The 67,814-nt window shown below is 52.4% G+C and overlaps 1 protein-coding gene across 2 annotated transcripts; it reads right to left on the reverse strand.

Moving 5' to 3' along the window:
- Positions 1-50,220: 50,220 nt before the first annotated feature.
- LOC137314022 (NACHT, LRR and PYD domains-containing protein 3-like) lies at positions 50,221-57,572 on the reverse strand. Of its 2 annotated transcripts, XM_067979713.1 has the most exons (6): positions 56,167-57,572; positions 54,529-54,615; positions 54,193-54,363; positions 53,866-54,036; positions 53,274-53,441; positions 50,221-53,101 (listed from the first exon to the last, which is right to left on the reverse strand). In XM_067979713.1, exons 1-6 carry the CDS (start codon positions 57,570-57,572, stop codon positions 53,014-53,016), a joined length of 2,091 nt encoding a protein of 696 aa, XP_067835814.1. In that variant the 3' UTR covers positions 50,221-53,013. The 2 variants fall into 2 exon arrangements, with proteins under 2 accessions (XP_067835814.1, XP_067835816.1); XM_067979715.1 differs by lacking the exon at positions 54,529-54,615.
- Positions 57,573-67,814: the final 10,242 nt, after the last annotated feature.

Raw genomic sequence — 67,814 nt, forward strand, 5'->3', positions numbered from 1 at the left:
ATGTATTGGGCTAAGAGTTGGTATCAGACCATCAGGAGATGATAACAGTTTCTTGTTGTGGAACTAACCTGTCCTGGAATATGTTTTCATCAATGTGTTTTCAGTGATTGATAATGAGACAGCTCACGGTCTCAGTGTTACAAGGAGGCAGCGGAATGTCCTCCCTCCCCAATAACATGCTTCAGTTTAACTGAGATTTCAATGTATTTATTGGTGATCACTGTTATGAAATATTATTTCATCATGTGTGTATCTGACGCCGCTTCAGATGTCTGGTTACTGAACTGAGTTTGCTGCTGACTCTTTCAAATCTCCTTCTCTGCTTCACTGTGGATGAATTCACTGACTGTCACTGGACTTCACTGTAAAATGAAATGTTTTAATGTTTTGTGGTCTCAATTTGCACTGTCCCTGTTGGAATCAGCAGCCCTTCTATTTACCTGTAGTTTATAAGTATGATGTTGGCGTTTTGTAAATTGAACAGTCCCGCCATCTATCCCAATACCCTACAATTACTGGAGAAGGAATCTCAATTATTGTGAGATCTGCCTGGGAGAGGGATTCGATTCTGTTTATTCCATGATTTGTAGATTAAGTGAACAGTGTAGGTGAACAGGTGGAGGATTGGGTGATCTGTAGAAATATTAAACTATTGCACAGAGGCTTCAATATTTTACAAACTGACACTGAGAATAGAATCGGTGGAACACGGGGCTGGTGAACAGAATGCAGGCACAGGATGATAGGATTTAATCGGATATGAAAATGGACTTGAGAAAGAGAGTAGAGTGAATGATAGAGAGGGCGACTGAGAGGGAAAGCGAGAGGCTGTGGTGTGAATAATTCATCAGAATGAACTGCTGAAACTTCCAGTACAATTAAACATAGAAAATGTGATTTGAAGGTGTTATTATGGTGTGGTCAGATTGGGTGAGTTTTTATTGTGGGACTCGCTCCTCATGTTTATATCCCTGTCAGGTCCTCAGTCTGTTTTTGTGAATGTTCCTTGTTTTCCAACTTAACACTAAACATAATTAAAATTTACTTCAAGAATAGAATCAGAAATTTCTTGATTGTAATCAATTATTCGGAAACTGTTTTTTTCAAGCTCGGATCAGTTCAATAACAACGTGATTAATTTTATTAATACTTTTCATTTTAAGTTTCATTGAATTTGCAAATTAAATTTATTAAACACATTTTGTACCAAACACAGGTTCCCTGACACCAATAACTACAGAAATGAACTGTTAAATGTAATAGTTGGATTGTGTACAGTCTCTCCCTGTGAATCCCAGCCTCTGCTCACACTACAATGAATCCTCTGTCTCGTCGGTTCCTTCAGTTTGTCCGTTCTCCCAAACCATCTACTCCTGACTCCTCTCCAGCTCCGACACGTTCATGTACAGTACTCTTTTCCTTGACTCCCTCCCAATCTGACTCACTATCGGCTCTCTTAACCCAGAGCAACACACGAGCTGCACCTCCCCGTCTCCTCACCTTCCTGACCCTTCCCTCTCTTTCCCATCCGTCTGGAGCCCAAACCCGGCTTTAATCCGCTGGATTCCCGGTGTGTAAAACCCCTTCTCCTTTCCCCGCCGGCACTGAGCTCTCACTCAGCCCTTCCAGTGGATCCAGTGTTCACTTTATTCACTTTCTGTATCCATCTCCCAATTAATTATTGATCATTGTGTTTAAAAACATCTCTCTGCCCGAAAGCGCTGCCCAGGTCAATCAATCACTTTCCACCCTTCGATGCAGCAACAAAGTTGGAAATTTCACCCCAGATCCTCTCAATCTGCTGCTTTGGCTCCAGGTCTGATCAGTAATTTCTCTGATTCATTTTCTCTCTCTTACAGTTAACTTGGTGGCGATTGTGATCCTGTCCCGAGGAAAGTGCGGTCTCTCCAAATGTATCAGTGTCTACCTGGTGGGAATGGCAGTGGCCGATCTCATGGTCATTATCACTGATCCGATATTGAGGGCGATTAATCTGATGTATTTCCCATGGTCATTCCTGAGCATTACTCCCGTGTGTAGTTTTATTAGATTCTTGGGTGGTGCAGTCACTGTGGTTTCTGTCTGGTTCACAGTCGCTTTCACCTTTGATCGATTTGTGGCCATTTGTTGTGAGAAGCTGAAAACTAAATATTGCACCGAGAGAACGGCGGCTGTGGTTCTGGGAACAGTGAGTGTGCTGGGCTGTTTGGTGAGTGTCCCCGTGTACTTTGCATTTGAACCTGACTATATATTTGATAATGTTCCCTGGGGTTGTATGGGTAAACTGAGCTTCCGTACTTCCCCCGCATGGGCCGCATTTGACATGTTTTACCTCATTTTAACCCCTTTTGTCCCATTCTGTCTGATTTTGCTGCTCAATGTTCTGACTGTCAGGCGTATTTTAGTGTCCAGTCGAGTCCGCAGGGGACTCCGGGGCCGCAGCAATGGAGAGAATCAGAGTGATCCAGAGATGGAGAACCGAAAAAAATCCATCATTTTACTCTTCAGTATAACGGGCAGTTTTATACTGTTGTGGATGACATATGTTGTATTTAACATTTATATGCGAATTGCAGACATTCGGTCTTTTTACTCCTACTCTGACCCTCGTTATATCACACAACACACAGCAGGAATGCTGCAGCTTCTCAGTTCCTGCACAAACACGTGTATTTATGTCCTGACCCAGACTAAATTCAGAGAGGAGCTGAAGAACGCGGTGAAATACCCACTCAATCTAATTGTTAAATTAGTGAAATCATAGAAAGAGCTGAAGGGTTTCAAGCACTAGAACTAAATCCCATTTCATACTCCATCCCTACACTTCCCGGGGGATGGAAAGTACATTTTATATTAGCAGCACAGAGCCCTGAAATGATCTGAAATATGGTTCTGATGTTATATGTTATTGAAACTCTGACCTATTAAGGCAGGATTTACTCTGCAGACGACACGTGCATTTTACTCGAAATAGCGGCACTAAAGAGCCGAGCTGGACTTCAACTAAATGCTCATCCAGCAAAATGTGCAAAGCTGGGATTCAAAGTAGCTGCTTTGGGCCAGATCAGAATGGGTGCACTCCAAATAAATGGCGAGGGAGAGAGAGAGAGAGAGAGCGAGGTGGAGAGGGGGAGAAGGAGCGAGAGAGAGAAAGTCAGAGAGTTGGAGAAAGACTGAGACAGGCAGATATACACAGAGGGAGTGAGAGAGGGGAGAGTGACTGACATGGAGACAGAGAGGAACATAAAGCGATAAAGAGTGAGAGAGAGCGAGATAGTGATATAAAGAGCTAGGGAGAGATAGAAAGTGAGAGCAAGAAAGAGAGAGAGAGAGGCAGAGAGCGACACAGGGAGAGCGTGAGAGAGATCAGAGAGAAAGACAGGGAGATAGTGGGACAGAGAGAGTAAGAAATACAGAAAGACAGGGAGAGAGACAGAGAAAGACAGAAGGAGAGAGAGATGGAGAGAGGAGTGGACAGAGACAGAGAACACAAGGCAAAATAAATATAATGATTAAATGGCGCAGAAAATTAAAACAGGTTCACATAAAGGGGAGAGGGTCTGTGACAAAGAGAGGGAGATGGAACCAAAGAGGGGTAGAGACAGAGGTACACAGAGCTGGAGATAAATAAAGTGAGTTTGTTAGACTGGAGAGAAAAAATAAAGAGAGAAAGAAAGAGTGAAAGAAAGCATATATATATATATATATATATATATAATAAGAGAGAGCAAGCAGACATGGATGGAACGAGAGAGAGAGACTGACAAAGAATTGCAAAGTGGTGGAAGTAGAAGTGGAAATAACAAGATAGAAAAACACACAGAAAATAAATAGAGACAAACGACATAAACAGAGAACAGACACAATGAAGTACGGACAAAAATAACTATGTAATCAGCCTGGAGTGTGTGAGAGTGCTGACCAGCAGAAGAGCCGCAGATGAAGCAGGTCAGACAGTTCATGTTTGTTCTGGGCCAACACTCTTGTGGATTTAATTTTGACATTTCTAAAGGTGATGCCTTGAGCTGCACAATAAATTCACTCAGCCTTGTGTACCTGACCCTGACCATTACTTACTGCAGGAGTTTCCCAGCTGCTCTGTGTAGTAAAAATTCATCTGATAATCGAAAGCCTGAGACTAAATCAGCTTCAGCATATCTGAAGGAAAAGGACGCTTAAAAGGTGGAAGGACTGTTAGAAGGATTATTAATGACACATTGTAAAATATCACACAGCAGAGGATAGATCACCATAGCAACAAGAACGATTCCAGGAGGGCTAGAGGTCGTTTGAAATCCTGCCGACTTAACTTGGTGACGTTGTGGACACTGAGAGAAAACAAGTGAAGTTTCAATCAATCTTGGGTTGTATTTGTCGGAACCTGTTGTTGAGAAGCCACCGTCCCAGAGGTGTGATTCTCTGTAAAAACGGTCTTAAAAACCTGGGCAGAAGTTGAGTGGAGAGAGACACAGATCCACCATAACTGCTCCAACATCACCTTTAGCTTCCTGTCAGCAACACCTCACCTGGAATCTTCCTGACTGCTCGCTATCTCCCAGCTTGATGCCTCGATGCAGGTTTACAGATTGCCTGTGAAGCAGATGACCTGTCCACCAGAGAAAGTCACACTACACTACAACGGTATCCATCAAAATACCTGGAATCTTCTCGGCAAGTCTAAAACTTTCGTTATGGGCTTTGTCTATGAGAATGTGTTGTTTAATTTTTGCGAAAGCAATTCTAAATCGGGCATAAACCCAAGATGATGTTTAAATTCTAATGTCATTTTTTTCTATTGAATTAATAATAAATGATTGTTTTCTTTATAAAGCCATGGTTTGTGCCTGAAGTTTGTTTAGGATAAAGAGCCCATTAGTTAAATGTAAAACTAAACCGTGTGGAGATAAAAAGTTATTGCTCCAAATTAAAGTGTAAAATCACTTTCCACCTTTTTGCTCCTCCATCTGTACCATGTGTAACTTTCCCAGTGAGCTGCTGGATTCTGTAATAAATAATATGTATTTTTACCCCTTCTGCAGTGTTAATAAACTGGACAGGGTCCCACAGCTCTCTCCTGTTCTGTTACTGTTAAAATACTGTTATTGTTTCAGATTAAAGAAAAATATGAATAATGGAGAAATGAATTAAATCCCAGATCAGAACTACATTCAGATTGAGTCCAATTTTACTCTGATTTATTGAATAGAAGCTAGAATTACATTCTCTACAAAAAATGGTTGATTGGACCTTTCCTCCGAATGTCTGGTCTCTCCTTTTCTGTCACCATTCAGTCCAAATAACCAAATGTTAATCCATTTTTTTGGCAGAAGTTCACATTTTGATGTTTAATTCCCTCACTGCACCGCTGTCTTTATGTTAAACACCACCTAGTGTTAGTCTCACTCAGTTTGTATTTTTAACTATAGTGCAACAGTGATTTTACAGGACCAGCAAATGAACCCTCTCTGTGTCTCTCATCACAACAAGCTTCACCTTGCCCCTCAGGAAGATGGCCGCCTTTCGGGTGCTATTTTGTTTCAGGTTCATGGCGTTGAAGTTGTTATTCATCGATTCACATTTTGATAGCAGGCACGGTGCAAGAGGAGTCCATTCAGCCCACCCTGCCTGTGCCAGCTCCTTGAAAGCGCGATTCAATCATTCCCATTTCCTGCTCTGCTTTTCCCCCACAGCCCTCATGGATGCTTGTAATAGTAGTTTTGATAATACACACACACACATATATATATATATATACATATGGATACAATTTGCTGTTGTAGGGGGTGGACATATGAGGAGAGGTTGAGTAGATTGGGACTCTACTCATTGGAGTTCAGAAGAATGAGAGGCAATCTTATTGAAACATATAAGATTGTGAAGGGGCTTGATCGGGCGGATGTGGTAAGGATGTTCCCAAGGATGGGTGAAACTAGAACTAGGGGGCATAATCTTAGAATAAGGGGCTGCTCTTTCAAAACTGAAATAAGGAGACACTTCTTCACTCAGAGGGTGGTAGGTCTGTGGAATTTGCTGCCCCAGGAAGCTGTGGAAGCTACATCATTAAATACATTTAAAACAGAAATAGACAGTTTTCTAGAAGTGAAGGGAATTAGAGGTTACGGGGAGCGGGCAGGAAATTGGACATGAATTTGAGGTTAGGATCAGATCAGCCATGATCTTATTGAATGGTGGAGCAGGCTCGAGAGGCCGATTGGCCTACTCCTGCTCCTATTTCTTATGTTCTTATATATATATGTATATATAAGTTGTTGTTGTCGATAAAGATTGTTTCTCAATCTTCTACTCTTTCGATTCTTCTCGTTTATAAATTGGGCTTTGTTTCTGTGTAAATGAATGTTGCTGAGAGATTGTCCCTGTAACTGAGTGAGGGATCTTGCTGTATATTATGTTTTTTAAAATTTGCTTTGGCTCTTTTATATGTCATGAATTTATTTGAAATCTTTGGCTAATTGGAAAAAGCCACAAACTGTAAGCTGAACACAAACTACTGGGCTTTCGTCCACTGCTAATTAAAACAAGAGAAAAGAGCAAAGGGAAAGTTCGTTCACCTTTGCAAACTGCAACATAAAGGGTGAAGTAGAAAAAAATGCCCGGGCTTTTTGTTGCCTGCTCCAGGAACAGAAGAGAAAATGAGCACAGGGGCAATTTGGACCCTGCAGCGAACACTAACCAGGACAGGCAGACAGACCAACACCTTTAAGGGGAGCGGTGATGGGGGATGGGGTGGGTGAGGGAGTGATTGGCAAAGCAGGAGAGAAAACCCTGCAAACTTGTATTAGAGAGAGAGAAAAGCAATATGTGCTCTTCAGTCTGCCTGAGTGTCTTTCTGTCTCTCTCTGTCCCAACTTTTCTCCCTCTTCTTCAGATTCTCTGCTTTGTAACTGGGGAGTGTGTTTGTCAGTGGTGTTTGCTGAGAGATTGCCTGCCTGTGTAATGGAATGAGTGAATGACTGAGTGTGAATGTGTGTGTGTGAGTGAGTGTGAGGGAGCTCTGGGCTCTTGCTGTGCCTTTTTAATCGTTTGCTTTGTTTTTAATCAATTGTTTTCAATCAATTAAAGGATTTTTTAGTGGAATTGCTGTAACATGAAGTTGTGGAAAGAGAATTTTTGGGAGGAGGAGGATTCCTTGGACAAGAAGTTTTCTCTCCACAGGGGACTGACCGAGGCCTTCACCACAGGCTGCACCCAATGGGGCTCACGTGAGTTGTGTCTGGGTCACTGTGGGATCACTGGGAGCACTGTGGGATCACTGGGAGCACTGTGGGTTCACAGGTTGCTATGGGATCAGTGGGATACTGCAGGTTCACTGGGACATTGTGGGATCAGTGGGCCACTGTGGGATCAGTGGGACATTGTGGGATCAGTGGGACATTGTGGGATCAGTGGGACATTGTGGGATCAGTGGGACACTGTGGGATCAGTGGGCCACTGTGGGATCAGTGGGACATTGTGGGATCAGTGGGACATTGTGGGATCAGTGGGACATTGTGGGATCAGTGGGACATTGTGGGATCAGTGGGCCACTGTGGGATCAGTGGGACATTGTGGGATCAGTGGGACATTGTGGGATCAGTGGGACATTGTGGGATCAGTGGGACATTGTGGGATCATTGGCTTCCTGTGGCATCACTGGGAAACTGGCGGCCATATTGTTTAAGATGGCCGCCTTACTGGCCGCCATTTTGTTTCAGCTTCATGGGGTTACAGGAGAAACTACTTTACCCATTCTATGTAATACAGAAATGTTATATATATATATACATATATATATATATAAATACACACACGTTATTTTATACACGCAAGTTGTTGTATATAAAGACAGTCTCTCAAACTTTTACACAAATGCAGTAAACTGGGATACTGGGACCTCTGGGTGCACTGTGGAATCACTGACTGCAATGTGGGATCACTGGGATCAATTAGGGAGCATTGTGGTATTATCACTGGGTGTGCAGCTGGGTCACCGGGTCACTCTGTGATCACTGAGGGATCACTGGGTGCATTGTGGATCACTGGGACACTGTGGATCAATGGGACACTATCACTGGGTGCACTGTGGATCACTGGGACACTGTGGATCAATGGGACACTATCACTGGGTGCACTGTGGATCACTGGGACACTGGATCAATGGGACACTATCACTGGGTGCACTGTGGATCACTGGGACACTATCACTGGGTGCACTGTGGATCACTGGGACACTGTGGATCAATGGGACACTATCACTGGGTGCACTGTGGATCACTGGGACACTGTGGATCAATGGGACACTATCACTGGGTGCACTGTGGATCACTGGGACACTGTGGATCAATGGGACACTATCACTGGGTGCATTGTGGATCACTGGGACACTGTGGATCAATGGGACACTATCACTGGGTGCACTGTGGATCACTGGGACACTGTGGATCAATGGGACACTATCACTGGGTGCACTGTGGATCACTGGGACACTGTGGATCAATGGGACACTATCACTGGGTGCACTGTGGATCACTGGGACACTGTGGATCAATGGGACACTATCACTGGGTGCACTGTGGATCACTGGGACACTGTGGATCAATGGGACACTATCACTGGGTGCATTGTGGATCACTGGGACACTGTGGATCAATGGGACACTATCACTGGGTGCACTGTGGATCACTGGGACACTGTGGATCAATGGGACACTATCACTGGGTGCACTGTGGATCACTGGGACACTGTGGATCAATGGGACACTATCACTGGGTGCATTGTGGAATCACTGAGTCACTGTGGGGACTCCATGGGATACTTATTTACCCAGTTGGGCCGAATGGCCCCTGTTTCTCTGCTGTACATTCTGTGTAATTCTATGTAGTATACAAATATATATAATGTTGTTGTTGTTGGAGTAAAATTGGGAACCCCGGAGAGACTTCTTCACCCAGATGGGCCGAATGGCCTGTTTCTGTGCCGTGCTGTATTCCATGTAAAATATATATAAAGATATGTACGGGGTTAAATTCGATAACCCCGAATCCGGGCGCAGGGGGCGATTAACCCCCGAGTGATTAACCTGAACCCGGTCGTTGAGATGCAGACAGTCCGTGAGATTGGTGCTGCCTGGTGATTTACCTGATTCCTGCGAGCAGTCAGGCCTGGCTGCGCTGTTGAGCGGCTTCTCACCAGCAAGGGGGGCAATATTGCGTGAGTGATTAGCACCTCTTAAAGGCAAACTGCACCTCTTAAAGGAAGGCTGCACCTCTTAAAGGCAGGCTGCACCTTACAAAGTCAAACATTTGATTGAGATACAAACCTCCGGGGTCATTTCTTCTCGTACAGTTTTGATTGGCAGCTTCTTTTGAATTAAACAGACCATTGCTGAAAGTGACTGGCTCCCAGTCACTGTTTTGAAGCCATTTATCAGCCTGTCTTTTTCAAACTGGTGAGTCTGTTTGGAATCTCTGAGAATGTTAATCAAGTCGACAGTTTCCACAGTCTGTGAGAAAAAGACAACAAAGAACCAGGATGTTAAAAGGTTCGGTCACAGTTCCGTATAGTATTTGTGAATTATTTATTATTTTCTTTTCCAATAAGTATCTGGTTGAGCTTTACAGTAAAACTGTCGTCTTACTGCTGCTATTTGTTTCTCTCTTACTGTTTCATCAATTTGTTTGTCAGTTAAAGTCTAAAACAAGGTCCAGTGTAGTGTGAATCTGTCACCCTCTGAAGAGCAGGCACTATTAGGCACTGGATAGAACGAGTGGGCTGAGATAATCTGAAGGGGTTTCACTGTTCATTACCTGGAGCCCTTCAAATGTTACATTGATATCAGGACAAGCGGAAACACTGAGACATTGGGAGTGAAGCCTCACCTAACAGAGGAGCTGCTTTTTCAAGCTTAGAAATACAGCTGATTTTAAATAAGAAAAATTTGACTTCATTAAATTCGGCAAAAAGGCAACTATCTCTGAACTGTCACCAGTATATGAAAACCACCGACATTTTACTGATCGGGGAATAATGATCTTGTTCAAACTGTACAAAATAAAAATCAATGTAATCTTTTTAAAATATCGATCTGATTTAAAGCATTCTCCAAACAAACAAAATCACCAAGCATTCCCAGGACATTGAGAGATTATGTGAGTGGGTAAAACTGTGGCAAATTGAGTTCAATGTGGGGAAATGTGAGGTCATCCACTTCGGATCTAAGAAAGATAGATCAGAGAATTTTCTAAATGGTGAGGAGCTCGGAACAGTGGGGAGCAGAGAGATTTAGGGGTCCAAGTACAGAAATCATTAAAAGCTAGTGGACAGTTACAAAAATAATTAAAAAGGCTAATAGAATGTCGGTCTTTATTTCAAGAGGGCTGGAATATAAAGGGGTGGAAGTTATGTTCCAGCTGTACAGAGCTCTGGTTAGAGCCCATCTGGAGGACTGCATTCAGTTCTGGGCACTGACCCTCAGGAAGGATATATTGGCCTTGGAAGGGCTGCAGCTCAGATTCACCAGAATGATATCAGGGCTAAAAGGGTTAAATTATGAGGACAGGTTGCAAAGACTCGGCTTGTATTTCCCTGAATATAGAAGAATAAGGGGGTGATCTAATTGAGGTGATTCAGATGATTTAAAGGAGTTGAAAGGATGGATCGAGAGAAACTCCATGCTCTGGTGGGGAATCCCGAACAAGGCGGCATAACGTTAAAATTAGAGGTCGGCCGTTCAGGGTGATGTCTGGAAGCACTTCTTCACACAAAGGGGAGTGGGAATCTGGAACTCTCTCCCACAAAACTCTGTTGAGGCTGGGGGTCAATGCGAAATTTCAAAACGGTGATTATAGATTTTTGTTGGGCAAGGATATGAAGGATTAAGGAACCAAGGCGGATAGATGGAGTTAAGATACAGATCAGCCATGATCCAACTGAATAGCGGAACAGGCTCAAGGAGCTGAATTGTCAACTTCTGTTCCGATGTAACATGCTCGTGGGGCTGAATGTCCTCCACCTGTTGCTATGTAACAGTCTCGAGGGGCTGAATGTCCTCAGTTCCTGTATAACAGGCTCGAAGGGCTGAATGGCCTCCTCCTCTTCCGACTTAACAGGCTCGAAGGGCTGAATGTCTCTTCCTGTTCCGATGTAACAGACTTGAGGGGCTGATTGGCCTCCAGTTCCGGAGTAATGGGCTCGAGGGGCTTAATCGCCTCCTCCTGTTTCTGTATCACAGGCTCGAGGGGCTCAGTGGCCTCCTCCTGTTCCTGTATAACAGTCTCGAGGGGCTGAATGTCCTCAGTTCCTGTATAACAGGTTCGAGGGGCTGAATGGCCTCATCCTTGTCCAGTGTAATAGGCTCGAGGGGCTGAATGGCCTCATCCTTGTCCAGTGTAATAGGCTTGAGGGGCTGAATGGCCTCCTCCTGATACGACCCAACAGGCTTGTGGGGCTGATTATCCTCCTCTTCCTGTGTAACAGGCTTGAGGGGCTGCATGACCTCCAGTTCCTGCATAACAGGCTACAAGGGCTGAAAAGCCTCATTCCATTCCTATCGAACAGGCTTGAGGGGCTGATTGGCCTCCTGTTACTGTGTCACAGGCTCGAGAGTTTGAATGGCCTCCTCCTGTTACTGTGTAAGATGCTCGAAGGGAAAAATGGCCTCCTGCTGTCCCTGCGTGCACTGTAGATTTCCTGGGTTACAGTGCTGGTTGTTGTGGTGGTGGTCTAAATATAAATTCTGCAACTCTGGGACTACTCTGTTGTAACTGGTTGCACTCTGTGGTCGATGGGTGCAATCTACATTCACTGTCGGGTCTCTGTGGGTCACTGGGGAGGCTCTGCGCACTACTAGCTGTCATTTTATCCCAGATGGCCAAAATACTGGCTGCTATTTTTCCAAGGGTGGCTGCGGTACGTGCTGCCATGCAGACCTAGTTTATATATATATATATATGTGTGTATATATGATGCATATCTTATAACTACAAGTTGTTGTTGTTGTGGTCCTGGTCAATATATAAAGACTCCCATGCTGAGATCACTCTGGGGTGACTGGATGCAATCTGGGAACCCTGGGTGCACTCTGGGCTCACTCCGTGGGACGAGGTGCACTTTGGAATCACTGAGGGTTCACTGGGACATTCTGGGGTCACTTTCGTATCACTGTCGACACTGTGCGTGATAATTTCCGTCGTTTTGTCCAAGATGGTGGCAGTACTTGCAGCCATCGACAAGGCACAAGTCAGGAGTGTGATGGAATACTCTCCACTTGCCTGGATGAGTGCAGCTCCAACAACACTCAAGAAGCTCGACACCATCCAGGACAAAGCAGCCCGCTTGATTGGCACCCCATCCACCACCCTAAACATTCACTCCCTTCACCACCGGCGCACAGTGGCTGCAGTGTGCACCATCCACAGGATGCACTGCAGCAACTCGCCAAGGCTTCTTCGACAGCACCTCCCAAACCCGCGACCTCTACCACCTAGAAGGACAAGAGCAGCAGGCACATGGGAACAACACCACCTGCACGTTTCCCTCCAAGTCACACACCATCCTGACTTGGAAATATATCGCCGTTCCTTCATCGTCGCTGGGTCAAAATCCTGGAACTCCCTTCCTAACAGCACTGTGGGAGAACCTTCACCACACGGACTGCAGCGGTTCAAGAAGGCGGCTCACCACCACCTTCTCAATGGCAATTAGGGATGGGCAATAAATGCCGGCCTCGCCAGCGACGCCCACATCCCGTGAACGAATAAAAATAAAATTGTTGAACATGGCCGCAATACATCCCGCCATAATGTCCAAGATGACTGCCGCTGGACAAACCCGCGTTTTGATTAAGATGGCTGGCGTCCTTGCAGTGATGCGGGCCATGTATAAATACATGTATATATATATGTTATATATAAAAGTTGTTGTTGCAGTAGTAGTTGTTGTGGTGATTGTCTAAATATAAAGCCTGCGACTCTGGGATCCCTGAGTGCACTCTGGGGTCACTCTGCAGTGATTGGATGCACTTTGGGAACCATGGGCGCACTCTGGGATCACTCTGGGGTGACTGGTTAAATTCTGGCATCACTCTGAGGTGACTGGGTTCACTCTGGGATCCCGGGGTGCACTCTGGGATCAGTCTCGGGTGACTGGTTAAATTCTGGCATCACTCTGAGGTGACTGGGTTCACTCTGGGATCCCTGGGTGCACTCTGGGATCACTCTGGGCTGACTGGTTAAATTCTGGCATCACTCTGAGGTGACTGGGTTCACTCTGGGATCCCTGGGTGCACTCTGGGATCACTCTGGGGTGACTGGTTAAATTCTGGCATCACTCTGAGGTGACTGGGTTCACTCTGGGATCCCTGGGTGCACTCTGGGATCACTCTGGGGTGACTGGTTAAATTCTGGCATCACTCTGAGGTGACTGGGTTCACTCTGGGATCCCTGGGCACTCTGGGATCAGTCTGGGGTGACTGGTTAAATTCTGGCATCACTCTGAGGTGACTGGGTTCACTCTGGGATCCCTGGGTGCACTCTGGGATCACTCTGTGGGACAAGGTGCACTGTGGGTCACTGTGGGTGCACTCTGGGATCACTCTGTGGGACAAGGTGCACTGTGGGTCACTGTGGGTTCACTCTGGGATCACTCTGTGGGACTAGGTGCACTGTGGGTCACTGTGGGTTCACTCTGGGATCACTCTGTGGGACTAGGTGCACTGTGGGTCACTGTGGGTGCACTCTGGGATCACTCTGTGGGACTAGGTGAACTGTGGGTCACTGTGGGTGCACTCTGGGATCACTCTGTGGGACTAGGTGCACTGTGGGTCACTGTGGGTTCACTCTGGGATCACTCTGTGGCACTAGGTGCACTGTGGGTCACTGTGGGTGCACTCTGGGATCACTCTGTGGGACTAGGTGCACTGTGGGTCACTGTGGGTTAACTCTGGGATCACTCTGTGGGACTAGGTGCACTGTGGGTCACTGTGGGTTCACTCTGGGATCACTCTGTGGGACTAGGTGCACTGTGGGTCACTGTGGGTGCACTCTGGGATCACTCTGTGGGACTAGGTGCACTGTGGGTCACTGTGGGTGCACTCTGGGATCACTCTGTGGGACTAGGTGCACTGTGGGTCACTGTGGATTCACTCTGGGATCACTCTGTGGGACCAGGTGCACTGTGGGTCACTGTGGGTTCACTCTGGGATCACTCTGTGGGACTAGGTGCACTGTGGGTCACTGTGGATTCACTCTGGGATCACTCTGTGGGACTAGGTGCAATGTGGGTCACTGTGGATTCACTCTGGGATCACTCTGTGGGACTAGGTGCACTGTGGGTCACTGTGGATTCACTCTGGGATCACTCTGTGGGACTAGGTGCACTGTGGGTCACTGTGGGTTCACTCTGGGATCACTCTGTGATCAGTGTTGGATCACTGTCGACAATCTGCGGGGGAATTTCCTCTATTTAACCAAGATGGCAGCCACAGTTGTGGCGATTTTGAACAAGCTGGCTGCCGGACCTGTCGCGATTATTTCCAGACTGCTGCCATCCTGGCCGTGTAGAAATACACAAACACGTATTATATATTTTATAAATACAAGTTGATGTTGCAGTAGCAGCTGGTGTTCTGGTGGTGTAAATAGAAAACTGCAACTCTGCGATCCCTCGAGGGTGACTGGGTGCACTCTGGGATCCCTGGGTGCAGTCTGGGATCAGTCTGGGGTGACTGAGTGCACTGTAGGATCCCTGGGTGCAGTCTGGGATCAGTCTGGGGTGACTGCGTGCACTGTAGATTTCCTGGGTGCAGTCTGGGATCAGTCTGGGGTGAATGGCTGCATTGTAGTATCCGTGGGGGCAGTCTGGGATCAGTCTGGGGTGACTGCGTGCACTGCAGGATACCTGGGTGCAGTCTGGGATCTGCCTGGGGTTACTGCGTGCACTGTCGGAACCCTGTGTGCAGTCTGGGCTCAGTCTGGGGTGACTGCGTGAACTGTGGGAACCCTGTGTGCAGTCTGGGCTCAGTCTGGGGTGACTGGGTGCACTGTAGGAAGCCAATGTGCAGTCTGGGATCAGTCTGGGGTGATGCGTGCGCTGTGGGATCCCTGGGTGCAGTCTGGGATCAGTCTGGGGTGACTGCGTGCAATGTCGGCTTCCTGGGTGCAGTCAGGGATCAGTCAGTGATGACTGCGTGCACAGTAGGATCCCAGGGTGCAGTCAGGGATCAGTCTGGGGCGACTGTGTGCACTGTAGGATACATGGGTGCAGTCAGGGGTGACTGCGTGCACTGTAGGATCCCTGGGTGCAGTCTAGGATCAGTCTGGGTTGACTGCGTGCACTGCAGATTTCCTGCGTGCAGTCTGGGATCAGTCGGGGTGACTGGGTGCACTCTGGGATCCCTGGGTGCAGTCTAGGATCAGTCTGGGGTGACTGAGTTCAATGTAGGATCAGTGGGTGCAGTCTGGGATCAGTCTGGGGTGACTGCGTGCACTGTCGGCTCCCTGGGTGCAGTCTGGGACCAGACTGGGGTGACTGCATGCATTGTAGGATCCCTGGGTGCAGTCTGGGTTCTGTCTTTGGTGACTGCGTGCACTGTATGATCCCTGGGTGCAGTCTGAGATCAGTCTGGGGTGACTGCGTGCACTGTAGGATCCATGGGTTCAGTCTGGGATCAGTCTGGGGTGACTGCGTGCACTGTAGGATCCCTGGGTGCAGTCTGGGATCAGTCTGGGGTGACTGTGTGCACTGTAGGATTCCTGGGTGCAGTCTGGGATTAGTCTGGTATGACTGCGTGCACTGCAGGATTCCTGTGTGCAGTCTGGGGTGACTGCGTTCAATGTCGGATCACTGGGTGCAGTCTGGGATCAGTCTGGGGTGACTGGGTGCACTGCAGGATCCCTGGGTGCAGTCTGGGTTCAGTCTGGGGTGACTGGGTGCATTCTGGGATCCCTGGGTGCAGTCTGGGATCAGTCTGGGGTGACTGGGTGCACTGTAGGATCCCTGGGTGCAGTCTGGGATCAGTCTGGGGTGACTGCGTGCACTGTCGGATACCTGCGTGCAGTCTAGGATCAGTCTGGGGTGACTGTGTGCAATGCAGGATCGCTGGGTGCAGTCTGGGATCAGTCTGGGTTGACTCTGTGCACTCTGGGATCACTGGGTGCAGTCTGTGATCAGTCTGGGGTGACTGCGTGCACTGTATATTCCATGGGTGCAGTCTGGGATCAGTCTGGGGTGACTGTGTGCACTGTAGGATTCCTGGGTGCAGTCTGGGATCAGTCTGGTATGACTGCGTGCACTGCAGGATTCCTGTGTGCAGTCTGGGGTGACTGCGTTCAATGTCGGATCACTGGGTGCAGTCTGGGATCAGTCTGGGGTGACTGGGTGCACTGCAGGATCCCTGGGTGCAGTCTGGGTTCAGTCTGGGGTGACTGGGTGCATTCTGGGATCCCTGGGTGCAGTCTGGGATCAGTCTGGGGTGACTGGGTGCACTGTAGGATCCCTGGGTGCAGTCTGGGATCAGTCTGGGGTGACTGCGTGCACTGTCGGATACCTGCGTGCAGTCTAGCATCAGTCTGGGGTGACTGTGTGCAATGCAGGATCGCTGGGTGCAGTCTGGGATCAGTCTGGGTTGACTCTGTGCACTCTGGGATCACTGGGTGCAGTCTGGGATCAGTCTGGGGTGACTGCGTGCACTGTATATTCCATGGGTGCAGTCTGGGATCAGTCTGGGTGACTGTGTGCACTCTGGGAACCCTGGGTGCAGTCTGGGATCAGTCTGGAGTGACTGCGTGCACAGTAGGATCCCTGGATGCAGTCTGGGATCAGTCTGGGGTGACTGCCTGCACTGTAGTATTCATGGGTGCAGTATGGGATCAGTCTGGTGTTACTGAGTGCACTGTACGATCCCTGGGTGCAGTCTGGGATCAGTCTGGGTGTACTGCGTGCACTGCAGAATACCTGTGTGCAGTCTGGGATCAGTCTGGCGTGACTGGGTGCTCTCTGGGATCCCTGGGTGCAGTCTGGGATCAGTCTGGCTAGACTGCGTGCAATCTGGGATCCCTGGGTGCAGTCTGGAATCAGTCTTGGTTGACTGCGTGCACTGTAGGATCACTGGGTGCAGTCTGGGGTGACTGCGAGCACTGCAGGATCCCTGGGTGCAGTCTGGGATCAGTCTGGGGTGACTGCGTGCACTGTAGGATCACTGGGTGCAGTCTGGGATCACAATGTGGTGACGAGGTGCATTCTGGAATACCTGGGTGCAGTCTGGGATCAGTCTGGGATGACTGCGTGCACTGTAGATTTCCTGGCTGCAGTCTGGGATCAGTCTGGGATGACTTGGTGCACTCTGGGATCCGTGGCTGCAGTCTGGGATCAGTCTGGTGTGACTGCGTGCACTGCAGATTTCCTGGCTTCAGTCTGGGATCAGTCTGTGCTGACTTGGTGCACTCTGGGCTCCCTGGGTGCAGTCTGGGATCAGTCTGGGTTGACTGCGTGCACTGCAGGATCCCTGGGTGCAGTCTGTGATCAGTCTGGGGTGAAAGCGTGCACTGTCGGATCCATGGGTGCAGTCTGGGATCAGTCTGGGTGACTGCGTGCACTCTGGGATCCCTGGGTGCAGTCTGGGATCAGTCTGGGGTGACTGCGTGCACAGTAGGATCCCTGGATGCAATCTGGGATCAGTCTGGGGTGACTGCCTGCACTGTTGGATTCATGGGTGCAGTTTGGGATCAGTCTGGGTTAACTGAGTGCACTTTTGGATCCCTGGGTGCAGTCTGGGATCAGTCTGAGGGTACTGCGTGCACTGTAGAATTCCTGGGTGCAGTCTGGGATCAGTCTGGCGTGACTGGGTGCACTCTGGGATGCCTGGGTGCAGTCTGGGATCAGTCTGGGGTGACTGGGTGCATTTTAGGATCCCTGGGTGCAGTCTGGGATCTGTCTGGGTAGACTGCGTGCACTCTGGGCTCCCTGGGTGCAGTCTGGGATCAGTCTGGGTTGACTGCGTGCACTGCAGGATCCCTGGGTGCAGTCTGGGATCTGTCTGGTGTGAGTGCGTGCTCTGTAGGATTCATGGGTGCAGTCTGAGATTAGTCTGGGGTGACTGCGTGCAATGTAGGATCAATGGGTGCTGTCTGGGATCAATCTGGGGTGACAGCGTGCACTGGAGGATTCCTTGGTGCAGTCTGGAATAAGTCTGGGGTGACTGGGTGCACTGTATGATTCCTTGGTGCGGTCTGGGATCAGTCTGTGGTGACTGCGTGCAATGTCGGATTCCTGGGTGCAGTCTGGGATCAGTCTGGGGTGACTGAGTGCACTGTAGGATCCATGGGTGCTGTCTGGGATCAGTCTGGGGTGACTGCATGCAATGTAGGATCCCTGGGTGCAGTCTGAGATATGACTGGGGTGACTGCGTGCCCCGTTGGATTCCTGGGTGCAGTCTGGGATCAGTCTGGGATGATTGCGTGCACTGTCGTATCCCTGGGTGCAGTCTGAGATCAGTCTGGGGTGACTGCGTGCACTGTCGTATCGCTGGGTGCAGTCTGGGATCAGTCTGGGATGACTGCGTGCACTGCAGGATTCCTGTTTGCAGTCTGGGGTGACTGCGTTCAATGTAGGATCACTGGGTGCAGTCTGGGTTCAGTCTGGGGTGACTGCGTGCACTGTCGGCTCCCTGCGTGTAGTCTGGGATCAGTCTGGGGTAAATGCGTGCACTGTTGGAATTCTGGGTGCAGTCTGGGATCAGTCTGGGTTGACTGGGTGCATATAGGATTACTGAGTGCAGTCTGAGATCAGTCTGGGGTGACTGTGTGCACTGCAGGATCCCTGGGTGCAGTCTTTGATCAGTCTGGGTTGACTGGGTGCAGTCTGGGATCAGTTAGGGGTCAATGCGTGCACATTTGGATCCCTGGGTGCAGTCTGGGATCAGTCTGGGGTGACTGCGTGCACTGTACGATCCCTGGGTGCAGTCTGGGATCAATCTGCGGTGACTCCGTGCACTGCAGGATCCCTGGGTGCAGTCTGTGAACAGTCTGGGGTGACTGGGTGCATTCTGGGATCCCTGGGTGCAGTCTGTGATCAGTCTGGGGTGACTGGGTGCATTGTACGATCCGTGGGTGAAGTCTGGGATCAGTCTGGGGTGACTGCGTCCACTGTAGGATCCCTGGGTGCCGTCTGGGATCAGTCTGGGTTGACTGTGTGCATTGTAGGATCCGTGGGTGCAGTCTGGGATCAGTCTGGGGTGACTGGGTGCACTCTGGGATCCGTGGGTGCAGTCTGGGATCAGTCCGGGGTGTCTGGGTGCACTTTAGGATCCCTGGGTGCAGTCTGGGATCAGTCTGTGTGGACTGCGTGCACTGTAGGAATCCTGGGTGCAGTCTGGGATCAGGCTGGGGTGACTGCGTGCACAGTAGATTTCCTGGTTGCAGTCTGGGATCAGTCTGGGATGACTTGGGGCACTCTGGGATCCGTGTCTGCAGTCTGGGATCAGTCTGGGGTGACTGCGTGCACTGCAGGATCCCTGGGTGCCGTCTGGGATCAGTCTGGGGTTACTGCGTGAACTGTAGGATCCCTGGGTGCAGTCTGGGATCAGTCTGGGGTGACTGATTGCACTGTAGGTTTACTGGGTGCAGTCTGGGTTGACTGCGTGCACTGTCCGATCCCTGGGTGCAGTCTGGCATCAGTCTGGGGTGATAGGGTGCATGTAGGATTACTGGGTGCAGTCTGGGATCAGTCTGGGGTAACTGGCTGCATTTAGGATTACTGGGTGCAGTCTGGGATCAGTCTGGGATGATTGCGTGCACTGTACGATCCATGGGTGCAGTCTGGGATTAGTCTGGGGTGACTGCCTGCAATGTAGGATAACTGGGTGCAGTCTGGGATCAGTCTGGGGTGACTGGGTGCAATGTCGGATTCCTGGGTGAAGTCTGGGATCAGTTTGGGGTGACTGGGTGCACTCTGGCATCCCTGGGTGCAGTCTGGGAAAGGTCTGGGGTGACTGCGTGCACTGTAGGATTCCTGGGTGCAGTCTGCGATCAATCTGGGTGACTGGGTGCACTCTGGGATCCCTGGGTGCAGTCTGGGATCAGTCTGGGGTGACTGCGTGCACTGTAGATTTCCTGGCTGCAGTCTGGGATCAGTCTGGGATGACTTGGTGCACTCTGGGATCCGTGGCTGCAGTCTGGGATCAGTCTGGCGTGACTGCGTGCACTGCAGATTTCCTGGCTTCAGTCTGGGATCAGTCTGTGCTGACTTGGTGCACTCTGGGCTCCCTGGGTGCAGTCTGGGATCAGTCTGGGTTGACTGCGTGCACTGCAGGATCCCTGGGTGCAGTCTGTGATCAGTCTGGGGTGAAAGCGTGCACTGTCGGATCCATGGGTGCAGTCTGGGATCAGTCTGGGTGACTGCGTGCACTCTGGGATCCCTGGGTGCAGTCTGGGATCAGTCTGGGGTGACTGCGTGCACAGTAGGATCCCTGGATGCAATCTGGGATCAGTCTGGGGTGACTGCCTGCACTGTTGGATTCATGGGTGCAGTCTGGGATCAGTCTGGGTTAACTGAGTGCACTTTTGGATCCCTGGGTGCAGTCTGGGATCAGTCTGAGGGTACTGCGTGCACTGTAGAATTCCTGGGTGCAGTCTGGGATCAGTCTGGCGTGACTGGGTGCACTCTGGGATCCCTGGGTGCAGTCTGGGATCAGTCTGGGGTGACTGGGTGCACTCTGGGCTCCCTGGGTGCAGTCTGGGATCAGTCTGGGTTGACTGCGTGCACTGCAGGATCCCTGGGTGCAGTCTGGGATCTGACTGGTGTGAGTGCGTGCTCTGTAGGATTCATGGGTGCAGTCTGGGATCAGTCTGGGGTGACTGCGTGCACTGTAGGATGACTGGGTGCTGTCTGGGATCAGTCTGTTGTGACTACATGCACTGTAGGATCCCTGGATGCAGTCTGAGATTAGTCTGGGGTGACTGCGTGCAATGTAGGATCAATGGGTGCTGTCTGGGATCAATCTGGGGTGACAGCGTGCACTGGAGGATTCCTTGGTGCAGTCTGGAATAAGTCTGGGGTGACTGGGTGCACTGTATGATTCCTTGGTGCGGTCTGGGATCAGTCTGTGGTGACTGCGTGCAATGTCGGATTCCTGGGTGCAGTCTGGGATCAGTCTGGGGTGACTGAGTGCACTGTAGGATCCATGGGTGCTGTCTGGGATCAGTCTGGGGTGACTGCATGCAATGTAGGATCCCTGGGTGCAGTCTGAGATATGACTGGGGTGACTGCGTGCCCCGTTGGATTCCTGGGTGCAGTCTGGGATCAGTCTGGGATGATTGCGTGCACTGTCGTATCCCTGGGTGCAGTCTGAGATCAGTCTGGGGTGACTGCGTGCACTGTCGTATCGCTGGGTGCAGTCTGGGATCAGTCTGGGATGACTGCGTGCACTGCAGGATTCCTGTTTGCAGTCTGGGGTGACTGCGTTCAATGTAGGATCACTGGGTGCAGTCTGGGTTCAGTCTGGGGTGACTGCGTGCACTGTCGGCTCCCTGCGTGTAGTCTGGGATCAGTCTGGGGTAAATGCGTGCACTGTTGGAATCCTGGGTGCAGTCTGGGATCAGTCTGGGTTGACTGGGTGCATATAGGATTACTGAGTGCAGTCTGAGATCAGTCTGGGGTGACTGTGTGCACTGCAGGATCCCTGGGTGCAGTCTTTGATCAGTCTGGGTTGACTGGGTGCAGTCTGGGATCAGTTAGGGGTCAATGCATGCACATTTGGATCCCTGGGTGCAGTCTGGGATCAGTCTGGGGTGACTGCGTGCACTGTACGATCCCTGGGTGCAGTCTGGGATCAATCTGCGGTGACTCCGTGCACTGCAGGATCCCTGGGTGCAGTCTGTGAACAGTCTGGGGTGACTGGGTGCATTCTGGGATCCCTGGGTGCAGTCTGTGATCAGTCTGGGGTGACTGGGTGCATTGTACGATCCGTGGGTGAAGTCTGGGATCAGTCTGGGGTGACTGCGTCCACTGTAGGATCCCTGGGTGCAGTCTGGGATCAGTCTGGGTTGACTGTGTGCATTGTAGGATCCGTGGGTGCAGTCTGGGATCAGTCTGGGGTGACTGGGTGCACTCTGGGATCCGTGGGTGCAGTCTGGGATCAGTCCGGGGTGTCTGGGTGCACTTTAGGATCCCTGGGTGCAGTCTGGGATCAGTCTGTGGGGACTGCGTGCACTGTAGGAATCCTGGGTGCAGTCTGGGATCAGGCTGGGGTGACTGCGTGCACAGTAGATTTCCTGGTTGCAGTCTGGGATCAGTCTGGGATGACTTGGGGCACTCTGGGATCCGTGTCTGCAGTCTGGGATCAGTCTGGGGTGACTGCGTGCACTGCAGGATCCCTGGGTGCCGTCTGGGATCAGTCTGGGGTTACTGCGTGAACTGTAGGATCCCTGGGTGCAGTCTGGGATCAGTCTGGGGTGACTGATTGCACTGTAGGTTTACTGGGTGCAGTCTGGGTTGACTGCGTGCACTGTCCGATCCCTGGGTGCAGTCTGGCATCAGTCTGGGGTGACAGGGTGCATGTAGGATTACTGGGTGCAGTCTGGGATCAGTCTGGGGTAACTGGCTGCATTTAGGATTACTGGGTGCAGTCTGGGATCAGTCTGGGATGATTGCGTGCACTGTACGATCCATGGGTGCAGTCTGGGATTAGTCTGGGGTGACTGCCTGCAATGTAGGATAACTGGGTGCAGTCTGGGATCAGTCTGGGGTGACTGGGTGCAATGTCGGATTCCTGGGTGAAGTCTGGGATCAGTTTGGGGTGACTGGGTGCACTCTGGCATCCCTGGGTGCAGTCTGGGAAAGGTCTGGGGTGACTGCGTGCACTGTAGGATTCCTGGGTGCAGTCTGCGATCAATCTGGGTGACTGGGTGCACTCTGGGATCCCTGGGTGCAGTCTGGGATCAGTCTGGGGTGACTGCGTGCACTGTAGATTTCCTGGCTGCAGTCTGGGATCAGTCTGGGATGACTTGGTGCACTCTGGGATCCGTGGCTGCAGTCTGGGATCAGTCTGGCGTGACTGCGTGCACTGCAGATTTCCTGGCTTCAGTCTGGGATCAGTCTGTGCTGACTTGGTGCACTCTGGGCTCCCTGGGTGCAGTCTGGGATCAGTCTGGGTTGACTGCGTGCACTGCAGGATCCCTGGGTGCAGTCTGTGATCAGTCTGGGGTGAAAGCGTGCACTGTCGGATCCATGGGTGCAGTCTGGGATCAGTCTGGGTGACTGCGTGCACTCTGGGCTCCCTGGGTGCAGTCTGGGTTCAGTCTGGGGTGACTGCGTGCATTGTCGGCTCCCTGCGTGTAGTCTGGGATCAGTCTGGGGTAAATGCGTGCACTGTTGGAATCCTGGGTGCAGTCTGGGATCAGTCTGGGTTGACTGGGTGCATATAGGATTACTGAGTGCAGTCTGAGATCAGTCTGGGGTGACTGTGTGCACTGCAGGATCCCTGGGTGCAGTCTTTGATCAGTCTGGGTTGACTGGGTGCAGTCTGGGATCAGTTAGGGGTCAATGCATGCACATTTGGATCCCTGGGTGCAGTCTGGGATCAGTCTGGGGTGACTGCGTGCACTGTACGATCCCTGGGTGCAGTCTGGGATCAATCTGCGGTGACTCCGTGCACTGCAGGATCCCTGGGTGCAGTCTGTGAACAGTCTGGGGTGACTGGGTGCATTCTGGGATCCCTGGGTGCAGTCTGTGATCAGTCTGGGGTGACTGGGTGCATTGTACGATCCGTGGGTGAAGTCTGGGATCAGTCTGGGGTGACTGCGTCCACTGTAGGATCCCTGGGTGCAGTCTGGGATCAGTCCGGGTTGACTGTGTGCATTGTAGGATCCGTGGGTGCAGTCTGGGATCAGTCTGGGGTGACTGGGTGCACTCTGGGATCTGTGGGTGCAGTCTGGGATCAGTCCGGGGTGTCTGGGTGCACTTTAGGATCCCTGGGTGCAGTCTGGGATCAGTCTGTGGGGACTGCGTGCACTGTAGGAATCCTGGGTGCAGTCTGGGATCAGGCTGGGGTGACTGCGTGCACAGTAGATTTCCTGGTTGCAGTCTGGGATCAGTCTGGGATGACTTGGGGCACTCTGGGATCCGTGTCTGCAGTCTGGGATCAGTCTGGGGTGACTGCGTGCACTGCAGGATCCCTGGGTGCCGTCTGGGATCAGTCTGGGGTTACTGCGTGAACTGTAGGATCCCTGGGTGCAGTCTGGGATCAGTCTGGGGTGACTGATTGCACTGTAGGTTTACTGGGTGCAGTCTGGGTTGACTGCGTGCACTGTCCGATCCCTGGGTGCAGTCTGGCATCAGTCTGGGGTGACAGGGTGCATGTAGGATTACTGGGTGCAGTCTGGGATCAGTCTGGGGTAACTGGCTGCATTTAGGATTACTGGGTGCAGTCTGGGATCAGTCTGGGATGATTGCGTGCACTGTACGATCCATGGGTGCAGTCTGGGATTAGTCTGGGGTGACTGCCTGCAATGTAGGATAACTGGGTGCAGTCTGGGATCAGTCTGGGGTGACTGGGTGCAATGTCGGATTCCTGGGTGAAGTCTGGGATCAGTTTGGGGTGACTGGGTGCACTCTGGCATCCCTGGGTGCAGTCTGGGAAAGGTCTGGGGTGACTGCGTGCACTGTAGGATTCCTGGGTGCAGTCTGCGATCAATCTGGGTGACTGGGTGCACTCTGGGATCCCTGGGTGCAGTCTGGGATCAGTCTGGGGTGACTGCGTGCACTGTAGGATTCCTGGGTGCAGTCTGCGATCAATCTGGGTGACTGGGTGCACTCTGGGATCCCTGGGTGCAGTCTGGGATCAGTCTGGGGTGACTGCGTGCACTGTAGGATTCCTGGGTGCAGTCTGGGATCAGTCTGGGGTGACTGGGTGCATTTTAGGATCCCTGGGTGCAGTCTGGGATCTGTCTGGGTCGACTGTGTGCACTCTGGGATCCCTTGGTGCAGTCTGGGATCAGTCTGTGTTGACTGCGTGCACTGCAGGATCCCTGGGTGCAGTCTGGGATCTGTCTGGGGTGAGTGCGTGCTCTGTAGGATTCCTGGGTGCAGTCTGGGATCAGTCTGGAGTGACTGCGTGCAATGTCGGATCCCTGGGTGCAGTCTGGGATCAGCCTAGGGTTACTGCGTGCACTGCAGGATTCCTGGGTGCAGTCTGGGGTGACTGCGTGCAATGTAGGATCCCTGGGTGCAGTCTGGGATCAGTCAGGAGTTACTGCGTGCACTGTAGGATCCGTGGCTGCAGTCTGGGATCAGTCTGGGGTGACTGCGTGCAATGTAGATTTCCTGGGTGCAGTCTGGAATCAGTCTAGTGTGACTGGCTGCATTGTAGGATCCGTGGGTGCAGTCTGGGATCAGTCTGGGGTGACTGCGTGTACTGCAGGATACCTGGGTGCAGTTTGGGATCTGTCTGGGGTTACTGCGTGCACTGTAGAATCCCTGTGTGCAGTCTGGGCTTCGTCTGGGGTGACTGGGTGCACTGTAGGAACCCAGGGTGCAGTCTGGGATCAGTCTGGGATGACTGTGTGCACTGCAGGATACATGGGTGCTGTCTGGGATTAGTCTGCGGTGACTGCGTGCACTGCAGGATCCCTGGGTGCAGTCTCGGATCAGTCTGGGTTAACTGCGTGCACTGTAGATTTCCTGGGTGCAGTCTGGGATCAGTCGGGGTGACTGGGTGCACTCTGGGATCCCTGGGTGCAGTCTGGGACAGGTCTGGGGTTACTGCGTGCAATGTGTGATCCATGGTTGCTGTCTGGGATCAGTCTGGCGTGATTGGGAGCACTGCAGGATCCCTGGGTGCAGTCTGGGATCAGTTATGGGTGAATGCGTGCACATTAGGATCCCTGGGTGCAGTCTGGGATCAGTCTGGTGTGACTGCGTGCACTGTAGGTTCCCTGGGTGCAGTCTGGGATCTGTCTGGGGTGAGTGCGTGCTCTGTAGGATTCCTGGGTGCAGTCTGGGATCAGTCTGTGGTGACTGCGTGCAATGTCGGATTCCTGGGTGCAGTCTGGGATCAGTCTGGGGTGACTGCGTGCACTGTAGGATCCATGGGTGCAGTCTAGGATCAGTCTAGGGTGACTGCATGCATTGTTAGATTCCTGGGTGCAGTCTGGGATCAGTCTGGGGTGACTGCGTGCACTGTAGGATCCATGGGTGCAGTCTGGGATCAGTCTGGGGTGACTGCGTGCACTGTAGGATCCATGGGTGCAGTCTGGGATCAGTCTGGGGTGACTGCGTGCACTGTAGGATCACTGGGTGCATTCTAGGATCAGTCTGGGGTGACTGCGTGCACTGTAGCATCATGGGTGCAGTCTGGGATCAGTCTGTGGTGACTGCGTGCACTCCAGGATCCCTGGGTGCAGTCTGAGATCAGTCTGGGGTGACTGCGTGCACTGTCCGATCCCTGGGTGCAGACTAGGATCAGTCTGGGGAGACTGCGTGCACTGTAGAATTCCTGGGCGCAGTCTGGGATCAGTCTGGCGAAACTGGGTGCAATCTGGTATCCCTGGGTGCAGTCTGGGATAAGTCTGGGGTGACTGGGTGCATTTTCAGATCCCTGGGTGCAGTCTGGGATCAGTCCAGGTGGACTGCGTGCACACTGGGAACCCTGGGTGCAGTCTGGGGTCTGTCCGGGATGACTGCGTGCAGTGCAGTATCCCTGGGTGCAGTCTTGGATCAGTCTGGGGTGACTGCGTGCTCTGTAGAATTCCTGGGTGCAGTCTGGGATCAGTCTGGGGTGACTGCGTGCACTGCCGGTTTCCTGGGTGCTTTCTGGGATCAGTCTCGGTTTACTGAGTGCACTGTAGGATCCCTGGGTGCAGTCTGGGATCAGTCTGGGGAGACTGCGTGCACTGTACAATCCCTGGGTGCAGACTGGGATCAGTCTGAGGAGACTGTGTGCATTGTGCGATCCCTGGGTGCAGTCTGGGATCAGTCTGGGGTTACTGCCTGCACTGTAGGATTCATGGGTGCAGTCTGGGATCAGTCTGGGGTTACTGAGTGCACTGTCGGATCCCTGGGTGCAGTCTGGGATCAGTCTGGGGAGACTGCATGCACTGTTCGATCACTGGCTGCAGTCTGGGTTCAGTCAGGAGTAACTGCGTGAACTGTAGAATTCCAGGGTGCAGTCTGGGATCAGTATGGCGTGACTGGGTGCACTCTGGGATCCCTGGGTGCAGTCTGTGATCAGTCTGCGCTGACTGCGTGCACTGTCCGATCCCAGGGTGAAGTCTGGGATCAGTCTGGGGTGACTGCGTGCACTGTAGAATTCCTGGCTGCAGTTTGGAATCAGTCTGGGATGACTTTGTGCACTCTGGAATCCCTGGGTTCAGTCTGGGATCAGTCTGGGTGACTGCGTGCAATCTGGGATCCCTGGGTGCAGTCTGGGATCAGTCTGGGATGACTGCGTGCACTCTGGGATCCCTGGGTTAAGTCTGTGATCAGTCTAGGGTGACTGCGTGCACAGTCGGATCCCTGGATGTCGTCTGGGATCAGTCTGGGGTGACTGCCTGCAATGGAGGATTCATGGGTGCAGTCTGGGATCAGTCTGGGGTTACTGAGTGCACTGTAGGATCCCTGGGTGCAGTCTGGGATCAGTCTGGGGAGACTGCGTGCACTGTACGATCCCTGGGTGCAGACTGGGATCAGTCTGGGGTTACTGAGTGCACTGTATGATCCCTGGGTGCAGTCTGGGATCAGTCTGGGGTGACTGTGTGCACTGTAGAATTCCTGGGTGCAGTCTGGGATCAGTCTGGCGAGACTGGGTGCACTCTGGGATCCCTGGGTGCAGTCTGGGATCAGTCTGGTGTGACTGCGTGCAGTGCAGGATCCCTGGGTGCAGTCTGGGATCAGTCTGGGGTGACTGCGTGCTCTGTAGGATTCCTGGGTGCAGTCTGGGATCAGTGTGGGGTGATTGCGTGCACTGTCGGGTTCCTGGGTGCCGTCTGGGATCAGTCTGGGGTGACTGGGTGCATGTAGGATTACTGGGTGTGCAGTCTGGGATCAGTCTGGGGTGACTGTGTGCACTGTAGGATCCATGGGTGCATTCTGGGATTAGTCTGGGATTATTGCCTGCACTGTAGGATTCCTGGGTGTTGTCTGGGATCAGTCTGGGGTGACTGGGTGCAGTGAAGGTTCCGTGGCTGCATTCTGGGATCAGTCTGAGATGACTGCGTGCTCTGTATGATCCCTGGGTGCAGTCTGGGATCAGTCTGGGTAGACTGCGTGCACTCTGGGATCCCTCGGTGCAGTCTGGGATCAGTCTGAGATGACTGGGTGCACTGTCGGGTTCCTGGGTGCCGTCTGGGATCAGTCTGGGGTGACTGGGTGCATGTAGGATTACTGGGTGTGCAGTCTGGGATCAGTCTGGGGTGACTGTGTGCACTGTAAGATCCATGGGTGCATTCTGGGATTAGTCTGGGATTATTGCCTGCACTGTAGGATTCCTGGGTGTTGTCTGGGATCAGTCTGGGGTGACTGGGTGCAGTGAAGGTTCCGTGGCTGCATTCTGGGATCAGTCTGGGATGACTGCGTGCACTGTAGGATCCCTGGGTGCAGTCTGGGATCAGTCTGGGTTGACTGCGTGCACTGTAGGATCCCTGGGTGCAGTCTGGGATCAGTCTGGGTTGACTGCGTGCACTCTGGGATCCCTCGGTGCAGTCTGGGATCAGTCTGGGATGACTGGGTGCACTGTAGGGTCCCTGGGTGCAGTCTAGGATCAGTCTGGGTTGACTGCGTGCACTGTCGGGTCCCTGGGTGCAGTCTAGGATCAGTCTGGGTTGACTGCGTGCACTGTAGGATCCCTGGGTGCAGTCTGGGATCAGTCTGGGGTGACTGCGTGCACTGTAGGATCCCTGGTTGCAGTCTGGGATCAGTCTGGGGTGACTGCGTGCAAAGTAGGATTCCTGGGAGCAGTCTGGGATCAGTCTGGGGTGACTGCGTGCACTGTAGGATCCCTGGGTGCAGTCTGGGATCAGTCTGGGATGAATGCGTGCACTGTAGGATCCCTGGGTGCAGTCTGGGATCAGTCTGGGGTGACTGCGTGCACTGCAGGATTCCTGGGTGCAGTCTGGGATCAGTCTGGGGTGACTGCGTGCACTGTAGGATCACTGGGTGCAGTCTGGGATCAGTCTGTGGTGACTGCGTGCACTGCAGGATTCCTGGGTGCAGTCTGGGATCAGTCTGGGGTGACTACGTGCTCTCTGGGATCCCTGGGTGCAGTCTGGGATCAGTCTGGGGTGACTGCGTGCACTGTAGGATCCCTGGGTGCAGTCTGGGATCAGTCTGGGATGAATGCGTGCACTGTAGCATCCATGGGTGCAGTCTGGGGAAAGACTGGGGTTACTGCGTGCACTGTAGGATCCCTGGGTGCAGTCTGGGAGCAGTCTGGTGTGACTGCGTGAAGTGTAGGATCCCTGGGGGCAGTCTGGGATCAGTCTGGGGTGACTGCGTGCACTTACGTTCCCTGGGTGCAGTCTGGGATAAGTCTGGGGTGACTGCGTGCATTGCAGGATTCCTGGGTGCAGTCTGGGGTGACTGCGTGCACTGTAGGATCACTGGGTGCAGTCTGGGATCAGTCTGGGGTGACTGCGTGCACAGTAGGATCCCTGGATGCAGTCTGGGATCAGTCTGGGGTGACTGCGTGCACTGTAGGATCCCTGGTTGCAGTCTGGGATCAGTCTGGGGTGACTGCGTGCAAAGTAGGATTCCTGGGAGCAGTCTGGGATCAGTCTGGGGTGACTGCGTGCACTGTAGGATCCCTGGGTGCAGTCTGGGATCAGTCTGGGATGAATGCGTGCACTGTAGGATCCCTGGGTGCAGTCTGGGATCAGTCTGGGGTGACTGCGTGCACTGCAGGATTCCTGGGTGCAGTCTGGGATCAGTCTGGGGTGACTGCGTGCACTGTAGGATCACTGGGTGCAGTCTGGGATCAGTCTGTGGTGACTGCGTGCACTGCAGGATTCCTGGGTGCAGTCTGGGATCAGTCTGGGGTGACTACGTGCTCTCTGGGATCCCTGGGTGCAGTCTGGGATCAGTCTGGGGTGACTGCGTGCACTGTAGGATCCCTGGGTGCAGTCTGGGATCAGTCTGGGATGAATGCGTGCACTGTAGCATCCATGGGTGCAGTCTGGGGAAAGACTGGGGTTACTGCGTGCACTGTAGGATCCCTGGGTGCAGTCTGGGAGCAGTCTGGTGTGACTGCGTGAAGTGTAGGATCCCTGGGGGCAGTCTGGGATCAGTCTGGGGTGACTGCGTGCACTTACGTTCCCTGGGTGCAGTCTGGGATAAGTCTGGGGTGACTGCGTGCATTGCAGGATTCCTGGGTGCAGTCTGGGGTGACTGCGTGCACTGTAGGATCACTGGGTGCAGTCTGGGATCAGTCTGGGGTGACTGCGTGCACAGTAGGATCCCTGGATGCAGTCTGGGATCAGTCTGGGGTGACTGCCTGCACTGTAGTATTCATGGGTGCAGTTTGGGATCAGTCTGGTGTTACTGAGTGCACTGTACGATCCCTGGGTGCAGTCTGGGATCAGTCTGGGTGTACTGCGTGCACTGCAGAATACCTGTGTGCAGTCTGGGATCAGTCTGGCGTGACTGGGTGCTCTCTGGGATCCCTGGGTGCAGTCTGGGATCAGTCTGGCTAGACTGCGTGCAATCTGGGATCCCTGGGTGCAGTCTGGGGTGACTGCGAGCACTGCAGGATCCCTGGGTGCAGTCTGGGATCAGTCTGGGGTGACTGCGTGCACTGTAGGATCACTGGGTGCAGTCTGGGATCACAATGTGGTGACGAGGTGCATTCTGGAATACCTGGGTGCAGTCTGGGATCAGTCTGGGATGACTGCGTGCACTGTAGATTTCCTGGCTGCAGTCTGGGATCAGTCTGGGATGACTTGGTGCACTCTGGGATCCGTGGCTGCAGTCTGGGATCAGTCTGGCGTGACTGCGTGCACTGCAGATTTCCTGGCTTCAGTCTGGGATCAGTCTGTGCTGACTTGGTGCACTCTGGGCTCCCTGGGTGCAGTCTGGGATCAGTCTGGGTTGACTGCGTGCACTGCAGGATCCCTGGGTGCAGTCTGTGATCAGTCTGGGGTGAAAGCGTGCACTGTCGAATCCATGGGTGCAGTCTGGGATCAGTCTGGGTGACTGCGTGCACAGTAGGATCCCTGGATGCAATCTGGGATCAGTCTGGGGTGACTGCCTGCACTGTTGGATTCATGGGTGCAGTCTGGGATCAGTCTGGGTTAACTGAGTGCACTTTTGGATCCCTGGGTGCAGTCTGGGATCAGTCTGAGGGTACTGCGTGCACTGTAGAATTCCTGGGTGCAGTCTGGGATCAGTCTGGCGTGACTGGGTGCACTCTGGGATCCCTGGGTGCAGTCTGGGATCAGTCTGGGGTGACTGGGTGCATTTTAGGATCCCTGGGTGCAGTCTGGGATCTGTCTGGGTAGACTGCGTGCACTCTGGGCTCCCTGGGTGCAGTCTGGGATCAGTCTGGGTTGACTGCGTGCACTGCAGGATCCCTGGGTGCAGTCTGGGATCTGTCTGGTGTGAGTGCGTGCTCTGTAGGATTCATGGGTGCAGTCTGGGATCAGTCTGGGGTGACTGCGTGCACTGTAGGATGACTGGGTGCTGTCTGGGATCAGTCTGTTGTGACTACATGCACTGTAGGATCCCTGGGTGCAGTCTGAGATTAGTCTGGGGTGACTGCGTGCAATGTAGGATCAATGGGTGCTGTCTGGGATCAATCTGGGGTGACAGCGTGCACTGGAGGATTCCTTGGTGCAGTCTGGAATAAGTCTGGGGTGACTGGGTGCACTGTATGATTCCTTGGTGCGGTCTGGGATCAGTCTGTGGTGACTGCGTGCAATGTCGGATTCCTGGGTGCAGTCTGGGATCAGTCTGGGGTGACTGAGTGCACTGTAGGATCCATGGGTGCTGTCTGGGATCAGTCTGGGGTGACTGCATGCAATGTAGGATCCCTGGGTGCAGTCTGAGATATGACTGGGGTGACTGCGTGCCCCGTTGGATTCCTGGGTGCAGTCTGGGATCAGTCTGGGATGATTGCGTGCACTGTCGTATCCCTGGGTGCAGTCTGAGATCAGTCTGGGGTGACTGCGTGCACTGTCGTATCGCTGGGTGCAGTCTGGGATCAGTCTGGGATGACTGCGTGCACTGCAGGATTCCTGTTTGCAGTCTGGGGTGACTGCGTTCAATGTAGGATCACTGGGTGCAGTCTGGGTTCAGTCTGGGGTGACTGCGTGCACTGTCGGCTCCCTGCGTGTAGTCTGGGATCAGTCTGGGGTAAATGCGTGCACTGTTGGAATCCTGGGTGCAGTCTGGGATCAGTCTGGGGTGACTGTGTGCACTGCAGGATCCCTGGGTGCAGTCTTTGATCAGTCTGGGTTGACTGGGTGCAGTCTGGGATCAGTTAGGGGTCAATGCATGCACATTTGGATCCCTGGGTGCAGTCTGGGATCAGTCTGGGGTGACTGCGTGCACTGTACGATCCCTGGGTGCAGTCTGGGATCAATCTGCGGTGACTCCGTGCACTGCAGGATCCCTGGGTGCAGTCTGTGAACAGTCTGGGGTGACTGGGTGCATTCTGGGATCCCTGGGTGCAGTCTGTGATCAGTCTGGGGTGACTGGGTGCATTGTACGATCCGTGGGTGCAGTCTGGGATCAGTCTGGGGTGACTACGTGCACTGTAGGATCCCTGGGTGCAGTCTGGGATCAGTCTGGGTTGACTGTGTGCATTGTCGGATCCGTGGGTGCAGTCTGGGATCAGTCTGGGGTGACTGGGTGCACTCTGGGATCCGTGGGTGCAGTCTGGGATCAGTCCGGGGTGTCTGGGTGCACTTTAGGATCCCTGGGTGCAGTCTGGGATCAGTCTGTGGGGACTGCGTGCACTGTAGGAATCCTGGGTGCAGTCTGGGATCAGGCTGGGGTGACTGCGTGCACAGTAGATTTCCTGGTTGCAGTCTGGGATCAGTCTGGGATGACTTGGGGCACTCTGGGATCCGTGTCTGCAGTCTGGGATCAGTCTGGGGTGACTGCGTGCACTGCAGGATCCCTGGGTGCCGTCTGGGATCAGTCTGGGGTTACTGCGTGAACTGTAGGATCCCTGGGTGCAGTCTGGGATCAGTCTGGGGTGACTGATTGCACTGTAGGTTTACTGGGTGCAGTCTGGGTTGACTGCGTGCACTGTCCGATCCCTGGGTGCAGTCTGGCATCAGTCTGGGGTGACAGGGTGCATGTAGGATTACTGGGTGCAGTCTGGGATCAGTCTGGGGTAACTGGCTGCATTTAGGATTACTGGGTGCAGTCTGGGATCAGTCTGGGATGATTGCGTGCACTGTACGATCCATGGGTGCAGTCTGGGATTAGTCTGGGGTGACTGCCTGCAATGTAGGATAACTGGGTGCAGTCTGGGATCAGTCTGGGGTGACTGGGTGCAATGTCGGATTCCTGGGTGAAGTCTGGGATCAGTTTGGGGTGACTGGGTGCACTCTGGCATCCCTGGGTGCAGTCTGGGAAAGGTCTGGGGTGACTGCGTGCACTGTAGGATTCCTGGGTGCAGTCTGCGATCAATCTGGGTGACTGGGTGCACTCTGGGATCCCTGGGTGCAGTCTGGGATCAGTCTGGGGTGACTGCGTGCACTGTAGGATTCCTGGGTGCAGTCTGCGATCAATCTGGGTGACTGGGTGCACTCTGGGATGCCTGGGTGCAGTCTGGGATCAGTCTGGGGTGACTGGGTGCATTTTAGGATCCCTGGGTGCAGTCTGGGATCTGTCTGGGTCGACTGTGTGCACTCTGGGATCCCTTGGTGCAGTCTGGGATCAGTCTGTGTTGACTGCGTGCACTGCAGGATCCCTGGGTGCAGTCTGGGATCTGTCTGGGGTGAGTGCGTGCTCTGTTGGATTCCTGGGTGCAGTCTGGGATCAGTCTGGGGTGACTGCGTGCAATGTCGGATCCCTGGGTGCAGTCTGGGATCAGCCTAGGGTTACTGCGTGCACTGCAGGATTCCTGGGTGCAGTCTGGGGTGACTGCGTGCAATGTAGGATCCCTGGGTGCAGTCTGGGATCAGTCAGGAGTTACTGCGTGCACTGTAGGATCCGTGGCTGCAGTCTGGGATCAGTCTGGGGTGACTGCGTGCAATGTAGATTTCCTGGGTGCAGTCTGGAATCAGTCTAGTGTGACTGGCTGCATTGTAGGATCCGTGGGTGCAGTCTGGGATCAGTCTGGGGTGACTGCGTGTACTGCAGGATACCTGGGTGCAGTTTGGGATCTGTCTGGGGTTACTGCGTGCACTGTAGAATCCCTGTGTGCAGTCTGGGCTCCGTCTGGGGTGACTGGGTGCACTGTAGGAACCCAGGGTGCAGTCTGGGATCAGTCTGGGATGACTGTGTGCACTGTAGGATACATGGGTGCTGTCTGGGATTAGTCTGCGGTGACTGCGTGCACTGCAGGATCCCTGGGTGCAGTCTCGGATCAGTCTGGGTTAACTGCGTGCACTGTAGATTTCCTGGGTGCAGTCTGGGATCAGTCGGGGTGACTGGGTGCACTCTGGGATCCCTGGGTGCAGTCTGGGACAGGTCTGGGGTTACTGCGTGCAATGTGTGATCCATGGTTGCTGTCTGGGATCAGTCTGGCGTGATTGGGTGCACTGCAGGATCCCTGGGTGCAGTCTGGGATCAGTTATGGGTGAATGCGTGCACATTAGGATCCCTGGGTGCAGTCTGGGATCAGTCTGGTGTGACTGCGTGCACTGTAGGTTCCCTGGGTGCAGTCTGGGATCTGTCTGGGGTGAGTGCGTGCTCTGTAGGATTCCTGGGTGCAGTCTGGGATCAGTCTGGGGTGACTGTGTGCACTGTGGGATCCATGGGTGCAGTCTAGGATCAGTCTGGGGTGACTGCGTGCACTGTAGAATTCCTGGCTGCAGTTTGGAATCAGTCTAGGATGACTTTGTGCACTCTGGAATCCCTGGGTGCAGTCTGGGATCAGTCTGGGGTGACTGCGTGCACTCTGGGATCCCTGGGTTAAGTCTGTGATCAGTCTAGGGTGACTGCGTGCACAGTAGGATCCCTGGATGTAGTCTGGGATCAGTCTGGGGTGACTGCCTGCAATGGAGGATTCCTGGGTGCAGTCTGGGATCAGTCTGGGGTGATTGCGTGCACTGTAGGATCCATGGGTGCAGTCTAGGATCAGTCTGGGGTGACTGCATGCATTGTTAGATTCCTGGGTGCAGTCTGGGATCAGTCTGTGGTGACTGCGTGCACTCCAGGATCCCTGGGTGCAGTTTGGGATCAGTCTGGGATGACTGCATGCACTGTCGGATCCCTGGGTGCAGTCTGGGATCAGTCTGGGGTGACTGCGTGCACTGCAGGATTCCTGGGTGCAGTCTGGGATCAGTCTGGGGTGACTGCGTGCACTGTAGGATCACTGGGTGCATTCTAGGATCAGTCTGGGGTGACTGCGTGCACTGTAGCATCATGGGTGCAGTCTGGGATCAGTCTGTGGTGACTGCGTGCAATCCAGGATCCCTGGGTGCAGTTTGGGATCAGTCTGGGGTGACTGCGTGCACTGTAGGATCCCTGGGTGCAGTCTGAGATCAGTCTGGGGTGACTGCGTGCACTGTCCGATCCCTGGGTGCAGACTAGGATCAGTCTGGGGAGACTGCGTGCACTGTAGAATTCCTGGGCGCAGTCTGGGATCAGTCTGGCGAAACTGGGTGCAATCTGGTATCCCTGGGTGCAGTCTGGGATAAGTCTGGGGTGACTGGGTGCATTTTCAGATCCCTGGGTGCAGTCTGGGATCAGTCCAGGTGGACTGCGTGCACACTGGGAACCCTGGGTGCAGTCTGGGGTCAGTCCGGGATGACTGCGTGCAGTGCAGTATCCCTGGGTGCAGTCTTGGATCAGTCTGGGGTGACTGCGTGCTCTGTAGAATTCCTGGGTGCAGTCTGGGATCAGTCTGGGGTGACAGCGTGCACTGCCGGTTTCCTGGGTGCAGTCTGGGATCAGTCTGGGGTGACTGCGTGCACTGCCGGTTTCCTGGGTGCTTTCTGGGATCAGTCTCGGTTTACTGAGTGCACTGTAGGATCCCTGGGTGCAGTCTGGGATCAGTCTGGGGAGACTGCGTGCACTGTACGATCCCTGGGTGCAGACTGGGATCAGTCTGGGGAGACTGTGTGCACTGTGCGATCCCTGGGTGCAGTCTGGGATCAGTCTGGGGTTACTGCCTGCACTGTAGGATTCATGGGTGCAGTCTGGGATCAGTCTGGGGTTACTGAGTGCACTGTCGGATCCCTGGGTGCAGTCTGGGATCAGTCTGGGGAGACTGCATGCACTGTTCGATCACTGGCTGCAGTCTGGGTTCAGTCAGGAGTAACTGCGTGAACTGTAGAATTCCAGGGTGCAGTCTGGGATCAGTCTGGCGTGACTGGGTGCACTCTGGGATCCCTGGGTGCAGTCTTGGATCAGTCTGGGGTGACTGGGTGCATTTTAGGATCCCTGGGTGCAGTCTGGGATCAGTCTGGGTAGACTGCGTGCACTCTGGGATCCCTGGGTGCAGTCTGGGTTGACTGCGTGCACTGCAGGATCCCTGGGTGCAGTCTGGGATCATTCTGGGGTGACTGCGTGCTCTGTATGATCCCTGGGTGCAGTCTGGGATCAGTCTGGGTAGACTGCGTGCACTCTGGGATCCCTGGGTGCAGTCTGGGATCAGTCTGGGGTGACTGCGTGCACTGTAGAATTCCTGGGTGCAGTCTGGGATCAGTCTAGCGAGACTGGGTGCAATCTGGGATCCCTGGGTGCAGACTGGGAACAGTCTGGGGTGACTGCGTGCACTCCAGGATCCCTGGGTGCAGTCTGTGATCAGTCTGCGGTGACTGCGTGCACTGTGCGATCCCTGGGTGCAGTCTGGGATCAGTCTGGGGTGACTGCGTGCACTGTAGAATTCCTGGGTGCAGTCTGGGATCAGTCTGGCGAGAATGCGTGCTCTGTAGGATTCCTGGGTGCTGTCTGGGATCAGTGTGGGTTGATTGCGTGCACTCCAGGATCCCTGGGTGCAGTCTGTGATCAGTCTGCGCTGACTGCGTGCACTGTCCGATCCCAGGGTGAAGTCTGGGATCAGTCTGGGGTGACTGCGTGCACTGTAGAATTCCTGGCTGCAGTTTGGAATCAGTCTGGGATGACTTTGTGCACTCTGGAATCCCTGGGTTCAGTCTGGGATCAGTCTGGGTGACTGCGTGCAATCTGGGATCCCTGGGTGCAGTCTGGGATCAGTCTGGGATGACTGCGTGCACTCTGGGATCCCTGGGTTAAGTCTGTGATCAGTCTAGGGTGACTGCGTGCACAGTAGGATCCCTGGATGTAGTCTGGGATCAGTCTGGGGTGACTGCCTGCAATGGAGGATTCATGGGTGCAGTCTGGGATCAGTCTGGAGTTACTGAGTGCACTGTAGGATCCCTGGGTGCAGTCTGGGGTCAGTCTGGGGAGACTGCGTGCACTGTACGATCCCTGGGTGCAGACTGGGATCAATCTGGGGAGACTACGTGGACTGTGCGATCCCTGGGTGCAGTCTGGGATCAGTCTGGGGTGACTGCGTGCACTGTAGAATTCCTGGGTGCAGTCTGGGATCAGTCTGGCGAGACTGGGTGCACTCTGGGATCCCTGGGTGCAGTCTGGGATCAGTCTGGTGTGACTGCGTGCAGTGCAGGATCCCTGGGTGCAGTCTGGGATCAGTCTGGGGTGACTGCGTGCTCTGTAGGATTCCTGGGTGCAGTCTGGGATCAGTGTGGGGTGATTGCGTGCACTGTCGGGTTCCTGGGTGCCGTCTGGGATCAGTCTGGGGTGACTGGGTGCATGTAGGATTACTGGGTGTGCAGTCTGGGATCAGTCTGGGGTGACTGCGTGCACTGTAGGATCCATGGGTGCATTCTGGGATTAGTCTGGGATTATTGCCTGCACTGTAGGATTCCTGGGTGTTGTCTGGGATCAGTCTGGGGTGACTGGGTGCAGTGAAGGTTCCGTGGCTGCATTCTGGGATCAGTCTGGGATGACTGCGTGCACTGTAGGATCCCTGGGTGCAGTCTGGGATCAGTCTGGGTTGACTGCGTGCACTGTAGGATCCCTGGGTGCAGTCTGGGATCAGTCTGGGGTGACTGCGTGCACTGTAGGATCCCTGGGTGCAGTCTGGGATCAGTCTGGGATGACTGCGTGCTCTGTATGATCCCTGGGTGCAGTCTGGGATCAGTCTGGGTAGACTGCGTGCACTCTGGGATCCCTCGGTGCAGTCTGGGATCAGTCTGGGATGACTGGGTGCACTGTAGGGTCCCTGGGTGCAGTCTAGGATCAGTCTGGGTTGACTGCGTGCACTGTAGGGTCCCTGGGTGCAGTCTAGGATCAGTCTGGGTTGACTGCGTGCACTGTAGGATCCCTGGGTGCAGTCTGGGATCAGTCTGGGGTGACTGCGTGCACTGTAGGATCCGTGGGTGCAGTCTGGGATCAGTCTGGGGTGACTGGGTGCACTCTGGGATCCGTGGGTGCAGTCTGGGATCAGTCCGGGGTGTCTGGGTGCACTTTAGGATCCCTGGGTGCAGTCTGGGATCAGTCTGTGGGGACTGCGTGCACTGTAGGAATCCTGGGTGCAGTCTGGGATCAGGCTGGGGTGACTGTGTGCACAGTAGATTTCCTGGTTGCAGTCTGGGATCAGTCTGGGATGACTTGGGGCACTCTGGGATCCGTGTCTGCAGTCTGGGATCAGTCTGGGGTGACTGCGTGCACTGCAGGATCCCTGGGTGCCGTCTGGGATCAGTCTGGGGTTACTGCGTGAACTGTAGGATCCCTGGGTGCAGTCTGGGATCAGTCTGGGGTGACTGATTGCACTGTAGGTTTACTGGGTGCAGTCTGGGTTGACTGCGTGCACTGTCCGATCCCTGGGTGCAGTCTGGCATCAGTCTGGGGTGACAGGGTGCATGTAGGATTACTGGGTGCAGTCTGGGATCAGTCTGGGGTAACTGGCTGCATTTAGGATTACTGGGTGCAGTCTGGGATCAGTCTGGGATGATTGCGTGCACTTTACGATCCATGGGTGCAGTCTGGGATTAGTCTGGGGTGACTGCCTGCAATGTAGGATAACTGGGTGCAGTCTGGGATCAGTCTGGGGTGACTGGGTGCAATGTCGGATTCCTGGGTGAAGTCTGGGATCAGTTTGGGGTGACTGGGTGCACTCTGGCATCCCTGGGTGCAGTCTGGGAAAGGTCTGGGGTGACTGCGTGCACTGTAGGATTCCTGGGTGCAGTCTGCGATCAATCTGGGTGACTGGGTGCACTCTGGGATCCCTGGGTGCAGTCTGGGATCAGTCTGGGGTGACTGCGTGCACTGTAGGATTCCTGGGTGCAGTCTGCGATCAATCTGGGTGACTGGGTGCACTCTGGGATGCCTGGGTGCAGTCTGGGATCAGTCTGGGGTGACTGGGTGCATTTTAGGATCCCTGGGTGCAGTCTGGGATCTGTCTGGGTCGACTGTGTGCACTCTGGGATCCCTTGGTGCAGTCTGGGATCAGTCTGTGTTGACTGCGTGCACTGCAGGATCCCTGGGTGCAGTCTGGGATCTGTCTGGGGTGAGTGCGTGCTCTGTTGGATTCCTGGGTGCAGTCTGGGATCAGTCTGGGGTGACTGCGTGCAATGTCGGATCCCTGGGTGCAGTCTGGGATCAGCCTAGGGTTACTGCGTGCACTGCAGGATTCTTGGGTGCAGTCTGGGGTGACTGCGTGCAATGTAGGATCCCTGGGTGCAGTCTGGGATCAGTCAGGAGTTACTGCGTGCACTGTAGGATCCGTGGCTGCAGTCTGGGATCAGTCTGGGGTGACTGCGTGCAATGTAGATTTCCTGGGTGCAGTCTGGAATCAGTCTAGTGTGACTGGCTGCATTGTAGGATCCGTGGGTGCAGTCTGGGATCAGTCTGGGGTGACTGCGTGTACTGCAGGATACCTGGGTGCAGTTTGGGATCTGTCTGGGGTTACTGCGTGCACTGTAGAATCCCTGTGTGCAGTCTGGGCTCCGTCTGGGGTGACTGGGTGCACTGTAGGAACCCAGGGTGCAGTCTGGGATCAGTCTGGGATGACTGTGTGCACTGTAGGATACATGGGTGCTGTCTGGGATTAGTCTGCGGTGACTGCGTGCACTGCAGGATCCCTGGGTGCAGTCTCGGATCAGTCTGGGTTAACTGCGTGCACTGTAGATTTCCTGGGTGCAGTCTGGGATCAGTCGGGGTGACTGGGTGCACTCTGGGATCCCTGGGTGCAGTCTGGGACAGGTCTGGGGTTACTGCGTGCAATGTGTGATCCATGGTTGCTGTCTGGGATCAGTCTGGCGTGATTGGGTGCACTGCAGGATCCCTGGGTGCAGTCTGGGATCAGTTATGGGTGAATGCGTGCACATTAGGATCCCTGGGTGCAGTCTGGGATCAGTCTGGTGTGACTGCGTGCACTGTAGGTTCCCTGGGTGCAGTCTGGGATCTGTCTGGGGTGAGTGCGTGCTCTGTAGGATTCCTGGGTGCAGTCTGGGATCAGTCTGGGGTGACTGTGTGCACTGTGGGATCCATGGGTGCAGTCTAGGATCAGTCTGGGGTGACTGCGTGCACTGTAGAATTCCTGGCTGCAGTTTGGAATCAGTCTAGGATGACTTTGTGCACTCTGGAATCCCTGGGTTCAGTCTGGGATCAGTCTGGGTGACTGCGTGCAATCTGGGATCCCTGGGTGCAGTCTGGGATCAGTCTGGGGTGACTGCGTGCACTCTGGGATCCCTGGGTTAAGTCTGTGATCAGTCTAGGGTGACTGCGTGCACAGTAGGATCCCTGGATGTAGTCTGGGATCAGTCTGGGGTGACTGCCTGCAATGGAGGATTCCTGGGTGCAGTCTGGGATCAGTCTGGGGTGATTGCGTGCACTGTAGGATCCATGGGTGCAGTCTAGGATCAGTCTGGGGTGACTGCATGCATTGTTAGATTCCTGGGTGCAGTCTGGGATCAGTCTGTGGTGACTGCGTGCACTCCAGGATCCCTGGGTGCAGTTTGGGATCAGTCTGGGATGACTGCATGCACTATCGGATCCCTGGGTGCAGTCTGGGATCAGTCTGGGGTGACTGCGTGCACTGCAGGATTCCTGGGTGCAGTCTGGGATCAGTCTGGGGTGACTGCGTGCACTGTAGGATCACTGGGTGCATTCTGGGATCAGTCTGGGGTGACTGCGTGCACTGTAGCATCATGGGTGCAGTCTGGGATCAGTCTGTGGTGACTGCGTGCACTCCAGGATCCCTGGGTGCAGTTTGGGATCAGTCTGGGGTGACTGCGTGCACTGTAGGATCCCTGGGTGCAGTCTGAGATCAGTCTGGGGTGACTGCGTGCACTGTCCGATCCCTGGGTGCAGACTAGGATCAGTCTGGGGAGACTGCGTGCACTGTAGAATTCCTGGGCGCAGTCTGGGATCAGTCTGGCGAAACTGGGTGCAATCTGGTATCCCTGGGTGCAGTCTGGGATAAGTCTGGGGTGACTGGGTGCATTTTCAGATCCCTGGGTGCAGTCTGGGATCAGTCCAGGTGGACTGCGTGCACACTGGGAACCCTGGGTGCAGTCTGGGGTCAGTCCGGGATGACTGCGTGCAGTGCAGTATCCCTGGGTGCAGTCTTGGATCAGTCTGGGGTGACTGCGTGCTCTGTAGAATTCCTGGGTGCAGTCTGGGATCAGTCTGGGGTGACAGCGTGCACTGCCGGTTTCCTGGGTGCAGTCTGGGATCAGTCTGGGGTGACTGCGTGCACTGCCGGTTTCCTGGGTGCTTTCTGGGATCAGTCTCGGTTTACTGAGTGCACTGTAGGATCCCTGGGTGCAGTCTGGGATCAGTCTGGGGAGACTGCGTGCACTGTACGATCCCTGGGTGCAGACTGGGATCAGTCTGGGGAGACTGTGTGCACTGTGCGATCCCTGGGTGCAGTCTGGGATCAGTCTGGGGTTACTGCCTGCACTGTAGGATTCATGGGTGCAGTCTGGGATCAGTCTGGGGTTACTGAGTGCACTGTCGGATCCCTGGGTGCAGTCTGGGATCAGTCTGGGGAGACTGCATGCACTGTTCGATCACTGGCTGCAGTCTGGGTTCAGTCAGGAGTAACTGCGTGAACTGTAGAATTCCAGGGTGCAGTCTGGGATCAGTCTGGCGTGACTGGGTGCACTCTGGGATCCCTGGGTGCAGTCTTGGATCAGTCTGGGGTGACTGGGTGCATTTTAGGATCCCTGGGTGCAGTCTGGGATCAGTCTGGGTAGACTGCGTGCACTCTGGGATCCCTGGGTGCAGTCTGGGTTGACTGCGTGCACTGCAGGATCCCTGGGTGCAGTCTGGGATCATTCTGGGGTGACTGCGTGCTCTGTATGATCCCTGGGTGCAGTCTGGGATCAGTCTGGGTAGACTGCGTGCACTCTGGGATCCCTGGGTGCAGTCTGGGATCAGTCTGGGGTGACTGCGTGCACTGTAGAATTCCTGGGTGCAGTCTGGGATCAGTCTAGCGAGACTGGGTGCAATCTGGGATCCCTGGGTGCAGACTGGGAACAGTCTGGGGTGACTGCGTGCACTCCAGGATCCCTGGGTGCAGTCTGTGATCAGTCTGCGGTGACTGCGTGCACTGTGCGATCCCTGGGTGCAGTCTGGGATCAGTCTGGGGTGACTGCGTGCACTGTAGAATTCCTGGGTGCAGTCTGGGATCAGTCTGGCGAGACTGCGTGCTCTGTAGGATTCCTGGGTGCTGTCTGGGATCAGTGTGGGTTGATTGCGTGCACTCCAGGATCCCTGGGTGCAGTCTGTGATCAGTCTGCGCTGACTGCGTGCACTGTCCGATCCCAGGGTGAAGTCTGGGATCAGTCTGGGGTGACTGCGTGCACTGTAGAATTCCTGGCTGCAGTTTGGAATCAGTCTGGGATGACTTTGTGCACTCTGGAATCCCTGGGTTCAGTCTGGGATCAGTCTGGGTGACTGCGTGCAATCTGGGATCCCTGGGTGCAGTCTGGGATCAGTCTGGGATGACTGCGTGCACTCTGGGATCCCTGGGTTAAGTCTGTGATCAGTCTAGGGTGACTGCGTGCACAGTAGGATCCCTGGATGTAGTCTGGGATCAGTCTGGGGTGACTGCCTGCAATGGAGGATTCATGGGTGCAGTCTGGGATCAGTCTGGAGTTACTGAGTGCACTGTAGGATCCCTGGGTGCAGTCTGGGGTCAGTCTGGGGAGACTGCGTGCACTGTACGATCCCTGGGTGCAGACTGGGATCAATCTGGGGAGACTACGTGGACTGTGCGATCCCTGGGTGCAGTCTGGGATCAGTCTGGGGTGACTGCGTGCACTGTAGAATTCCTGGGTGCAGTCTGGGATCAGTCTGGCGAGACTGGGTGCACTCTGGGATCCCTGGGTGCAGTCTGGGATCAGTCTGGTGTGACTGCGTGCAGTGCAGGATCCCTGGGTGCAGTCTGGGATCAGTCTGGGGTGACTGCGTGCTCTGTAGGATTCCTGGGTGCAGTCTGGGATCAGTGTGGGGTGATTGCGTGCACTGTCGGGTTCCTGGGTGCCGTCTGGGATCAGTCTGGGGTGACTGGGTGCATGTAGGATTACTGGGTGTGCAGTCTGGGATCAGTCTGGGGTGACTGCGTGCACTGTAGGATCCATGGGTGCATTCTGGGATTAGTCTGGGATTATTGCCTGCACTGTAGGATTCCTGGGTGTTGTCTGGGATCAGTCTGGGGTGACTGGGTGCAGTGAAGGTTCCGTGGCTGCATTCTGGGATCAGTCTGGGATGACTGCGTGCACTGTAGGATCCCTGGGTGCAGTCTGGGATCAGTCTGGGTTGACTGCGTGCACTGTAGGATCCCTGGGTGCAGTCTGGGATCAGTCTGGGGTGACTGCGTGCACTGTAGGATCCCTGGGTGCAGTCTGGGATCAGTCTGGGATGACTGCGTGCTCTGTATGATCCCTGGGTGCAGTCTGGGATCAGTCTGGGTAGACTGCGTGCACTCTGGGATCCCTCGGTGCAGTCTGGGATCAGTCTGGGATGACTGGGTGCACTGTAGGGTCCCTGGGTGCAGTCTAGGATCAGTCTGGGTTGACTGCGTGCACTGTAGGGTCCCTGGGTGCAGTCTAGGATCAGTCTGGGTTGACTGCGTGCACTGTAGGATCCCTGGGTGCAGTCTGGGATCAGTCTGGGGTGACTGCGTGCACTGTAGGATCCCTGGGTGCAGTCTGGGATCAGTCTGGGGTGACTGCGTGCAAAGTAGGATTCCTGGGAGCAGTCTGGGATCAGTCTGGGGTGACTGCGTGCACTGCAGGATTCCTGGGTGCAGTCTGGGATCAGTCTGGGGTGACTGCGTGCACTGTAGGATCCCTGGGTGCAGTCTGGGATCAGTCTGGGGTGACTGCGTGCACTGCAGGATTCCTGGGTGCAGTCTGGGATCAGTCTGGGGTGACTGCGTGCACTGTAGGATCACTGGGTGCAGTCTGGGATCAGTCTGTGGTGACTGCGTGCACTGCAGGATTCCTGGGTGCAGTCTGGGATCAGTCTGGGGTGACTACGTGCACTGTAGCATCCATGGGTGCAGTCTGGGGAAAGACTGGGGTTACTGCGTGCACTGTAGGATCCCTGGGTGCAGTCTAGGATCAGTCTGGGGTTACTGCGTGCACTGTAGGATCCCTGGGTGCAGTCTGGGATCAGTCTGGGGTGACTGCGTGCACTTACGTTCCCTGGGTGCAGTCTGGGATCAGTCTGGGGTGACTGCATGCATTGCAGGATTCCTGGGTGCAGTCTGGGGTGACTGCGTGCACTGTAGGCTCCCTGAGTGCAGTCTGGGATCAGTCTGTGTTTACTGCGTGCACTGTAGGATTCATGGTTGCAGTCTGGGATCAGTCTGGGGTGACTGTGTGCACTGTCGGATACATGGGTGCAGATTGGGATCTGTCTGGGGTGACTGGGTGCACTCTAGGATCCCTGGGTGCAGTCTGGGATCAGTCTGGGGTGACTGGGTGCACTCTAGGATCCCTGGGTGCAGTCTGGGATCTGTCTGGGGTGACTGGGTGCACTCTAGGATCCCTGGGTGCAGTCTGGGATCTGTCTGGGGTGACTGCGTGCATAGTGGGATCCCTGGGTGCAGTCTGGGATCAGTCTGGTGTGACTGCTTGCAATGTAGGTTTCCTGGGTGCAGTCTGGGAATAGTCTGGGGTGACTGGGTGCAGTGTAGGATCCCTGGGTGCAGTCTGGGATCAGTCTGGGGTGACTGGGTGCACTCTAGGATCCCTGGGTGCAGTCTGGGATCTGTCTGGGGTGACTTGGTGCACTCTAGGATCCCTGGATGCAGTCTGGGATCTGTCTGGGGTGACTGCGTGCATAGTGGGATCCCTGGGTGCAGTCTGGGATCAGTCTGGTGTGACTGCTTGCAATGTAGGTTTCCTGGGTGCAGTCTGGGAATAGTCTGGGGTGACTGGGTGCAGTGTAGGATCCCTGGGTGCAGTCTGGGATCAGTCTGGGGTGACTGCCTGCCCTTCCGTTCCCTGGGTGCAGTCTGGGGTCAGTCTGGGCTGACTGCGTGCATTGCAGGATTCCTGGGTGCAGTCTGGGGTGACTGCGTGCACTGTAGGATCACTGGGTGCAGTCTGGGATCAGTCTGGGGTGACTGCGTGCACTGCAGGCTCCCTGAGTGCAGTCTGGGATCAGTCTGGGTTTACTGCGTGCACTGTAGGATTCATGGTTGCAGTCTGGGATCAGTCTGGGGTGACTGTGTGCACTGTCGGATCCATGGGTGCAGACTGGGATTAGTCTGGGGTAACTGGGTGCAGTGTCGAATCCCTTGGTGTAGTCTGGGATCAGTTTGGGGTGACTGCGTGCAATGTAGTATCCCTGGGTGCAGTCTGGGATCAGTCTGGGGTGACTGCGTGCACTGTAGGATCCCTGGGTGCAGTCTGGGATCAATCTGGGGTGACTGCCTGCAGTGTAGATTTCCTGGGTGCAGTCCGGGATCAGTCGGGGTGACTTGGTGCACTCTGGAATCGCCAGGTGCAGTCTTGGACAGGTCTGGGGTGACTGCGTGCACTGTGGGATCCCAGGGTGCAGTCTGGGATCAGTCTGGGGTGACTGGGTGCACTCTAGGATCCCTGGGTGCAGTCGGGGATCAGTCTGGGGTGACTGCGTGCACTTTCCGATCACTTGGTGCAGTCTGGGATCAGTCTGGGATGACTGGGTGCACTCTGGGATCACTGGGTGCAGTCTGGGATCAGTCTGGGGTGACTGTGTGCACTGCAGGATCCCTGGGTGCAGTCTGGGATCAGTCTGGGGTGACTGCGTGCACTGTTGGATCCCTGGGTGCAGTCTGGGATCATTCTGGGATGACTGCGTACATTGCAGGATCCCTGGGTGCAGTTTGGGATCTGTCTGGGGTGACTGCGTGCAATGTAGTATTCCTGGGTGCCGTCTGGGATCAGTCTGGGGTTACTGCGTGCACTGTTGGATCCCTGTGTCCAGTCTGCGCTCAGTCTGGGGTGACTGCGTGCACTGTTGGATCCCTGGGTGCAGTCTGCGATCAGTCTGGCGTGACTGGGTGCATTCTGGGATCCCTGCGTGCAGTCTGGGATCATTCAGGAGTGACTGCGTGCATATAGGATCCCTGGGTGCAGTCTGGGATCAGTCTTGGGTGAATGCGTGCACTGTCGGATCCCTGGGTGCAGCCTGGGATTAGTCTGGTGTGACTGCGTGCAATGTAGGTTTCCTGGGTGCAGTCTGGGATCAGTCTGGGGTGACTGCGTGCACTGTACGATCCCTGGGTGCAGTCAGGGTTCAGTCTGGGGGGACTGCGTGCACAGTTGGATCCCTGGGTGCAGTCTGGGATCAGTCTGGGGTGACTGCATGCACTGTCGGAATCCTGGGTGCAGTCTGGGGTGACTGGGTGCACTGTTGGATACATGGGTGCAGTCTGGGATTAGTCTGGGGTCACTGCATGCACTGTCGGATTCCTGGTTGCAGTCTGGGATCAGACTGCACCCAGGACCAGACTGCGGTGACTGCATGCACTGTCGGGTCACTGGGTGCAGTCTGGGATCAGTCTGGTGTGACTGCATGCACTGTAGGATTCCTGGGTGCAGTCTGGGATCAGTCTAGAGTGACTGGGTGCACTGTAGGATTCCTGGGTGCAGTCTGGGATCAGTCTCGGGTGACTGCGTGCACTGTTGGATTGCTGGGTGAAGTCTGGGGTGTCTGCGTGCACTGTAGGATCACTGGGTGCAGTCTGGGATCCGTCTGGGGTGACTGCGTGCACTTTAGGATTCCTGGGTGCAGTCTGGGATCAGTCTGGGGTGACTGTGTGCACTGTAGGATCCCTGGGTGCAGTCTGGGATCAGTCTGGGGTGACTGCTTGCAATGTTGGATTCCTGGGTGCAGTCTGGGATCAATCTGGGGAAACTGCGTGCACTGTAGATTTCCTGGTTGCAGTCTGGGATCAGTCGGGGTAACTGGGAGCACTCTGGGATCCCTGGGTGCAGTCTGTGACAGGTCAGGGGTGACTGCGTGCACTGTGGGATCCGTGGGTGCAGTCTGGGATCAGTCTGGAGTGACTGGGTGCATCCTGGGATCCTTGGGTGCAGTCTGGGATCAATCTGGGGTGACTGCCTGCACTGTAGGATTCCTGGGTGCAGTCTGGGATCACTCTGGGGTGACTGGGTGCATCCTGGGATCCTTGGGTGCAGTCTGGGATCAATCTGGGGTGACTGGGTGCAGTGTATGATCCTTGTGAGCAGTCTGGGATCAGTCTGTGGTGACTGTGTGCACTGTCGGATCCATGCCTGCAGTCTGGGATCAGTCTGGGGTGAATGCGTGCACTGTTGGATCCCTGGGTGCTGTCTTACATCAGTCTGGCGTGACTGCGTGCAGTGTAGCATCCCTGGGTGCAGTCTGGGTTCAGTCTGGGTCACTGCATGCACTTTACGATCCCTGGGTGCAGTCTGGGATCAGCCTGGGGTGACTGCGTGCACTGTAGGATTCCTGGGTGTAGTCTGGGATCAGTCTGGTGTGACTGCATGCACTGTAGGAACCCTGGGTGCAGTCTGGGGTCATTCTTGGGTGACTGCGTGCACTGTAGGATTCCTGGGTGCAGTCTGGGATCTGTCTGGGGTGACTGCGTGCAATGTAGTCTCCATGGGTGCAGTCTGGGATCAGTCTGGTGTGACTGCGTGCACTGCGGGATCCCTGGGTGCAGTCTGGGATCAGTCTGGTGTGACTGCATGCACTGTAGGATCCCTGGGTGCAGTCTGGGATCAGTCTGGGGTGACTGCGTGCACTATTGGATTCCTGGGTGCAGTCTGGGGTGACTGCATGCACTGGATTACTGGGTGCAGTCTCGGATCAGTCTGGTGTGACTGCATGCACTGTGGGATTCCTGGGTGCAGTCTCGGCTCAGTCTGGGGTGACTGCATGCACTGTGGGATTCCTGGGTGCAGTCTGGGATCAGTCTGGTGTGACTGCGTGCACTGCGGGATCCCTGGGTGCAGTCTGGGATCAGTCTGGTGTGACTGCATGCACTGTAGGATCCCTGGGTGCAGTCTGGGATCAGTCTGGGGTGACTGCGTGCACTATTGGATTCCTGGGTGCAGTCTGGGGTGACTGCATGCACTGGATTACTGGGTGCAGTCTCGGATCAGTCTGGTGTGACTGCATGCACTGTGGGATTCCTGGGTGCAGTCTCGGCTCAGTCTGGGGTGACTGCATGCACTGTGGGATTCCTGGGTGCAGTCTGGGATCAGTCTGAGGTGACTGCGTGCACTCTGGGATTCCTGGGTGCAGTCTGGGATCAGTCTGGGGTGACTGCATGCACTGTGGGATTCCTGGGTGCAGTCTGGGATCAGTCTATGGTGACTGCATGCACTGTGGGATTCCTGGGTGCAGTCTCGGCTCAGTCTGGGGTGACTGCATGCACTGTGGGATTCCTGGCTGCAGTCTGGGATCAGTCTGGGGTGACTGCGTGCACTCTGGGATTCCTGGGTGCAGTCTGGGATCAGTCTGGGGTGACTGCATGCACTGTGGGATTCCTGGGTGCAGTCTGGGATCAGTCTATGGTGACTGCATGCACTGTGGGATTCCTGGGTGCAGTCTGGGATCACTCTGGGGTGACTGCGTGCACTGTAGGATCCCTGGGTGCAGTCTGGGATCAGTCTGGGGTGACTGCATGCACTGTGGGATCCCTGGGTGCAGTCTCGGATCAGTCTGGGGTGACTGCGTGCACTGTAGGATTCCTGGGTGCAGTCTGGGATCAGTCTGGGGTGACTGCGTGCATTGTGGGATCCCTGGGTGCAGTCTCGGATCAGTCTGGGGTGACTGCGTGCACTGTGGGATTCCTGGGTGCAGTCTGGGATCACTCTGGGATGACTGCTTGCATTGTGGGATTCCTGGGTGCAGTCTGAGATCAGTCTGGGGTGACTGCGTGCACTGTAGGATTCCTGGGTGCAGTCTGTGGTGACTGCGTGCACTGTCGGATCCCTGGGTGCAGTCTGGGATCAGTCTGGGGTGACTGCGTGCACTGTAGGATTCCTTGGTGCAGTCTCGGAGCAGTCTGGGGTGACTGCGTGCACTGTGGGATCACTGGGGACACTCTGCGCATTTTTTTTGCCATTTTTCCAAGATGGTAGCCGTACTTGCTGCCATTTTGTCTAAGATGCCGATGTGCTGGTCGTGTGTCAATACACACATATCGTTGCTATCGTTATTGTTGTTGTGGTGCCCATTGTCTGCCTGAGAAGGGACCGGCCGCGGACCCCACTACAGGGGATGGACCAATGCCTCACCTGGAGGCGACCAATTGAAGCATTCCCCAGAGGGGACCAACCGAGGTCTCCTGCTCAGGCTGCAACCAAACAGGGCCCACGTCAGTTCGGTCTGTTCACTGCCCTGGGGTTTAATTTCTTCTCTGGGCCCTGGTTTTGGGGCCTCGGTTTAACATGTTCCTGTTCGATTGTGACCCATGTCGAGAAGTGAATGATGCCAAAAATTGCTCCCTGAACTGTCTTCGATCTCCCAGCTCAGATTGGATGAGTTCACCTCACCGACCATTAATTCGGATCCCCACAAACTGCTGAGTGAATGGATTAACACTTTCTGACCAAATCTTCAAAGAAGGCAGAGGGAAAATCATGCACAACAGCGATTTATTGACTTGGAATTCATAATTATCATGATTTAAACTTTGAGTATACCAATAATAATACATATAAACAGTTGTAGACAGGGGCATCTGAGAATTTAAAAAGATAATTAATAGGCAGATACTTAAAACAATGAATAACCGATTGTAAAAGTAGCTGAGAGTATCACCGTAATTCAGCATTAGCTGGATCACTGATTATCACATTATAGTTCAGATCAGTGTCTGACACGACAGCAGATTGGTGAGACTTATTTAGGATTCAGTATATAGATATCTGACAATTTACCCCACAAGATCGCCAGCCTAAGGAATCGAGGAGAGAATAAATTCATCCCGCGCGTGAGAGCAAAACGGGCGATAGTGAATTGGCAGCTCGTTTTCGACTCTGACTGATTTTATTTTCAATTGACTGTTGCTTTTAACGATGAGATGGACCCCTCTGCCCATTTTAGTGGACGGAACAGATCCAGCAACATGAACACAAGAAGGCATGGGGAGTCCTTGGTGTTCCGATGAACATTGATCCAACATTGACCGAGTGTCCCACTGCAGCCCAGACTGAGACCCACCCTGGGCCCTTCCTGTCTGTACATTGACCCAGTGTCCCACTGCAGCCCAGACTGAGCCCCACCCTGGGCCCTTCCTCTCTGTACATTGACCCAGTGACCCACTCCAGCCCAGAATGAGCCCCACCCTGGACCCTTCCTGTCTGTACATTGACCCAGTGGCCCACTGCAGCCCAGACTGAGCCCCACCCTGGGCCCTTCCTGTCTGTACATTGACCCAGTGTCCCACTGCAGCCCAGACTGAGCCCCACCCTGGGCCCTTCCTGTCTGTACATTGACCCAGTGTCCCACTGCAGCCCAGACTGAGCCCCACCCTGGGCCCTTCCTCTCTGTACATTGACCCAGTGTCCCACTGCAGCCCAGACTGAGCCCCACCCTGGGCCCTTCCTGTCTGTACATTGACCCAGTGTCCCACTGCAGCCCAGACTGAGCCCCACCCTGGGCCCTTCCTCTCTGTACATTGACCCAGTTTCCCACTGCACCCCAGACTGAGCCCCACCCTGGGCCCTTCCTGTCTGTGCATTGACCCAGTGTCCCACTGCAGCCCAGACTGAGCCCCACCCTGGGCCCTTCCTGTATGTACATTGACCCAGTGTCCCACTGCAGCCCAGACTGAGTCCCACCCTGGTCCCTTCCTGTCTGTACATTGACCCAGTGTCCCACTGCAGCCCAGACTGAGCCCCACCCTGGGCCCTTCCTGTCTGTACATTGACCCAGTGTCCCACTGCAGCCCAGACTGAGCCCCACCCTGGGCCCTTCCTGTCTGTACATTGACCCAGTGTCCCACTGCAGCCCAGACTGAGCCCCACCCTGGGCCCTTCCTGTCTGTGCATTGACCCAGTGCCCCACTGCAGCCCAGACTGAGCCCCATCCTGGGCCCTTCCTGTCTGTACATTGACCCAGTGCCCCACTGCAGCCCAGACTGAGCCCCATCCTGGGCCCTTCCTGTCTGTACATTGACCCAGTGCCCCACTGCAGCCCAGACTGAGTCCCACCCTGGACCCTTCCTGTCTGTACATTGACCCAGTGTCCCACTGCAGCCCAGACTGAGCCCCACCCTTGGACCATCCTCTCTGTACATTGACCCAGTGCCCCACTGCAGCCCAGACTGAGCCCCACCCTGGGCCCTTCCTGTCTGTACATTGACCCAGTGTCCCACTGCAGCCCAGACTGAGCCCCACCCTGGGCCCTTCCTGTCTGTACATTGACGCAGTGTCCCACAGCAGCCCAGACTGAGCCCCACCCTGGGCCCTTCCTGTCTGGACATTGACACAGTGTCCCACTGCAGCCCAGACTGAGCCCCACCCTGGGCCCTTCCTATCTGTCCATTGACCCAGTGGCCCACTGCAGCCCAGACTGAGCCCCACCCTGGGCCCTTCCTGTCTGTACATTGACCCAGTGTCCCACTGCAGCCCAGACTGAGCCCCACCCTGGGCCCTTCCTCTCTGTACATTGACCCAGTGACCCACTCCAGCCCAGACTGAGCCCCACCCTGGGCCCTTCCTGTCTGTACATTGACCCAGTGTCCCACTGCAGCCCAGACTGAGCCCCACCCTGGGCCCTTCCTGTCTGTACATTGACCCAGTGCCCCACTGCAGCCCAGACTGAGCCCCTCCCTGGGCCCTTCCTGTCTGCACATTGACACAGTGTCCCACTGCAGCCCAGACTGAGCCCCACCCTGGGCCCTTCCTGTCTGTACATTGACCCAGTGGCCCACTGCAGCCCAGACTGAGCCCCACCCTGGGCCCTTCCTGTCTGTACATTGACCCAGTGTCCCACTGCAGCCCAGACTGAGCCCCACCCTGGGCCCTTCCTCTCTGTACATTGACCCAGTGACCCACTCCAGCCCAGACTGAGCCCCACCCTGGGCCCTTCCTGTCTGTACATTGACCCAGTGTCCCACTGCAGCCCAGACTGAGCCCCACCCTGGGCCCTTGCTGTCTGTACATTGACCCAGTGCCCCATTGGGGACCATCCAGCCCCGGATATCCGGCAGAATCAGCGCTGTGGGACCGGGTGACTGAGTCTCGTGACCCTGTCGCTGGGCCTCTGACGTCACAATGGGAGACGACGCTCGCTCAGCTCGAGCTGGAAACCGTTAAAGGGCCGTTCGGATTTGAACCTGGAGCGAGGCCGGTTAAAGGGGAGGGACAGAGAATCGGCCAAAAATGTTCATATCATGAGACCAGGAATGGTTCTAAATTGAAATGTTCATATTTCCACTCTCAGTCCGGGTCTGGATTCCCGCAGTGACTCCAGGTTTCTCTTTCCGTTTGGACAGAACAGTTTCAATGACAGCCTGAAACAGATTAAAGATTAAACAGGAAAAAAACAGATTGAACAACAGTGTAAATAACAGGGAGACTGGGGTTAATATTTCAATAATAATTACAGATAAATATTACCCATAAAAGGGACTGAATCCCACTGATATTTTATTTATTACATTAAACATTAACACAAACACTCACCCGATCTGCTCCAGACTCTTGCGGGTCAGTATGAGGGAGCGGAGAGCGGGGACAGATCGGTCTGTGAAGGAGTTTGATCCCAGGGACAGATCCGTCAGTGACCGGTTTGTGCTGAGAGCGGAGACGAGATCCTCGGTACAAGAATCTGTGAGACCGACATCATCCAGACTGGGGATCAGAGAAAGAGAAATAACAGGAATCAGGGTGAATCCTGAGTGTTTATTAATAACACTGATACTGATATTAATAAACACTGTACATTATTAGTAACACTACTACTGATACTAATCATAATGTAGTGTTTATTAATAACACTATTACTGACAATAATAATGTACAGAATTTAATAACGCTATTACTGATACTAATAATGTACAGTGTTTAACACGATTATTAATACTAATAAAGTAGTGCTCATTAATAACACTATTACTGACATTAATAATAATGTACAGTGTTTATTAATAACACTATTACTGGCACCGATAATAAAGTACAGTGTTTATTAAAAACACTATTATTGATACTACTAATAATATACAGCGTCAGACATCCAGTTATTATAAACAAAATCTCACACAGTGATACTTACTCCAGTTCCTGTATTTTACAGTCCGGGTTCCTCAGAGCCGCAGACAGTAGTTTCACTCCTGAATCTCCCAGTTTATTATAACTCAGGGTGAGAACCGTCAGTGACAGGTTTGCACTGAGAGCGGAGGAGAGATCCTCGCTACAAGAATCTGTGAGATCATTACCCCATAACCTGGAGATCAGAGAAAGAAATTGGAGATAGACAGAGACGAACAGAGATAACAGGAATCAGAGTAAATTCCCAGTATTTATTTATATTATTATGACTGATACTGACATTCATGTACCATGTTCAGCATCCAATTAATATACACAATCTGGTACTTACCCCAGTTTCTGTATTTTACAGTCCGGGTTCCTCAGAGCCTCAGACGGTAGTTTCACTGCTGAATTTCCCAGTTTATTATTGCTCAGGTCCAGACCCGTAAGTGACCGGTTTGTCGTGAGAGCGGAGGAAAGATCCTTGATACAGGAATTTGTGAGATCGTTATCACATAACCTGCAGATCAGAGTGAGAAAGGAAGAGACAGAGACGATCAGAGATAACAGGAATCAGAGTAAATTCCCAGTATTTATTTGTATTATTATTACTTATACTGACATTAATTTACAGTGTCCAGCATCCAGTTATTATAAACACAATCTCACACAGTCTGATACTTACTCCAGTTCCTGTATTTTACAGTCCGGGTTCCTCAGAGCCTCAGACAATAGTTTCACTCCTGAATCTCCCAGTTTATTGCTCCCCAGTCTAAACACAAACAGACCGAGAGTGAGAAACAAACTGAATCCAATCCCCGATCTGATACAATTTTTCTCTGATATTACAGGAAACACTGAAAAATCTTTTGGAAATTAATAACCAGATTTCCCTGTCACTGACAATGAATCGCACTCTGTCCGACGCTCCATATATTCAGGGACTGTCAGTAAATGTATTTATTAAATAAACTGCTGTCTGTGTGAAGCCTTTAAATGTCCCTTATTCCGGTCTCATCCCCTGATGATCAGAATTACCCTCCTGGAGGTCAGTGACCGGTCCCGTCATGTTTGGGGAAACTTGACTCATTTCTGCTGCTTCTTAAATTCCAGATTTTATGGGAATGGGGCGATTTTCCCCGAATTAAATGATAAAGCGGTGATTACCTGTACTTTATGCAGTATTATATTAATCTGTATAATATCTCGGGGTGAGTTATATTGTGAAACGACGCTAACTGCTGCTGTAAAATCCGTCCCACAGGATTTTATGTCACAAGGAACGTTTATTGTGTTCTGTTACAAGTTTTCAATGTCCCTGCACTCCGCGATTATAGGGGAGGGGAGTCTCTCTGTTTTATCACATTAAACTGGCTCTACATTTAGTTCAGGTGTAACGGGCCTGACAGTTCTTGGGAATTTTCTGAAGTTCCGTCGCCGAACAGAGCCTCTCACAAATGAGGGCAGATTATGGGTAATTCCCGACACTGCCCCTGGTTCACCCAGGAGCCTCCCGCTGTGTGTGGGGCCTCACCGCTGGCCGGTGTGTGTCTGTACTCCTGGGCTCATATCCCACAACCCGTTCGATTGGAACCTTTTTACCGGCAGATTTTAGTTCACAAATCCCACTGAAGTGTCGGCCTGGATTAATGAGCGAGGGGCCTGAATCCACGACCTTCTGACTCAGAGGCACGAGTGCTGCCAGCTGGGTGAAGAGATGGTGGATGTATTGGAGAGTGTGAAGGGCAGTGTCATTGATGAGTTAAGATAACATACCGACGTCCAACGGGGAAAGCTCAGCCCGCCCATTGACGGGTGTGTGCCCGAAAGCTGTGTTTTGCTCTTTGTTACTGAATGATTGGAGTTTCTGCTTCCCTCTCCTGCACACGTTGACAGTCCGGTGTCACCTGCACCCACACCTCGGTAAGAGGGAGGGATGCTCCGACACACAGACTGCTCAGTTAGTGTTGGCCAACGTGGAAGTAATAGTGAGAAGAAATCTCTTCAATGGGCGTATCTCCGACAGTAAGAAAAACAGCAATAAATATTATTTATTGCAATTAAATTATCAGACTCTTTCAGTGACCTGTATTTACTGATCCGATAAAGACTGTAAAATCCCGACTCGTTCACAAGGATCAATTTTAGATTCTTCAGTCCTGAGGGAATTACTAACCGATCCTCTTATCATTTGTCATGTTTGGGTTGAATCTGCTTCTCTCTGGTTTAACAGAACTGTTTGTTTCCCTTCATTATGGAGCAACAATACAATTTGTGCCTGTTTTACAATTGGCCTAACAGTTAGAGACAAATAAACAGTTACCTCAACACCTGGCATTTGTGCACTACGGTTCCCAGCCGCTGGAGTCCTTCACACTGGATGGAGCATTTCTGTAGATCGAGGTGTTTTATTGTATCACAGAGTCCAATGACATGAGACAGCACCGCACAGTCAATCGGGGTCAGTCGCAATCCACTAAATGTTAGTGTTTCCATCGATCCCACTGTGACCCGAGCCAGTGTTTGATTCTGAGACTCAAACAGGTAGTGGAATGTGTTCAGGAGGTCCCTTTTCCCAGTTTCACTCTCTGTTTTTCCAATCTCTCTTTCAACCTTCTCCTTCACCCAGTCAATCACTCCGCAGATTTTTTGATGAAGAAATGGACCCAGAAACTCCTCCAGGGGCCGAGCTGACTGTGAGGAGGAGAGACCAACAACAAAACGGAGAAATATCTCAAATCGCCCATCTTCCTTGCTGTGGGCTTCACTGAGGAGTTTCCGGATGTCCCCTGGATCTGCAGTCAGGAATTGTGCGAGTGCGGCCACAAACTCTTGGATGGTGAGGTGCGGGAATGTGTAAACCACACTCTGGGCAGAATCATCTCTCTCCAAAAGTTCCATCATGAACCCAGACAGGAACTGGGAAGGTTGCAGATTGTACTTGATCAAATCTCCATTTCTAAACACAATCTTCTTCTCGGAGACTCCACTGAAGGCCATCTCACCGATCTTCAGTAACACATCACGGGGGGATTCAATCTCTCGGCCATGGTTTTTCAGAATGTTGTAAATATAGTAGGAATATAGTTGGGTGATGGTCTTGGGAACTCGCTGCTGTTTCCTGTCTCTTTGTGTGAAGAAGGGACCCAGTGACAGACAGAGGATCCAGCAGTAGGAAGGGTTGTAACACATGGTGTACAGGAGCTCGTTCTCCTCCACATGTTTGAAAACAGCTGCTGCCACCACCTGATCTTCAAAATACTTGTTGAAATATTCCTTCCGTTCTTCACCAACAAATCCCAGGATTTCAGCCCAGACACTGATCTCAGCCTTTTCCAATAAATGTAATGCAGTGGGGCGGCTGGTCACGAGCACTGAACATCCTGGGAGCAGCTTGTGCTGTATTAAACTGTACACAATGTCAGACACTTCACACCGGTCTTCAGGATCTGTGCACATGTAATCAGCCTCTGTATTTATCCGATTGTTATCAAAATCGATACTGTCCTTGAATTCATCTAAACCATCGAATATAAACAGTAATCCCTCTGGGTTCTTCCAGAGCTCTCCCAGAATATTCCTAAAGTAAGGATACAGATCTAGTATCAGATTCCTCAGGTTTATTCTACAGTTAATTGCGTTCAAATCCCGGAATTTAAAACTGAAAACAAATTGAAAGTGTGGGTATATTTTCCCAGTGGCCCAGTCATAAACAATCTTTTGTACCATTGTTGCTTTTCCAATCCCCGCGACTCCACTCACTGCTGCTGAACTCCCAGATTTGGATTTTCTCCGGGAAAAACTGCTCTCGAACAATTGGTCAGTTCGGATTTTTTCCAGTTCTCTCCGGAGATGTTTCTCTCTCCACTCTTCATGGTCTCGGCCTCTTGCCAGCAGTTCATGTTCTACAAGTGTCCGATCTCGAACAGTAGAAATGACCGTTAGCTCAGTGTATAGAGTGACCAGCTGGAAAATCTTAACCTTCTCCTTTATTCGGATCGTGTTCACTCTCAGTGTTTCAGTTTGGACCCGGAGTCTTTCCTTGTGTTTCTATTGAACATCTTCAATTTGAACAGACAGAAAGTGATTCTCAATGGTAGTTGTATTAACATAAAAACAAATTCTCAATATCACTTTACTATTCAGTAAAATGTTCCGAGATTGAACTCCCAGCTTCAATAGAGGTGCGAGCAGGAAATTAAACTCTGTTACTGGAAACCTCGCTTGAAAGTGAATAATGGCGGAGAAAAGTTTCAAATCCTCACTTGATTCTAATATTTACTGAACATGGAGATTTCTATGAAGGTGATATTTTCCCTCTGATGATTAATACTATCAGCCCTGCCCTGTACCATGGACATCTCGTTACAAATCCAAACGTGATTCTTTTATACGAAACTAGAGGTTCTCGTAGAATAATTTATGAAACCGTCAGTGGTGCTGACCTTTGCAGAAATGGGAATTGGGGTATTGGGTATCAGTCGGAAAGGGATAGCTTGTGAATGGGCAGATGTTTCACTCTTATTGTATCGGACCTCGGGCAGGTTATATGGGATATTGTGTGCATTGGGAGAGGGATTGACTGTGAGTTGACAGAAGTTCCACTGTTATTGTATCAGACCTTAAGCAGGTTATCTGTGATATTGTGGCCATTGGGAGAGGGACAGACTGTGAATGGACAGAAGTTCCACTGTTATTGTATCAGACCTTAGGCAGGTTATCTGGGATATTGTGGGCACTGGGAGAGGGACAGACTGTGAATGGACAGAAGTCCCACTGTTATTCTATCAGGCCTTGTGCAGGTTATCTGGGATATTGTGGGCATTGGGAGAGGGACAGACTGTGAATGGACAGAAGTCCCACTGTTCATGTACCAGATCTCGGACAGGTTATCTGGGATATTGTGGACATTGGGAGAGGGACAGACTGTGAATGGACAGAAGTCCCAATGTTATTGTATCAGACCTTGTGCAGGTTATCTGGGATATTGTGGGCATTGGGAGAGGGAGACTGTGAATGGACAGAAGTCCCACTGTTAATGTATCAGACCTTGCGCATGTTATCTGGGATATTGTGGGAACTGGGAGAGGGCCAGACTGTGAATGGACGGAAGTCCCACTGTTCATGTATCAGATCTCGGGCAGGTTATCTGGGATATTGTGGGCATTGGGAGAGGGATAGACTGTGAATGGACAGAAGTTCCATTCTTATTGTATCAGTCCTCGGGCAGGTTATCTGGGATATTGTGGCCACTGGGAGAGGGACAGACTGTGAATGGGCAGAAGTTCCACTGTTGTTGTATCAGACCTTGTGCAGGTTATCTGGGATATTGTGGGCACTGGGAGAGTGACAGACTGTGAATGGACAGAAGTTCCACTGTTGTTGTATCAGACCATGGGCAGGTTATCTGGGATATTGTGGGCACTGGGAGAGGGACAGACTGTGAATGGACAGAAGTTCCACTGTTATTGTATCAGACCTCGTGCATGTTATCTGGGATATTGTGGGCACTGGGAGACGGACAGACTATGAATGGACAGAAGTCCCACTGTTAATGTATCAGGCCTTGTGCAGGTTATCTGGGATATTGTGGGCATTGGGAGAGGGACAGACTGTGAATGGACAGAAGTCCCACTGTTCATGTATCAGATCTCGGGCAGGTTATCTGGGATATTGTGGGCATTGGGAGAGGGACAGACTGTGAATGGACAGAAGTCCCAATGTTATTGTATCAGACCTTGTGCAGGTTATCTGGGATATTGTGTGAATTCGAGAGGGACAGACTGTGAATGGACAGAAGTCCCAATGTTATTGTATCAGACCTTGTGCAGGTTATCTGGGATATTGTGGGCACTGGGAGAGGAACAGGCTGTGAATGGACAGAAGTCCCACTGTTAATGTATCAGACCTTGCGCATGTTATCTGGGATATTGTGGGAACTGGGAGAGGGCCAGACTGTGAATGGACGGAAGTTCCACTGTTGTTGTATCAGACCTTGTGCAGGTTATCTGGGATATTGTGGGCACTGGGAGAGGAACAGGCTGTGAATGGACAGAAGTCCCACTGTTAATGTATCAGACCTTGCGCATGTTATCTGGGATATTGTGGGAACTGGGAGAGGGCCAGACTGTGAATGGACGGAAGTCCCACTGTTCATGTATCAGATCTCGGGCAGGTTATCTGGGATATTGTGGGCATTGGGAGAGGGATAGACTGTGAATGGACAGAAGTTCCACTGTTATTGTATCAGACCTTGTGCAGGTTATCTGGGATATTGTGGGCACTGGGAGAGTGACAGACTGTGAATGGACAGAAGTTCCACTGTTGTTGTATCAGACCATGGGCAGGTTATCTGGGATATTGTGGGCACTGGGAGAGGGACAGACTGTGAATGGACAGAAGTCCCACTGATATTATATCAGGCCTCGGGCAGGTTATCTGGGATATTGTGGGCACTGGGAGACGGACAGACTGTGAATGGACAGAAATTCCACTTTGACCCTGAGAAAAGGTTCCGTCCCCTCACCCTCTCCATCACATAGACCGCCTTCTTTCACCTCCATATCACCCGCCTCCTCTACCCACTCAGCCCATTTGCTGCTGAAACCCCCATCAATGTCTCTATTACCTCAAGACTCAACTGTTCAAAGGCTCCCCTGACCAGCCTCCCACCTTCTGTAAACTTGAGCTCGTATCCAACGCGCACCAAGACCCGGTCACCCATCACCCCTGTGCACACTGATCTACATTGACTCCCGGTTCGGAAAAGACTCTATTTTAAAATTCTCATTCGTATTTTAAAATCCCTTCATGGCCCTCGCCCCTCCCTGTCTCTGTGATCTCCTCCAGTCCTGTGATCCTCCAATTCTTGCATCTTGCGCCTCCCCGATTTCCATCACTCCGCCACTGGTGGATTTGCCTTCAGCTGCCTAGGCCCTAAACTCTGGAATTCCCTCCCTAAACCTCTCCGTTTCTTAACAGAAGTCCCAATATCATTGTATCAGACCTCTGGCAGGTTATCTGGGATATTGTGGGCACTGGGAGAGGGACAGACTGTGAATAGACAGAAGTCCCTCTGTTTAACCTCGGTGGTGGGGAAACTTTTAGAAACGGGACTCGGGTTGGTTATCTGTGGTACTACCTGTACTTCTATAGTCATTTGATCACAGGTATGGATTACTGCCATTCTGAAGGTACAGAGGGGAATCAGAAAGATGATTTAAGATATTAGAGTTCAGGTTGAGGGAATGGCGAGAGGGTTTGATGTATTTTGTTTGGGCAAGAAACTTTGGTATTGAAATGTTTTAATGGAATTCAGAACATTAGTGCAGGAAACAGGCTCACAAAATAATTAATAATGGAGAAGGGAAGTCAGGGTAATTTTCTCACCCAAAGGGCCCGAGGGCATGGGAAGGACACTAAAGGGACAGTGTAAGTGGGGTGAAGAGATAATTGAACGTGTTTCTGTGGATACACTGAGAGGAGGGGGAGGTGGGGTCATCTCTCTAACAGGGACAGGCTTAATTGGGCCAAATGGCCTTTTCCTATCCCTCATCATTCTCCTGTTATATTGTGTTTCCGAAATTGTCAACAATTTTTCAGCAGTTTCACACCGACATTGAATGTGTTTTTCGAACAGTCCTTTCATGTCACCGATTAGAATGAGAATTACTGCCCACATCATTCAGTGTAATGTTAGTGCAGAAAACATTCACAGTTCATTTCAACTGTTCTCCCAATAATTATACTCCATTGTTTCATTTTGGTCTCAATTTCCTATAATGCAGGTTTGGGAAATTACAAATATGTTTCCATTTGTCATTATATTGGGTCTAAAAAGATCCTGAGTTAAAGGACTATTATTTGAGTAGAATTAGGTTCTCTCTTTCATTGCCATTCTAAATCAAGCCCATAACTTCCTAATTACCCTGAACATTGTCTTTCCCTCACAATCCTCCAAGGATTAATGATCAATTGTGTGAACATCTGTACATCTTCTCAGAGCAGATTGAAAACTTTGATGTCTCATTCTGTTCTGTGAAATGAAAACATTTTAATGTTTCGCATTTCTCCACCTCTTTCCCTACAGTTGATGGTAGGCAGATTTCCCGGGGAGCAGGTAACCCATAACGTCTGGCTCATGGCACTGCTCATTAATTGTGAGCCCAGAACATCTGTGCGGCACATCGGAGCTGTGTATGGGGATTGACAGTGTATCAGGATCCTGCCTGGTGTGTATGGGGATTGACAGTGTATCAGGATCCTGCCAGGTGTGTATGGGGATTCAGTGTATCAGGATCCTGCCTGGTGTGTATGGGGATTGACAGTGTATCAGGATCCTGCCAGGTGTGTATGGGGATTCAGTGTATCAGGATCCTGCCAGGTGTGTATGGGGATTCACAGTGTATCAGGATCAAGCCAGGTGTGTACGGAGATTCACAGTGTATCAGGATCCTGCCAGGTGTGTATGAGGATTCACAGTATATCAGGATCCTGCCAGGTGTGTATGGGGATTCATAGTGTATCAGGATCCTGCCAGGTGTGTATGGGGATTCACAGTGTATCAGGATCCTGCCAGGTGTGTATGGGGATACACAGTGTATCAGGATCCTGCCAGGTGTGTATGGGGATTGACAGTTTATCAGGATCCTGCCAGGTGTGTCTGGGGATTCACAGTGTATCAGGATCCTGCCTGGTGTGTGGGGATTCACAGTGTTTCAGGATCCTGCCAGGTGTGTATGGGGATTCAGAGTATCAGGATCCTGCCAGGTGTGTATGGGGATTCAGAGTATCAGGATCCTGCCAGGTGTGTATGGGGATTCACAGTGTATCAGGATCCTGCCTGGTGTGTGGGGATTCACAGTGTTTCAGGATCCTGCCTTTTGTGTGTGGGGATTTACAGTGTATCAGGATCCTGCCAGGTGTGTATGGGGATTCACAGTGTGTCAGGATCCTGCCAGGTGTGTATGTAGTTGGATTAATTGGAGTAATACAAACTCACTAATAATTCAAAACTCGGAGTGACTTTTAACTTCAAGCTACGCAAAACATTCTTTTCCTGCGATGCCAGGGCACCTCACAGATGTGTATGAAGTGCTGCAGTGTATTAGGATCCTGCCAGATGCATGCGGTTTCACAGGATTAAAAACAAATGAAAATTAACTTTTTTTCTGTTTCCTCCACCCTTTGAACTTCTGATTCCAAGATTCTGACAATCTCTGAACAAAAAACTACAGTCAAACATTCTGATTCTCATAAGTGGAATAAACGGTTTGAAACCCCCATTTCATCACTTACCTTTCAGGTGACTGGGTATTTCAGATAAACCTCGTCCGATGTTCATATAATCAAATGGATCAGGACCTGTTTAAATCAATGAGCTTTCATGAAATCAGATCTGTGTAATATTATAGTAAATTCTGCAGTGTTTCAATCTGAAATTGAATTCAGTGTGTGATTTTACCGTACCAAGTTCCTGCATCTCTTTCAGTATTTTATCCAACTTTGGTAATCTGTGCATTTTCACAAAGGATTCCCACATCACCCTTCGGGCCCGGGAGCCTTTCTCCATCACCAGATTTAGGAGAAGTTTGGAACTTGCCGCCCTGTTTCCCTTCTCCGCGAGCTCAGTGACTTTCTGTAAAGAATAATAATGAATATATTGAGGAGTGGAGTGAAAGACAAAGACTGAGAATCAGAAGGAAAGGAGCTGCTCCGTGATGGGATCTCCCAGTTTATATTGAGGAGTGGAGTGAAAGACAAAGACTGAGAATCAGAAGGAAAGGAGCTGCTCCGTGATGGGATCACCCAGTTTATATTGAACACAAAGTAATCACTGGGCCGGGTTCTGATCCATCCTGAACATGGGCAAAATATTCTGTAAACATCTTGATTCATTAACAACAACAACACAGCACCTTTAATATAGAAAAATGTCCCACGGCGATTCACAGGAGTGGTATCATACAATGGGCCCGAGACAAAGGAAGGCATATTATTAGGGATGACCAAAAGCTGGATAAAGAATCAAATTTTAAAGAGAAGAGGGAGATACAGAGGCGGAGGATTTTAGGAAGTGAATTCCAGAGCCTGGGTCCAAAAACTGCGGAATGCTCGGCCACCGCTGGTAGGGCGATGGGGAGAGGCACAAGATGCCAGAGTCAGAGCAAGAGAGAATTCTAGTGAGGGGCAGGACCTTGAAGTGATTTAAACAGGAGGATGGGAATTTAAAATTGAAGTCATTCGAGAACTGCGATAGGTGAACGAGCACAGGAGTGAGGGGTGAGCGGGACGGGGGAGGGACAGGTTACAGGCAGCAGCGTTTTGGATGTGTTGAAGTTTACAGAAAGCGGAGGATGGGAAGCCGGCCAGGAGAGCATCGGAATAGTTGCATCCGGAGGAAATTTCCTCCAATTAAATATTGGGAAGACCGAAACCATCCCTTTGTCACTTCCACACTCCACCATTCCAATGGTGTCCTGGCCGGCCTCCCACCTTCCAGCCTCCGTAAATTTGAGCTCATCCAAAACTCTGCTTCCCGCAGCCTAACTCACACCAAGTCCCGTTCATCCAACACCCCTGTGCTAGCTGACCTACATTGGCTCACGATCCGGAAACTGATCGATTTTAAAATTCTCATCCTTGTGCACAAATCCTACCATGGCCTTGCCTCTCCTTATCTCTGTAACCTCCTCCAGCCCTACAAACCCCTCAGATCTCTGCACTCCTCCAATTCTGACCTCTTGTGCATCCCCGATTGTCGTTGCTCCATCATTGGTGGCCGTGCCTTCAACTGCCGAGTCCACAAGCTCTGAAAGTTCCCTCCCTAAACGTCTCCGCCTCTCTACCTCGCTCTCCTTTCCTTTAAGACGCTCCTCAAAACCTGCCTCTTTGACCAAGCTTTTGATCACCTCTCTGAATATCTCATGTGGCTCGGTGTCAAATTTTGTTTTGATAATCGCTCCTATGAAGCACCTTGGGACGAATTATTATGTTAAACGCGTGATATAAATGCATGTTGCTGTTGTCGTTTTCCTTGTCTTTCTCTGTACAGATATTGACTGATCCATTGGGTATTATCATCTCTTCCTATCATTGGTTCAGATTCAAATATTTTCAGTTTTATCCATTTCTTCCCTATTTGGCCTGTTTCTGTTCTGTAACATTCTATGATTCTAAGATGTGATATTCTGTCACTTCTGTTACATTTAAATAATCCAAACTCATTCTGTGTCCATTCCACTTACGTGATATTCCTGCCCACTGAAATGGTCCTCGCCTGTTAACATGAGACTGAGTCCCTCCACCCCCTCTTCAATCGCCTGTTCAAGTCTGTCCCGGTAGAATTTCGTCAACTGGAACAGCTGGTAATCGTCGCACTTTGTCAGGAACTCAGTGATTGCAGGGTTCAGACCTGTGAACAAAAATGGAGAAAACTAAACACATTATTGACTTTCTATCCGGGCGGCTACATTTCCTCTTATACCAAACGTCTGAAGCCTCCTGTCACATTATCAAACACCTTCTGAAAACCGATAAACACCGCATGTGCTGCCTTCCATCGTTCCGTACAGTCAATTCTTAAAAACCGGTGTTTAAATATGTGAAACACGACTTGTCTACGGCGAATCAGTTCCAGCCTCCCCTGATCATCCCCTGTATCTCTAAATGTTCACTAATTCAACCTGGAATTACAGATTCGAGGAGTTTGCCCACTGCTGACGTACACTAATTGATCTCCAGTTACCGGGTTTACCTTCTCTCCCTCTTGAACAGATACATTACTTTGTCTCTTTCTAATCCGTTTCTATATCCAAAGTCTCCTCCCTGACTTCATTTAACCGCATTGGTTGTAGGTCCAGTGGCTTCTTCACTTTGACTATTTTTCTCAGATCCAAATCCTTCTCTAGTTATCTCTGACATCCTCCTCCAGTACACCCACATTCCCACCAACACCATCAGTGTTAGAATCTTCATTAATCTCCCCGCAAAATGATATAACCAGGAAGATTTCGCTGAATCCGTGTAAACCTAAACCATGTGGTCTGATAGCTCCTGGACCATATCTCTTATGATTCTGACTTTCCAAATGTGTTTGGAATGATTTGTACATTCATAGACACAAAACTGAATCCAAACTCCGATTTTGGGGGTAATTTACCTATAATTCGTTTTTCTTTCCCCCTCGACATCCATAACTTTATCTCTCAATACTTAAAAACCTCCTACCCTTTTTCCTGCCAATATCATTTCATTACTTCATAAATCATCTGTTCCTGCCCCAACAGTTTTATTAATTCCACTCTTAAGTCTCAGATCCAGATAGGTCCCCCCCTCCGGTCATATCAACTGAAACCTTCCCGCTGCTCCTTTCACCAAGTCTGTAAAACCATTGTTGGTCGGTTCAGACTGTGACCGTCCCTTCCCTTCTCCCTGAACTCACTCTATCCCCAAGACCGTGAACCCTTCCCTCCTGCTCCATTCACCCAGTCTGTAAAACCATTGTTGGTCGGTTCAGACCGTGACCGTCCCTTCCCTTCTCCCTGAACTCACTCTATCCCCAAGACCGTGAACCCTTCCCTCCTGCTCCATTCACCCAGTCTGTAAAACCATTGTTGGTCGGTTCAGACCGTGACTGTCCCTTCCCTTCTCCCTGAACTCACTCTATCCCCAAGACCGTGAACCCTTCCCTCCTGCTCCATTCACCCAGTCTGTAAAACCATTGTTGGTCGGTTCAGACCGTGACCGTCCCTTCCCTTCTCCCTGAACTCACTCTAGTCCCTAAGACCGTGAACCCTTCCCTCCTGCTCCATTCACCCAGTCTGTAAAATCATTGTTGGTCGGTTCAGACCGTGACCGTCCCTTCCCTTCTCCCTGAACTCACTCTAGTCCCCAAGACCGTGAACCCTTCCCTCCTGCTCCATTCACCCAGTCTGTAAAATCATTGTTGGTCGGTTCAGACCGTGACCGTCCCTTCCCTTCTCCCTGAACTCACTCTAGTCCCCAAGACCGTGAAACCTTCCCTCCTGCTCCATTCACCCAGTCTGTAAAATCATTGTTGGTCGGTTCAGACCGTGACCGTCCCTTCCCTTCTCCCTGAACTCACTCTAGTCCCCAAGACCGTGAACCCTTCCCTCCTGCTCCATTCACCCAGTCTGTAAAATCATTGTTGGTCGGTTCAGACCGTGACCGTCCCTTCCCTTCTCCCTGAACTCACTCTAGTCCCCAAGACCGTGAAACCTTCCCTCCTGCTCCATTCACCCAGTCTGTAAAATCATTGTTGGTCGGTTCAGACCGTGACCGTCCCTTCCCTTCTCCCTGAACTCACTCTAGTGCCCAAGACCGTGAACCCTTCCCTCCTGCTCCATTCACCCAGTCTGTAAAATCATTGTTGCTCGGTTCAGACCGTGACCGTCCCTTCCCTTCTCCCTGAACTCACTCTATCCCCAAGACCGTGAATCCTTCCCTCCTGCTCCAGCCCTGCAGCCACACATTGACCTGCCGCATATTTCCCTCTTTAAGTGGCCCACCGTAAAACAATCCAGAGATCAACACCTGAAGGCCTTGTTTAATGTGTCGAGCCTCAGTCTCAATATTCCCTGTATAATCGTATTTCTATCCATGTTATTGGGTCCGATCATGACTATTCTCTGCTCCCCTTTCCTTTCCAGAGATCGTCCCACCTGTTCCTGGAAATTTTTCCCTCTGACACCAGGGAGGCAACTTACCATTTGGAACCTGCTCAGGGCTGCAGAAGAGTCTGTATATTCCCCAGACTATAGAATCTCCCACCACTATCGCTTTCCTATTGCTGTGCCCCACCTGCCTCTCACCCCTGCCCCACTCGGGGTGTCCACCTGCTCCCCGGTCTCACACTGTTAATCCTCTGAGACACTGTCTCTATCCACCTTACAGTACCCAACACCAGTTATCTATTGGACAGTTCCAGTACTCAGGAGATCCCTCCACCTG

The sequence above is a fragment of the Heptranchias perlo genome, unplaced genomic scaffold, assembly GCF_035084215.1.
Source record: "Heptranchias perlo isolate sHepPer1 unplaced genomic scaffold, sHepPer1.hap1 HAP1_SCAFFOLD_50, whole genome shotgun sequence".
In the NCBI taxonomy this organism is placed as follows: domain Eukaryota; kingdom Metazoa; phylum Chordata; class Chondrichthyes; order Hexanchiformes; family Hexanchidae; genus Heptranchias; species Heptranchias perlo.

Excerpts from the sequence above, each read along its gene's own strand:
- LOC137314022 (XM_067979713.1), bottom strand. The coding sequence starts at position 57,572 with ATGGTACAAAAGATTGTTTATGACTGGGCCACTGGGAAAATATACCCA. Across the intron at positions 53,442-53,865 it reads TGTAAAATACAGGAACTGGA|TCTGGATGATGTCGGTCTCA; the intron begins GTAAGTATCACT and ends TCTGATCCCCAG. Across the intron at positions 53,102-53,273 it reads AAGAGTCTGGAGCAGATCGG|GCTGTCATTGAAACTGTTCT; the intron begins GTGAGTGTTTGT and ends AATCTGTTTCAG.